Source organism: Apium graveolens, chromosome 6 (assembly GCF_009905375.1).
Source record: "Apium graveolens cultivar Ventura chromosome 6, ASM990537v1, whole genome shotgun sequence".
Lineage (NCBI taxonomy): Eukaryota > Viridiplantae > Streptophyta > Magnoliopsida > Apiales > Apiaceae > Apium > Apium graveolens.
In genome coordinates, this window is record NC_133652.1 from 213,715,840 (window position 1) to 213,787,928 (window position 72,089).

The 72,089-nt window shown below is 36.4% G+C and overlaps 2 pseudogenes; both read left to right on the forward strand.

Annotated features, from left to right (window-relative positions):
- The first annotated feature begins 1,222 nt into the window (after nt 1–1,222).
- Nucleotides 1,223–47,272, forward strand: LOC141665723 (abscisic-aldehyde oxidase-like; annotated as a pseudogene).
- Nucleotides 47,272–54,221, forward strand: LOC141665724 (abscisic-aldehyde oxidase-like; annotated as a pseudogene).
- The last annotated feature ends 17,868 nt before the right edge of the window (nt 54,222–72,089 follow it).

The following is a 72,089-nucleotide window of genomic DNA, read 5'->3' on the forward strand; positions in this document are numbered from 1 at the left end:
AGAGATAGGAGGGATCATGTGGTAACTCTTTTGATCGGGTAACTAAGTAACTAAAGTCGTCAAGATTGATTGTATATTGATGGTCCAGATTATAAGAAATAATTGTCAACGAATAACGTTTAAAAACACAAAACAAAATATGCACATTACATATTTACTTTTCATATGTACGTCTTATATTTTTATTTTTATTTTCTTTTTCTTCTTATATATTCAAATCTAACTTATCTTTTTTAAACATATTATGATCAATATTTTTTTTATTAAACTCCTAATTTCTGAAATTACAAGTATAACATTAAACAAAAATTTTAAAAAACAATGACATGCTTGACCCTTTTTTAGATTAATTTTCTTTTTAAATATAAATTTTAGTGAAAAAAAATTCTTTAAATTCAATATATATTTTTTAAGTTTAAATTTTAATAAATTAATTCAGAAAATAAAGATATATATTATATATATGTCATACAAATTTTAATATATTAAATTATAATATGTTAAACAAATTTTTACATGTTCTAATTATTGAAGACCTATACATTTTTATTTTTTGATCAAAATATGTTTATTTGATTCAAAAAAAAAATTAATTACAACACAATAAATTACCTTTTGTAATAAAAAAAAAATGTGTTCATGCGTTCAGTAATTTTTATTTTTCCATCAAATTTATTTTTCAAATATTTTTAATCCCTACCATAAAGGATTGAAAAATAAGAAAAACTAAAAAGAACATTAAATAAAGAATTCAAAAAAATACAAGACATACAAATAAATTTAATCAAAGAACACAAGAATAATACAGAACACAACATTAATAAAAATACAGAACACTAAAGACAAAATAAAATCACAGTGCACAAATAAATATAGAACATACAAAATAGACACAAAATATCATTAGAGTACATATAGATACATAACATCTTTAGAGTACATAGTTACATCTTTAAAGTACATAGTTACCTAAATTTACAGTACACAAATAAAAAATTAACTAACACTTAATAATAAAAAATAAAATATACACATGCAAAATAGTTAGAGAAAATGTATAAATTTTAGTGGACATATAATAATACATGCTACATATATAAAATTTTGGAGTAGAAAAAGTAAATAAGATAAAAAATTGTAGACCACAATACAGAAAATATGTGTTCAATTATGATCTAATATGTTAAAATAATTGGAGAACATAACATTAATAAGAACATAAATGAACTTAATTACAGAACGTATATACAAAAATATTGAAAAACAATTAATAAAACACGTATAAAAAATATAGAAGCACATATAAAAAATTTATAAAAAGTAAAAAATAAAAGATAAAGAGAACAACAAAATTAGTAAATGATGTAAAAAGTTAGTATAAACGACTCGTTCATGTAAACGTAGTTAGTGGTTCAAGAACATGTATACTGTTGTTATATGCGTGTACCTACTTAGTTACTTTAATAAATAAGTGGGTTGAATGTGACCCTATATATATTAGGGGAATGATCAAATACAAACTAAAATTAAAATAAAAACTTAATCTAAGTTATTAGATCTACCCAATCTAATGGTCCCCTAAATCACACCACTCAACTACCTGCACCCTCTTACACCCAATTTCAGCTTTTTCCCCCATTTTTAATTTGATATTTCCCGTCAAACCGCAATTTTTTTTAAAATCCGATTTCACTGTATTTTTCTACATCTCTCAACGATAGATTTGCATACCATATGTGTTATATTTCGAATTAATTTTAAAAAGAAAATTATTTAGTTTCTAGTTTGCATTCTAAATTGGTTTCTATTGGAGTAGCCCTGTATATATATACATAAATTTGTAATTTTATTTGTAACTTGTAAGTCATAAATAGCATAAATTGAGTGTTTAGGTTTAGCAGATAGTAAAAATACAATCTTTATGTTTGTATATTAACAGATAAATGTTGATTTCTTACAATTGCAGGTGGTTGTGGTGGCTGTGTTGTTTTACTGTGGAATTATGACCCTGTGCTTAAGACAGTAAAAGGTTACGTTGTGAGTTCGTACCCTTGTTCACAACATGGATTATTGTTCGATTAAAACAACTGAAGGACTTGGAAAAAGCAAGGATGGTTTTCACCCAATTCATGAGAGATTTTCTGGAATGTGTTTCACTGTTGTCAGCACTTAAGCAGAGGCCGGATCCCCCTACAGGATTTTCAAAACTCACTGTTTTGGAAGCTAAAAAGGCTATCGACCTATTGCAGATGCTGATGTTGATGTGGAGGATTTGGGAATTAATTCCTTCTGGCCAAAGGGAGAGAGTAATGGAGATAAACTTAGTAAATTACCTTTTTATAATCCGAAACATGATGTTTGTTGGGTAACACAGGAATAAATTATTACAAGGAACTTAATCAACTTGAGGAATGTCCCTGAGCTTTCATCAATTAGTAGAGATGAGACGGGGATAGTAATTGGAGTGACTGTCACAATATCTAAAGTTATCTCAGCTTTGAAGGAGAAACTACAAGATGGCTTGTGTTCAGATAAGGAATTGATATTCACAAAAATTGTTGACCATGTGGTGAAGATTGCTTCAGAGCCTGTTCATAACTTAGCTAGTGTAGAGGGAAATGTGGTTATGGCACAAAGATATTATTTCCCATCAGACATTGTCACACTACTTCTTGCTATAAGTTCCACACTGGATTTACTAATACATAGAAAACGTGAAATTCTTGCGTTGGAAAATTTTTCGTCATTGGATCATAGAGGGGTGCTTTTCAGTATCAAAATCCCCTTTTCGAGCTCATATAGAAGTACCTTCACAACTGAAAGTAGTAAGTTGGTGTTTGAAACTTATCGCGCTCCAAGGCCGCTTGGAAATGCACTACCTTACATAAATACTGCAATTTTAGCAATTATTTCAAGAAGTAGAATTGGAGTTGTCATTAATAAGATTCAGTTGGTTTTTGGTACTTTTGGAGCTAAACATGCCAAGAGAGCTAGGGAGGCTGAAAAATACCTAGCTGGTAAAATTATAAGCTCGAATGTTCTTTACGATGCTATTAACATAATTAGAGCCACTGTGATATCTGAAGACGGAACTTCTGATGCTATGTACCGAACAAGCTTGGTAGTCAGTTATCTTTTTTAGTATCTTTATCCCTTGTTTAATGGCGTTGTTTTGGTTTCCAATGGTTTGTCTACTCAGAACTATGCTAACAACTTAGCAGATGGAGACAACCTGTCAAAAGATGCTACAAAACCAGCACTATTGTCATCTGGGAAGCAGCTGCTGAAAACAAGCAGAGAGTACTATCCGGTTGGTCAACCAATTGTTAAATCTGGCGCTTCTCTTCAAGCTTCTGGTTAGTTACGCCTCTTCAGTGTCGTTATTATGTTTTTTTTATACCTGATGCACATTAGTGTGGTGAATTCATTCAAGAAACGTAATAACTTTCTGCCGTTTTGTTTGAGAGTAGTTATAATATTGTAAGGATTGTATCAGGTCATTCATATTTGGATAGAACACATCTTTCTGACAGTTGTTTTCCTTCTCAATAAATAGGCGAAACTATTTATGTAGATGACATACCTTCACCATCAAACTGAAATAGATGTGTCTTATGTCCAATCATGTATGAGAATTTAGGAATAACTTTTATGTAATCTGTTTTGATTTCATTGATATTAATAAAAAACTTGTTTTGTTTTTATTACGGGCTCCATCTATTTTAAGTGTTTAAATAAGATATACCACAGTTTAGAGTAAAGCTTTTTATGGATTGTGATGAGATCATAATAATGAGACCTAAAAGATGATAATTCTAAACTTAAATAGTTCCTGGTCGTAAGATTACTAAGTGGTAATTAATAATCCGCAAAGATCGGTACATATTATGCTTGTTTCATTATGAAGGATGGCTGTGACGCCCTCAATCTCGAGGTTAGGAAATGAGGACTCACACACCTCTCATCTAATAATTAAATATGCATAAACCCCGATTAAACTACTAACAGGATCAACAGGATAAAGTTTGAGACAAGATTACAACTACCAATCACAAAATATAACTTACAAACCCAAAATATTATTAAATAAACAATATCGATTCCGGCTGGGAACCGACAGATAACCCATTGTATCTTTAAACGCTTTTTTCTAGGCGCGAGCTCACTCATAATTACCACTACCTACTCTTGCAACCGGAAGCCCTCAACACGGTAGGGACCACCAGGTACGCTCTTACGAGCAGTGCGCCTAAGCCTGGCCATCTTCTTGCTTAACTGCCATTGTTAGATTAAACAAAACAAATAAGTATAAAACTCAGCAAGTAACTATATAGCAGTTCTACAATATCAAATCACAATATGCTTTACCAAACTCAGGGCATTCTACTTTATTTGATCTAGGTGGCAGATTTCCAGCTTTTGGGTTAAAGAAAGGTTTTGAAGGATAATGTGGGGCTTTCAAGGAACAAAGCTCAAAGCAGGACGAAAGCCGACATTCATCACAAATCATTAAAGGATCGGAATAGATCTTTCAAAAGAGGAAAGCAACAATATTTCAATATATGGAATCAATCATATGATCAACAAATTCAAGTATCAGGGTTCTCGAGCTTTAAGCTTCACAATAACATAATCAACTCTTTTCAAAGCAATTTAAACCATTTCCATTTTCAAGAATCAATTTACTGAACAGAAAGTTTCAGTTTCTTTTTTTTTAAAACAATCATTTAGAACCCTTGATTGGATCACTTTATCTTTCCATTTCATTATATATGGGTGATCAGCCCGTATCGACCTCCATTCCGGTCTTTAAGGTACCAATCGGCATAATTTCAGCCTTAAGTTGGACTAGCCCCGCTAGCCTCTTACCATGACTGGACTAGTCCCACTAGCCTCTTACGTCCCAATCCAATCCATCAGGAATTCATTTGGAAAACCTTGAGTTGGAAAAATAAATAGGTTTTCTAAAATTCATTTTATCATTACCAAGAATGTGAAATCATTCAGACTCTTTCAAGTCGAAACTCATTCTTAAATCAGATTTTAAGGAAACAAAGTTCAGGGAGTGATTCAAAGATACACAAGGAACAATTCATAAGAATTCTGTATCAGGGATAACAAAGCACTTAAGTTAAGAGGATCAACATTTGTTTAGGGATCAATAGGGTGATCAGGAACAAGGGTACTTCAAATACTCTACATGGTATGAACAACATTCTTTTTATAACCATTCACACAAGTAATCAGAGTTACTTGACTGGATTTACTTTCCTGAAGGTTGAACTACTGCCACCTAGTAAACCCTTTCCTTTCCTAGCCTGAATGCCCTCACGCTCCGAATCTACAATAAAACCAAACCTTAATCAGATTCTCAACTCTCGTTCTCGGAATGATCACTCTATACGATAATTCGATTATATTCTTGACTCGAGTACACGAATATAGCTTATACACATAAGCACATAACACATAACACATTCCTTCTCGTAACCTTTATATCTTTATATACTTAATAATCGAAGCGCACTTGCTTAATCTTAGCTATTTCTCAAATCACAATAATATAACTCTTACGAGTACATTATTTATTCACAACCAAACATTTACGACCATAGCTATCACTTATAGCTCTTTTTAATATCAACGATTTAATTCCCTTTTTCTTTTACCCCTTAATTCGAACCAAACATACAAAACACATCCACATATATTCAAGTTCAATCTCACACATTTATGCACAACTAATGCAATTTACAAGATTCATTTAATCACTTTAACCTTATCCTTTTTAATCAAAACTCCGAATCATAAACACATTAAGGGTCAAAATCAACAACTTCTTTTAATCATCAAAATTCGAACACAAACACTACTTAATCTTTATCATGCAATCAAGCTCTCACTAGCCATTAAACCAACTTAATTCCACCTTTTTACTCCTAAGAACCCATTCGGGTTTTCCATAAATCAAACATACAAGAATGGATTTTGACATGCAAGGTTATATATCACATTTCCCACTTGTTTTAGTCCTTAACTAGATCATTCCATTCACTTAAACACCAAATCCAAGCATTACCTAGTGACTTTAGCTTTAATCAATTCATTTAGTCAACATGCATCCACTTAATCACCAAATTATCCCCTTTTTAGTTTATTTTCCATTCGGCAAGAACATGATTTACAAATCAAGGACTAATCAATGACATGCACATCTTGATCTTCTTTAAAACTAACATGCAATCACTTTTTAGGCCATATAAACTTAGTGTTCACCAAGATTAACTCACAAAATCAAATTCCTCTTCTTAATTAGCATAAAGCCGAATGATAAACTCACATGCAGACCTTAATTTTTTATTTTCTAAGCAACAATCATTTACACACATCCATTTACTTCCTAACACAATCAATACAGCCATTTTATCAATCACATACTCAATTTTCAACAAAAGAAACAAAACCCTTTTTCAAGCTTTCAAGAAACCATAACATGCAAAGCTAAAATCAAATGATCATATCATGGAAACTCCACCGGCTCTCCTTTAGATCATGGCCGGTGGTGGTCAAATTTGAGAGAGCCCATAACGGGTCTCTTCTCAAGTTTATGACCCCAAAAATGCTTGAATTCACTCTCATGGTTATGCATCAAGAAATGGTTTTCCTTGAACACCACCATAGTGATTAACCAACAAAACTTCTATAAATACTTACATGCAAATAGGAATCGAAGAGTATACCTAAAATAAAGACTAAAGGTGGCAATATCTTTGAGTTTGAGTAGGTTTTGAAGGTTGCATGCAAGTGAGAGAGATGAGAGATGAAGAGAGCCGAGAGAGAGAGTGAGAGAGAGAAAGAAAAGAAAAGAAAAGAGAGGGGAGAGTGGGTGCACGGGAAAAATAAGGAAAAAGGGGGGAAAGAATGAATTTATACTCCACCAAAACAAGGGCAAATTTGTAATCTACTAATTCCCTTTTAGCTCATTTGTTCCTTTTCTTTTTACTCAAATGTAACAAAAATCAAATATAAAGTATATCTCTCTAGGGAAGTCGAGAATTATTGAAAATGACAAATTTTAATACATAGGCCTCGAAATTAGCTTTTTAACCATTACTCATAATAGATTTTTGAGCAAACGGTTGATTTTATATGAATTTCGCAAGCTTGCTTTAATAATAACATTTTCCGCATAAAATCAATTTAAAAATGTAAAGACCAACAATTAAATTCACTCATCATTTTTAAAAAGTCTCTGGGACTACTAAGAAGATATTAGAACAAATCCCATATTTTTATCTTATTCGGATGATTTTATAAAAATGCGCGAAGGTTAATTAAACCTTTATTTAAATCACATAATTCCTTTAAAATTCACAAAAACTGTCACAGAACACATAGCCATGCACACAGTCAAGCAATCACACATATACAGTCACATAACGACTCAGGTCTGATCATAGAATTTATCCTTCTTTAATCTTTATCCTCTTTTACGCGTACCGGTCACGTTCAGCCTGACGGCCCGACGCTCAGCGTTTCGATTACGCTTCTCATTATCTTTACCAATCAACACGTCACTTAGGATGAAATACTGTATTTATACATTCATTTCATTCAGTCACACATAATTCACATTTTATATTCTTTAACTCCTTATTAGGACGGGTTCCGTTCTACGTGACGGCCCGACACCACAGCTTAACTTCTAAGCTGACTCTTTAAATTGGAACGTTTTTATCCACGCTCCTATACTCTAATATACAGAAAAGACAATTAATCAACACTTAGTCACATAATTATAATCACATCACATAACACATACTTTATTGACTTAATTACGCCATAAAATTCTCAGTCGTCACAATCTACCCTCCTTAAAAGGATTATGTCCCCAGAATCTAATCTAAGCAAATAGATGGGGATACTTTTCTTTCATTTCGCTTTATAATTCCCAAGTCGATTCTTCGACTAATGGATTTCTCCATAACACTCGAACTAGAGGTACAACTTCATTTCTAAGTGTCCTTTCTTTTCGATCCAAAATTCGCACTGGCTGTTCCACATAGGACAAATCTGGTTGGATTTCCACTGGTTCCAACTCAATCACATGGCTCGCATCAGCATTATACTTCTTTAGAAGAGAGACATGAATTACATTGTGCAGATGTTGCATTTGCGGAGGTAGCGCCAATTCATACGCCACTTTCCTAACTCGTCGCAATACTTCAAATGGTCCAATGTACCTAGGACTCAGCTTCCCTTTCTTTCCGAATCGGGTTAAACCTTTCCAAGGAGATATCTTTAACAAGACTTTGTCTCCAGATTCGAATTGCACATCTTTCCGTTCTTAATTTGCGTACTTTGCTTGGTGATCTTGAGCTGCAATTAACTTTTTTTGAATCATTTCAACCTTTTCCTTCATTTGCTGAACTAGCTCTGGGCCAATTAACTTGCGCTCACCAACTTCGTCCCAATAAGTAGGGGATCTACACTTTCTTCCATATAACGCTTCATAAGGCGGCATGCCAATACTCGCGTGATAACTGTTGTTGTAGGAAAACTCAATTAAGGGCAAATGATCGTCCCAATTTCCTTTGAAATCTATTGCACAGTTTTGTACATATCTTCAATCGTCTGAATTATCCTTTCACTTTGTCCATCTGTCTGCGGATGATATGCCGTACTCATTTTCAATTTCGTTCCCAAATGATCATGGAATTGTCGCCAAAATCTCGAATTAAACCTTGGGTCTCTATCAGATACGATAGATACAGGAACTCCATGGCGCATCACAATCTCATCTAAATACAATTTGACCAACTTTTCCAATGAAAACCTTTCGTTTATCGGCAAGAAATGTGTTGACTTTGTCAACCGATCGATTACCACCCAAATCGCATCGTGATTTGACTTGGTTTTAGGTAATCCTACCATGAAATCCATCGCTATATGTTCCCATTTCCATTCAGGTCTGTCCAGTGGCTGAAGCAATCCGCTTGGCCTTTGATGTTCCGCTTTGACTCTTTGGCACGTGTAACATTTACTTATCCATTCCGCAATTTCCTTTTTCATGTTGGGCCACCAATAACTTTCTTTTAAATCCTGGTACATCTTCATACTCCCAGGGTGAATTGAAAATCTCGAGTTATGCGCTTCTTGTAAAATCTCGTGCTTTAGTTCCACAACATTAGGTATCCAAATACGTGAGTTAAAATGGTATATCCCTTTTCCATCCTTTTGAGCTTTAATTTCTTCTCCCGTCAACTTATCCTTTTCACGATTCATCACTTGCTCTTGACAGCATCGAATCTTTTCCCGAATCTCGGGTTGAAACAACATTGCATATATAGCTTCACCTCCACATTCTGGAGTCTGCACCTCTATTTCCATCTTTTCAAAGTCCTTGATCAATATTTCTGATGACGTTAACATATTCAACCTTTCTTTTCGACTTAAAGCATCAGCTACCACATTTGCCTTTCCAGGATGGTAGTTTATCGCATAATCATAATCTTTGATCAATTCCAACCACCTTCTTTGTCGCATATTCAATTTTTTCTGAGTAAAGATATACTTTAAACTTTTGTTATCCGTGTAAATCTCGCACTTTTCCCCGTACAAATAATGCCTCCAAATCTTAAGGGCAAACACAATTGCTGCCAATTCCAAATCATGCGTTGGATACTTTTGCTCGTGCAGCTTGAGTTGCCTTGACACGCATGCTATTACCTTCCCGCGTTGCATTAACACGCATCCAAGTCCTTTATATGAAGCATCACTGAATATTACAAATTCTCCTTTATCATCTGGTAGTACCAATACTGGGGCGGTTACTAATCTCGTCTTTAACTCTTGAAAACTTCCCTCGCACTTTTCTGTCCAAACAAACTTTTCGTTCTTTCTCATCAATTTTGTCAACGAAACGGCAATCTTAGAGAAATCTTGCACAAATCTTCTATAATATCCGGCTAATCCCAGAAAACTTCTGACTTCCATCGGAGTCTTGGGTCTTTCCCAATTCATTACAGCTTCTATCTTGGCTGGGTCCACTTTAATTCCTTCTTTATTAACTACATGACCAAGAAATTGCACTTCCTTTAGCCAGAATTCGCACTTTGAAAACTTAGCATACAGTTTCTCTTTTCACAGAATTTCCAAGGAAATCCTCAAATGCTCCTTATGATCTTCTTCCATCTTGGAGTAAATCAGTATATCGTCGATAAACACAATAACGAACTTATCCAAATACTGCTTGAATACTCTATTCATAAGATCCATAACTGCGGCTGGCGCATTCGTCAAGCCAAATGCCATTACCAAAAACTCATAGTGTCCGTATCTCGGTCGGAACACTGTCTTGGGTATATCTTCCGCTTTGATTTTTAACTGATGATACCCGGATCTTAAATCAATCTTAGAGAAACACGAAGCTCCTTTTAACTGGTCAAACAAGTCATCGATCCATGGTAGAGCATACTTATTTTTTATCGTCATCTTATTCAGTTCGCGGTAATCAATGCACAACCTCATACTTCCATCCTTTTTCTTTACAAATAACACCGGTGTGCCCCACGGGGATACACTCGGTCGGATCACTCCTTTGTCCAACAATTCTTGCAACTGAGCTGCCAATTCCTTCATCTCGACAGGCGCCATGCGATAGGGAGCTTTTGACACTGGTTCCGTTCCAGGAGCCAAATCAATCGTAAACTCGATTTCTCTGTCTGCAGGTAGTCCAGGCAATTCATCAGGAAATACATCCGGAAAATCTCTTACTACCGGAATATCCTCGATCTTCACAGATTCTTTCTCCACGTCCACGACATGAGCCAAATAAACTTCACATTCTTGACGTATTAATCTTCTTGCCTCAATAGCCGTTAGAAATTTCTTCTCTTGCCTCTTTCCTTTAAATATCACTTCTTCACCGTCCTTGGTTCTTAACTTCACCTTTTTACTTTTACATTCTATTTGCGCTTCATAGTTTGACAACCAATCCATTCCTCGTATGACCTCAAATTCTCCTAACTTAAAAGGAATTAAGTCGGCAGAAAAGTGCCGACCTTCTATAGTCACATCACAATCACGACAAATCTTACTAACATTAACTTTCTCTTGATTTGCTACCTCTATAATCAAATTAGGTTCTAGAGGGTACGCAACACAATTTAACTTATCAAGAATACTTTCAGAGATAAAAGATCTAGTTGCTCCAGAATCCATCAAAACTTTTACTTCTACTGAGTTTATAACAAGCATCCTTGCTACCACGTCCACATCTTGCACCGCATCTTTCATCGTCATGTTAAAGGTTCTAGCTCTGGGTTGAGCTGATGGTGCTGGTAGAGACGGCGGTCCAGCAATTTTGAGAACATTAGCCTTTTGAACAGGCTCCTTGCAATTCCTGGCCATATGGCCCACTTTACCACACTTGAAACATGGCGAATCAGGCTTCCTTGCTCACTTGGGCATTCTGAAGAGTAATGCCCCTTCTCGTTGCACTTAAAACACGTTATATCCAGCTTATTACACCTCCCCGGGTGTCTCTTTCCACAATTCCTGCATTCTTGAATCTGGGGTCTGCTATCCTTCCCCTGTGTCCAGCCTTCTGGAAACGGTTCTTCTGAGCTCCATTACCGGGTCTAAACTTCTGGAACTTTTGGTTCTGACTTCCACCATTCTTTCCAAACTTCCCTCTGAACTTTGAGCTTCCTTGCTCTTGCTCAGAGCTTTCAAACTTTCTCTTTCTTCCTTCGTTTTCTCTTCTGGCAGATTCCCGCTCACCTTCCACTATCATTGCTTTTTGAACCAAAGCAGCATAATTCTTGATCTCCAACATTGCTATTTGACTCCTAATTCACGGCTTAAGTCCCTGCTGGAACCTCTTAGCCTTCTTCGCCTCTGTATTCACGGACTCAGGTACGAATCTAGACAATTCCGAAAACTTCACTTCATATTCCGCTACTGACATATCCTCTTGTCTAAGATCCAGAAATTTCATCTCCAACTGATCTTGCATATAGCTTGGCAAATACTTCTCCAGAAACATCTCGGTAAACTTCTCCCAAGATAAGTCTTTGCCTTCCAACAACGCCTTAGAAGACTCCCACCAGAAACTTGCTTTATCTTTCAGGTAATAACTTGCTTACTGAGCTTTCTTGTCGTCCTTAACTTCTGCTAACTCAAAGGATTTTTCCATTTCTCTCAACCACGACTGAGCTTTAATCGGGTCTGGAAAACCTAAGAACTCTGGGGGATGGACAGATTGAAAGTGCTTAAAGTTTCCAACTTTAGGGGCCACAGGTTGTTGCAAAAGCTGAGCAAGTCTGCTCATCATAGTGGTTTCTGGGTTTATTTCTGGGTCTTGGGTGGGAATTTCTTCTTCTTGGTGATCTGGTGAGTTGGCTATTTCTTACAAACCTGATTGAGCAATTATTTAGCAATACGATGGCATGGCATATATATAATAACAGTTTCTATAAAATCTCTTTTGTGGGTTTTAAGTTTTACCCAATTTGCACATGCAATCCTATTACTACATAATTCTCATATCAGTGTTGTTTTATCATGGCACAGAATAGAGTTTTATGAGCTTTAAACATGGTTATACGAAAACATGGTTGTATTAAAACATGGTATTGAGAACAGTTTATGAGATAATCAAGGTGCACAATGGAAAGAAAGACAATGGATTTATTTAAACAAGGGTACATAGAGATAATTCTGGATATCATAAGTTCTGAAATAAGGTACAATAAATTGCAGGGTTAAACAGAGGAAAAACTGGAAAATATCCCCCTATCTACCCCTAACTTCCAACAACTACTACTACAACACTGATCTGAAATACAACAAGATAAATGAAAAGGGATCCCAGCATCTGACCAAATATCCCAAAGCCTACCGGCACTGAAAAACAACAATCTACGGGCTCAACCAACAGTCCCGTCTAATCATCTAAAATCTCTCTCAACACAACCAACATCCAGCGAATGATCTTATGCAGCCTCCGGGCCTCAGCATCAGCATCACTAGTGGATGGTCCCTCATCTAATCTCCTCCTGGCAACCTGCTCCACCATCTTCACCCGAACTCGCCACTCATCATCCATAACAAAAGCACTCTGCCTAGACTCTCTGGCTAATCTATCCACCAAAGCTCCCAACTCAGGAATGCGGGAGTACACAAAGTCTCGATCCTGGGCTAACTTGCCACCAACACTGACAGGAACAGTCTTAGGCATCTCGGACTCTGGCTCGGGGGCAGGGGTCTCTGAATCTGGCCTTAAGGGTGAAATCTGCATAGGGATCTCACTACTCTCAGAAGGGTCCTCCTATGGGTCTGAACTAACATACACAGGCTCCTCTGGAGAGGGTGGAACGAGGTCCACAGGGGTACCAGACAAACTAATCTCTGAGTCTGAGTCACTACCACTACTAGGATCCTGAGAGAAAACACAAAACAGCAACCAAGAAACAATGTTAGGGTTAAATAAAGCTTCCAGCTAACTCACACCCTAACTCTAGTTTCTACTTCACCAATAAACACTTTCCTTAGACTATACCTAATAGTCTAACCCAACTCTATATGAGTCGAACTCTCTCGCGATATAGATATATTCCCAAAATACCCCTTTTAAAAATCCTAACTTGTCTCAGGGACTAGATCATGTATCTCTGATACCAACTTGTGATGCCCTCAATCTCGGGGTTAGGAAATGAGGACTCACACACCTCTAATCTAATAATTAAATATGCATAAACCCCGATTAAACTACTAACAGGATCAACAGGATAAAATTTGAGACAAGATTACAACTACCAATCACAAAATATAACATACAAACCCAAAATATTATTAAATAAACAATATCGATTACGGCTGGGAACCGACAGATAACCCATTGTATCTTTAAACGCTTTTTTCTAGGCGCGAGCTCACTCATAATTACCACTACCTACTCTGGCAACCGGAAGCCCTCAACACGGTAGGGACAACCAGGTACGCTCTTACGAGCAGTGTGCCTAAGCCTGGCCATCTTCTTGCTTAACTGCCATTGTTAGATTAAACAAAACAAATAAGTATAAAACTCAGCAAGTAACTATATAGCAGTTCTACAATATCAAATCACAATATGCTTTACCAAACCCAGGGCATTCTACTTTATTTGATCTAGGTGGCAGATTTCCAGTTTTTGGGTTAAAGAAAGGTTTTGAAGGATAATGTGGGGCTTTCAAGGAACAAAGCTCAAAGCAGGACGAAAGCCGACATTCATCACAAATCATTAAAGGATCAGAATAGATCTTTCAAAAGAGGAAAGCAACAATATTTCAATATATGGAATCAATCATATGATCAACAAATTCAAGTATCAGGGTTCTCGAGCTTTAAGCTTCACAATAACATAATCAACTCTTTTCAAAGCAATTTAAACCATTTCCATTTTCAAGAATCAATTTACTGAACAGAAAGTTTCAGTTTCTTTTTTTTTAAAACAATCATTTAGAACCCTTGATTGGATCACTTTATCTTTCCGTTTCATTATATATGGGTGATCAGCCCGTATCGACCTCCATTCCGGTCTTTAAGGTACCAATCGGCATAATTTCAGCCTTAAGTTGGACTAGCCCCGCTAGCCTCTTACCATGACTGGACTAGTCCCACTAGCCTCTTACGTCCCAATCCAATCCATCAGGAATTCATTTGGAAAACCTTGAGTTGGAAAAACAAATAGGTTTTCTAAAATTCATTTTATCATTACCAAGAATGTGAAATCATTCAGACTCTTTCAAGTCGAAACTCATTCTTAAATCAGAGTTTAAGGAAACAAAGTTCAGGGAGTGATTCAAAGATACACAAGGAACAATTCATAAGAATTCTGTATCAGGGATAACAAAGCACTTAAGTTAGAAGGATCAACATTTGTTTAGGGATCAATAGGGTGATCAGGAAGAACAGGGTATCATTAGACAGGGTTAACAAGGATAATAAGTGGGTTCAATATATTTCATGGCTCAATACATAATTTGACCAGGAAGGACAGATTATCAAAGGGTGGAATCAATAAGCTTATCAATAACAGATTATCAAGAACAAGGGTACTTCAAATCAATATCAGGGTTTCATAATTAAACGGTTCAATACTCTACATGGTATGAACAACATTCTCTTTATAACCATTCACACAAGTAATCAGAGTTACTTGCCTGGATTTGCTTTCCTGAAGGTTGAACTACTGCCACCTAGTAAACCCTTTCCTTTCCTAGCCTGAATGCCCTCATGCTCCGAATCTACAATAAAACCAAACCTTAATCAGATTCTCAACTCTCGTTCTCGGAATGATCACTCTATACGATAACTCGATTATATTCTTGACTCGAGTGCACGAATATAGCTTATACACATAAGCACATAACACATAACACATTCCTTCTCGTAACCTATATATCTTTATATACTTAATAATCGAAGCGCACTTGCTTAATCTTAGCTATTTCTCAAATCACACTAATATAACTCTTACGAGCACATGATTTATTCACAACCAAACATTTATGACCATAGCTATCACTTATAGCTCTTTTTAATATCAATGATTTAATTCCCTTTTTCTTTTACCCCTTAATTCGAACCAAACATACAAAACACATCCACATATATTCAATTTCAATCTCACACATTCATGCACAACTAATGCAATTTACAAGATTCATTTACTCACTTTAACCTTATCCTTTTTAATCAAAAATCCGAATCATAAACACATTAAGGGTCAAAATCAACAACTTCTTTTAATCATCAAAATTCGAACACAAACACTACTTAATCTTTATCATGCAATCAAGCTCTCACTAGCCATTAAACCAACTTAATTCCACCTTTTTACTCCTAAGAACCCATTCTGGTTTTCCATAAATCAAACATGCAAGAATGGATTTTGACATGCAAGGTTATATATCACATTTCCCACTTGTTTCAGTCCTTAACTAGATCATTCCATTCACTTAAACACCAAATCCAAGCATTACCTAGTGACTTTAGCTTTAATCAATTCATTTAGTCAACATGCATCTACTTAATCACCAAATTATCCCCTCTTTAGTTTATTTTCCATTCGGCAAGAACATGATTTATAACTCAAGGACTAATCAATGACATGCACATCTTGATCTTCTTTAAAACTAACATGCAATCACTTTTTAGGCCATATAAACTTAGTGTTCACCAAGATTAACTCACAAAATCAAATTCCTCTTTTTAATTAGCATAAAGCCGAATGATAAACTCACATGCAAACCTTTATTTTTGATTTTCTAAGCAACAATCATTTACACACATCCATTTACTTCCTAACACAATCAATACAACCATTTTATCAATCACATACTCAATTTTCAACAAAAGAAACAAAACCCTTTTTCAAGCTTTCAAGAAACCATAACATGCAAAGCTAAAATCAAATGATCATATCATGGAAACTCCATCGGCTCTCCTTTGGATCATGGCCGGTGGTGGTCAAACTTGAGAGAGCCCATAACGGGTCTCTTCTTGAGTTTATGACCCCCAAAATGCTTGAATTCACTCTCATGGTTATGCATCAAGAAATGGTTTTCCTTGAACACCACCATAGTGATTAACCAACAAAACTTCTATAAATACTTACATGCAAATAGGAATCGAAGAGTATACCGAAAATAAAGACTAAAGGTGGCAATATCTTTGAGTTTGAGTAGGTTTTGAAGGTTGCATGCAAGTGAGAGAGATGAGAGATGGAGAGAGTCGGGAGAGAGAGTGAGAGAGAGTGTTCGAGAGAAAGAAAAGAAAAGAGAAGAGATGAGAGAGTGGGTGCACGAGAAAAGAAAGGAAAAAGGGGGGAAAAGAATGAATTTACACTCACCAAAACAAGGGCAAATTTGTAATCTACTAATTCCCTTTTAGCTCATTTGTTCCTTTTCTTTTTACTCAAATGTAACAAAAATCAAATATAAAGTATATCTCTCTCGGGAAGTCAAGAATTATTGAAAATGACAAATTTTAATACGTAGGCCTCGAAATTAGCTTTTTAACCATTACTCATAATAGATTTTTGAGCAAACGGTTGATTTTATATGAATTTCGCAAGCTTGCTTTAATAATAACATTTTCCACATAAAATCAATTTAAAAATGCAAAGATCAACAATTAAATTTACTCATCATTTTTAAAAATTCTCTGGGACTACTAAGAAGATATCAGAACAAATCCCATGTTTTTATCTTACTCGGATTATTTTATAAAAATACGCGAAGGTTAATTAAACCTTTATTTAAATCACATAATTCCTTTAAAATTCACAAAAACTGTCACAGAACACATAGCCTTGCACACAGTCAAGCAATCACACATATACAGTCACATAACGACTCAGATCTGATCATAGAATTTATCCTTCTTTAATCTTTATCCTCTTTTACGCGTACCGGGTCACGTTCAGCCTGACGGCCCGACGCTCAACGTTTCGATTATGCTTCTCATTATCTTTACCAATCAACACGTCACTTAGGACAAAATACTTTATTTATACATTTATTTCATTCAGTCACACATAATTCACATTTTATATTCCTTAACTCCTTATTAGGACGGGTTCCGTTCTACCTGACGGCCCGACACCACAGCTTAACTTCTAAGCTGACTCTTTAAATTGGAATGTTTTTATCCACGCTCATATACTCTAATATACAGAAAAGACAATTAATCAACACTTAGTCACATAATTATAATCACATCACATAACACATACTTTATTGACTTAATTACATCACAAAATTCTCAGTCGTCACAATGTCTGTTCTCATAGACATTTGTGTGGTGACACTATAGCTAATATGTAGGTGCTTATTATAGAATAAGTTCACTGAACATGACTCACACAGCTGAACAACTGATGGAGTTCACTCACGTGTCAGCAGTTGTTCACATAGTGATAGTTGTGCAAGTATCCTTAGACTTGAGGTCATCATAGTCATCTTGTGTACACTGAACTATGCTTTGGTTTAGTTCTTAGTCTCCAGGGACAATTATAAGGGCTCTACTGGGTATAGAAATTTGTACACAAAGATAGTGTATGATCAATAAAGGATCTACCCCTTCCAGTGAAGGAAGAGAATGTTCAATGTTGATCCACTTATGCTAGTTCAGGAATCTCTGGCCAGAGTGAATGAAATTAGAAAGGAGTTTTTAATTTACATTAAATAGAACTAAGCATAGTGAATGGGAAAGCAAATGATTAAATAAGATAGGCTTGACACAAGTTCCATGCCTTGTATTTAATCGTGACATTACAGGGTAGAAGGAATTGATTGTACGGTAACTACTCACTGAATAGGTTCTTGATATTCTAAGCAGTGAATTCGTATTATCCGGATAGTCGCGATATGCTGAGAAGTATCCCTCACGATGTAGAATAAATATGATTAATTTATTAATTAATCGTATTTAATGAATTAGAGAATTTATATAAATAATGATAAAATAGTTTTATTATTATTTATTTCTACCACCGGCTTAATATTGAACCTACAGGGTCACACCATAAAAGAGAATGATTTAATGGTGGAGGAATTAATTAATAATGGCTGGTAATTATTTATTTGTGAAATAAATAATTAATCAGCAAATTTAATAATTGATTAAATAGGATTTAATTAATTATAAATTAATTAAGAAAAGTTCTTAATATTATTAATTAAGAATTTAATTTTGGAAATTAAATAAAGTGAGAGAATTATTTCTAAAGTGTTTAGAAAAAGGATTAATAATTAAAAGGTGTTTTAATTATTAATTAATAGGTTAATAAAAATAAAGGGTTAATAATAATAATATTTTATGGGAAAATTTTTAGCAAAAAATTTGCCTATAAATATACTATTATAAACCCTTATTTTGCCTCAACCTAAAAATTACAAAAACCCTAATTTTCTCCACCTCCTCCTCCTCCATTACATCGATTTCTTGGTGGATACCGGTGGAGTGCTTCACACTTGAGCAGCTGCTAAGAATCTTTGCTCGTGGTTCTTGGATCGCTTTTATAGGTTAGAAACGATCCCTCGATTTAAATTATGATCTGTATGCGTATTATATGGATTTTATATCAAAAAAAATGTTTTACCATGCTTTCGTGATAGATAAAATCCTGCAATTGTATCAGAGCATAGGTTGTATGCATATAGATCTGTGATAAAAATTTCATAATTTTATGTGCTTGTATGAATTAATTATGATTTTTACAAGTTATATCATGGATTAATTATGACAGATTAGAAATTGTTTCTCAGAATTATTTTGATTGTAGATCTGGGTTCTACAAGTGTTGTAGATCGTCTGGGTATTTTTTTTCATAATTTTATGATGAATGGATTAATTATTATGATTTTTTGAAGTTGTTTTAATTAAATTCGTAATTAAATATACATATATATTTAATCTGTTAGTATATATTTATATTACTCACCTGCTGCAAATTAAAGAATAGTTCTGCTAGATTGATGGTTGCACGGAGTTCGGTGCGGCGGCGGCGGCTGCTCAAACAACAAAAAAAAAATTACGATCTGCTGTGCTTAGCGCGTGAAGCGCGGTTGCTGGGGAAGGGGGTTGCGCATTCCGTGAATGCGTTACACTGTATCGCGCATTTACGGAATGCGTTACATGCATTAAAGGCTCAGATGTGTTGTAACGCATTACCGGAATGCGTTACATCCCTTGTAACGCGTTCCTATAATGTGTTACATCCCGACTGTCCACATTAAATTTGATTTTCTGGGTGTTTCGTAACTTTGGGCGTGTAATATATCGTTGGATTCATTTTTCCGAGACGGATCTAATGGAGTTTATCTGCTTTTTTTACTTATAGAAAGCATCTCTCTTTTGTCCCTCGTCAAATATTTTTATATAAAAGGTTTGAACTGTTTATATTCCCGAAGGTGTTTTAAAGCATGTTTTAATAGTTTTAATTGCTTTTAAATGCTATAATAAATTCATACATCATTATATCAATGTGTGACATGATAATTGCTTGCATGCTTACTTGTTTATTTATTTTTGTATATGAGATATATGCCTATGTTTACCATGCGATGATAGATTTAGGTGAACTTAAATCAATATAAGGCGTGCTCTAGAAAATCTAGAATAGGAATTGTTTCTTGCCTTAACAATAATATTATAAATACAATCATGAGATTCTTGTGTTTATGAAACACGTAATTAAATATGAATTTTCAATATTGAAAGAAAGGATGATTCTGTCAACAACAAATTTATATATGTAAGAAAGGGTTATTAAGTGACGCCTCTTGACAATGCTCCACCCGATCTGGGAATCATCTGATTATCGATTATTGATTTGAAATATTTAATTTAAAAGGAAAAATCTCTTTATAATATGATTATGATTGTAACGTAATATAATCCCTCTAAAATTAAATAATATCAAGTAGTAATTGGCCAATGACACAACGGGCTTGTGTCGGTCATAGCCTTCCAACATGATAGAAAGTGGTTCTTATTTTTAAATCATTGTCGTTTCGTGCTACAGCCGAGGGCTTTGATTTCGAAATAAGAAATACTTGTCTATTATATAGAGATGTGTACATTGAATTAGAATCTAAAGGTCGCTACGTGCTACAGCCGTGGGCTGTTGGAGACTGATTCAATTGTACGAAATGTTGGGTTAGACTTGACTTAGAATATTGAGTTTGTCGTGCTACAGCCGTGACTCAATTATTCAAGAGGCTAAAGTTATATTAGGGAATAACATAAGATGTAATTGACAAGAGTTGTCTGCCTATTGAACATCACATGACGTTTCGTGCTACAACCGAGGTTGTGTGATGGAATGTAGGATCCCTATTCCCACTAGCATTATGAATGCTTAATTTTCACTTAGGAGTTGTATAAATTAGATAAACTAGTGGGAGCCACTTATGAATAAAGACCCGATTCATATAGTGTTTGAAATGAAATTGAATATTTGCTAAGTGTTGTTATGTGTTTATCATTTACAGATTTACTATATTCGTCATATCTTCTGCACTATCACTCCGAAGCATACTAGATGCTCACAAGTTGACTGGTCCTAATTTAGCTGTTTGCTTTCACTATAACAAGGTGGGGCACTGGAAGAGGAACTGCAAGGTTTACCTTACAGAATTGAAGAAGAAGAAGGGTAGTGAGACTACCGCTTCTGATTCAAGCATGTTCATGATCGAAGTTAATATGTCACTAGGTCAAATTTCTACTTGGGTATTAGATACCGCTTGTGGTTCTCATATTTGCAATTCGTTGCAAGGACTAAAGGGAAGTAGGACTCTTGAAAAAGATGAGGTGATTCTACGTATGGGCAATGGAGCAAGGGTTGCGGCCATATCTGTAGGATCATTTAGTTTACATATGCCTACGGGCAAGACTATTATTTTGAATAATTGTTATTACGTTCCCTCTATTGTGAGGAATATTATTTCTATTCCTATGTTGGATTTGGATGGTTTTTCATTTATTATTAAGAATAATGAATGTTCTATTCTTAGAGATAATGTTCTTTATAGACGTGGTATTTTAAATAATGGTCTGTATGTATGTGACGTAGAGCATGATTTACTTCAGATTGAATAAACTAATAAAAGAAAACGAGATGATGAAAATCTGACCTATTTATGGCACTGTAGGCTAGGTCATATTAGTGAAAATAGACTGCGGACATTGCATAGGGAAGGGTTACTTGACCACTTTGATTTTGAATCATATCCTACATGCGAGTCTTGTCTATTGGGTAAAATGACCAAATCTCCATTTAGTGGACATGGAGAGAAGGTTGCAGATTTGCTAGGATTGGTACACACAGATGTATGTGGACCAATGTCTACGCATGCCATGGGTGGATTTTCATACTTCATTACTTTTATAGATGATAAATCTAGATTCGGATATGTGTATTTGATGAAACACAAGTCTGAAGCCTTTGAAAAGTTCAAAGAATATAAACATGAAGTGGAGAAATAAACCAAACATAGTATTATAACTCTTCGATCAGATCGAGGTGGTGTATACTTGAATGGAGAGTTTCTAGATTATCTCAAAGAAAATGGTATATGTTGTGCATATGTTGTGTACTTGATGATTTTATAAACAAAACATCTAAGTGAATTTTACTTAGTGAAATAATGTAGCACTCGACGGATAAGAATTATAGTCCCGACGGATAACTCATTATAGTCCCGACGGATGTTAACTTATTATCCATCGAGTGAGTAGCTTATGTAATAATAGGTCTGTAGCACAGTTCTGTATACATTTTTTGTATAGATTCTGTAGTAGCCTATAAGTCATGTTGACTTTAACTAGATATGCAGAGTAGGTTGATTAATTGTATATAAATGATGTCTTGTAATTCTGCATAAGTGAAATGAAGTCAAGTGCCAAAATAGCTACCGACGGATGATTAATAAAGCCATCGACGGATGATCAAATGACTATCAACGGATGTTTAGCATAGCAGTCGACGGATGATCAATGAAGCCATCAACGGATGTTCAGAAAGTCGACGGATGATCATATATCCAAAAGATGTTCATAAAATCCAACGGATGATCATATAAAGAATTCAAACAGCAGTTGAGCAGTGAAAGCTGAGCACAGCCGTCGAGATGTATACAAATCTACTGTGGAAGCCCATTAACTGGATAATAGAGGACGAAAAGCAGCAAAGCTTAAGACTGATAGTTTTTATATTTATTCAGTCCTTTTGACTTTGTAATTTTGGTAATATATAAACCAAGAACGTAGCAAATAGAAAGATGTTGAGAAACACAAAAATAGAGAAATCTTTGTAAGCAAAATCCTTAGCATTTCCCTGTATTCTCAGCAGTTCAATTTGTAAGCAGCTGTGAGCATTCTTGCACACAGAGTCCTCTCAATATATAATATATATCTCTGGTGGAATTGTTTAAATCCACCAGAAAGTTTGTAAAGACTCTTGTTTTTAATTACTTAGGTTTTGATTCAATTAAGCTTCTATTCCGCATTGTGCTAATCAAAACATTATATTTATATTCCAGTTGAACATTTTTATTTCGAGAAAAAGGTTCAAGAATTCCATTCAACCCCCCTTCTGTAATTCTTGCTATATTGTTAAGGGACTAACATTTGGTATCAGAGCAAGCTCTTAATCTACAAAGAGTTTAAAGATCAAAACAATTCAGCAAGATGAACAAGAAAGACGTTGGAGTCAAGATTCCTTTTCTAGATAAAGATAATTACCATCATTGGAAGGTAAAGATGCATCTTCATATGCTTTCTCAAGATGAGGCCTATGTGGACTGCATAGAAAGAGGTCCTCATGTTCCAATGAGAGCTGCAACAGGAAACGAGCCATCTGTTCCCAAACCAAGGCATGAATGGTCAGATCCTGACATTGAACAAGTCAGGAAGGATAAAAAGGCCATGAACATTCTGTTCAATGGAGTTGATGCAGACATGTTTGACAACATTATAAACTGCAAAACTGCCAAGGAAGTCTAGGATACTGTACAGATAATTTGTGATGGCACTGAGCAAGTTAGAGAAAATAAAATGCAGCTCTTGATTCAGCAATATGAGCATTTTCACAATGAGGAAAGTGAGTCACTCACTGACATTTTTAGTAGATTTCAAAAACTACTAAATGCTCTTAAGTTGCATGGAAGAGTCTATCAGACTAAAGACTCTAATCTGAAATTTCTCAGATCTCTTCCAAAGGAATGGAAACCAATGAAAGTCTCATTGAGAAACTCACAAGATTATAAGGAGTTTACTTTGGAGAGACTGTATGGCATCCTGAAGACCTATGAGCTTGAGATAGAGCATGATGAAAGGATGGAGAGAGGAAAGAAGAAAGGAGGATTCATTGCACTAGTTGCTGATTTGGAAAAGGAGAAGGAAGTGAAGATGAAAGTTGTAGAATCAACTTCAAAGGTCTGTGAGAATAAGGGCAAGGGGCTTGCAGCAGAAAGTGAAGATTCATTGAGCCAAGATGACATGGAGGACATTGATGAGCACCTAGCATTTCTTTCCAGAAGATTTTCCAAGCTCAAGTTCAAAAAGGACTTTAGAGCAGCCAAGCCAAATAGAAACATGGTGGATAAGTCAAAATTCAAATGTTTCAAATGTGGCTTGGCAGGGCATTTTGCAAATGAGTGTAGAAAGTCAGATTCCAGTAAGAAAAGGTTTGAGTCTGTGGATTATAAGCAAAAATACTTTGATCTACTCAAACAAAAGGAAAGGGCTTTTATTACACAAGAGAATGACTGGGCAGCAGATGGTTTGGATGAAGATGAGGATGTCAGCTATGTCAATCTAGCCCTAATGGCCAAGTCTGATGAAACAGAGACAAGTTCCTCAAGCAATCAGGTAATTACTACAAACCTTGCACATTTATCTAAAGCTGAGTGTAATGATGCCATAAATGACATGTCTACAGAATTATATCATTTGCGTGTTACACTTAAGTCTCTTACTAAAGAAAATGCTAAAATCAAAGAAAAAAACTTGTTTTTAAGTGAGAGGAATAATGTGCTTGAGTCTCAGTTTATTGATTTTGAGAAATTAAGAATTGAGTGTAAGATTGCTAAGGAGGAATTAACTGAGTCCTTGAAAAAGGAAGAGATTTTAAAGAAGCAGCTTGAGTGTGAACAAGAGGTGATTAAAGCATGGAAAATATCCAGGGATGTCCATGCTCAAATCACCAAAGTTCAAGGAATTGAGTCTTTTTGTGATGAAGCCTGGAAAAAGAATAAAGAGAAACTAGAACCTAATTTGGTAGATGGTTTGCTGACAGATGTAGACTCGACGGATGATGAGGATTATCCATCGGATAATAAAAAGTGTTATCCGTCGAAAGATGAAAATCCTCATCCGTCGGCTGTGAGCAAGCCCATTAGCAAAGCCAAACTAATCAAGCTAAATGAGAAGTATGGGTCTGTTTCCAAGAACTTTGTTTCAGGAGAGTCAAGCCAAGTTAAGAAAGGAAGAAAGGCTAATGTTGGTCACATGACTGTCAAACAGTTGAGTGACAGACTTGAGAAAATTGAGGTAAAAACATAGACTAAAAGGAAAAACAATAGGAAGGGTAAAGTAGGAATTAACAAACACAATAACTACACACCTGATAAATATGCTCCTAGAAAAATCTGTGTCAAGTGTGGTAGTGTAAATTATCTGTCTGTTAATTGCAAATCTGCCATGCCTACTCCCATGTCTGTTCAGTCTCAATTTCCTAACATAAATGACATGCCTCCCATGCCTGTTAATGATATGCCTACACAGAATATGAATGCACAGTTTGCTAATATGCCATTTACACCTAATCCATATTATGCTGCATACAGTATGCCTTAAATGCCATTTAGCATGCCTTACTGGAATAACATGTTTACACCAAGCATGCCATCTCCTGTTAGCCATAATATGCATGATAATTCTGTTGCATTAAATGGTTTCGAAGGCCCAACCCAAATGACTAAGGAAGAATCTGAAATTTCTAAGTCAAGTGAGTTAAGACCTAAGAAACAGAAGAAGAAAGCTAACAAGGCAGGACCCAAGGAAACTTGGGTACCAAAATCAACTTGATTTGATTTTGATGTGTGCAGGGAAGCAGAAGGAATCTTTGGTACTTGGATAGTGGTTGTTCAAGACACATGACTGGTGATTCTACCCTGCTCAGAGAGTTTAAGGAGAGAGCTGGCTCAAGTATTACTTTTGGAGATGACAGCAAGGGTTATACTGTGGGATATGGCTTGATTTCAAAGGACAATGTCATCATAGAGGAGGTTACCTTAGTGGATGGTCTTAAACACAATCTGTTGAGTATCAGCCAGCTTTGTGACAAAGGCAATTCAGTAACCTTCAACAAAAAAGCCTGTGTTGTGACTAATAATCAAAGCAACAAAGTGGTTCTCACTCGTGTGAGAAGAGGAAATGTGTACCTAGCTGATTTCAACTCAACTAAAGCTGAATCTGTAACTTGTCTTCTCAGTAAAGCAAGTCAAGATGAAAGTTGGCTATGGCACAAGAAGCTATCTCATTTAAACTTCAAGATCATGAATGAGCTGGTAAAGAAGGAACTAGTAAGAGGCATTCCTCTAGTGGAGTTTACAAAGGATGGACTGTGTGATGCCTGCCAAAAGGGGAAGCAGATTAAAGCATCATTCAGAAGAAACTTGATTCAGCAATTGAAGAGCCTTTGCAACTGCTTCACATGGATTTGTTTGGACCAGTCAATGTATTGTCAATATCAAGGAAAAGATTTTTCCTAGTAATTGTAGATGATTTCTCAAAGTTCTCTTGGACATATTTCCTAAAGTCTAAAGATGAGGCTAGTGAAATCATCATCAATCACATACGGCAAGTTAACAATTATCCTGATTTCAAAGTTAGAAGACTCAGGAGTGACAATGGAACTGAGTTTAAGAACTATGTCATGAGAGCATTTTTTGAAGAAAATGGGATCTTGCATGAGTTTTCAGCAGCAAGGACTCCATAACAGAATGGAGTAGTGGAAAGGAAGAACAGATCACTTATTGAAGCTACAAGGACAATGCTTGAAGAATCTAAACTTCCAACATATTTCTGGGCTGAAGCTGTAAATACTGCATGCTACACTCTGAATATTTCTCTGATTAATCAAGCAAGATGCATGACTCCCTATCAATTGTTCAAGAACAAGAAGCCAACTCTAAACTTTCTTCATGTCTTTGGCTGTAAATGCTATATTCTGAGAAATCAAACTGATCAAAATGGGAAGTTTGATGCTAAAGCAGATGAAGGAATTTTTGTTGGATATGCTGTTGGTAAAGCATATAGAGTCTACAATCTAAGAACCAACATTGTTGTGGAATATATACATGTTGTGTTTGATGATAAAAAGATTGAAGGACTGGAAGATGGAGATCACCATGAGAACCTCAAATTCGACAATGTTGAGATGGTTAGTGATGAAAGTGATGATGAGAATGATCAAGAAACAGTGTCTAAGGATAATACAGACAAATATACCACCAATAAAGCACAAAACTCAACATCCATCGAGTTGCATAATGCTTCATCCGTCGGAAGGCAATCTGTATTATCCGTCGGAAGACAACCTGCCTCATCCATCGATAATCAAAATTCACCATCCGTCGGGTTATCAAAAGGAGCAGGAGGTCAAGACAGATCACCTACAGAAAATTATCCCTTCTCAAATCAAAGATCCATAAACTCATGGGGAGTTTCTAGCAATCAAAACTCAATCACACATCAAGACAATTATGAGGCCTCTTCATCAAGAGCTAATCTACCTCAGCAAAGGAAATGGACAAAAGATCACCCCTTTGAGCTTATCATTGGTGATGTGTCTTCTAGAGTTCAAACAAGAAGAGCAACTCAGGAAGAATGTCTATACAGCAGCTTTCTATCAAAGGAAGAACCAAAGAAGGTAGACGAAGCTTTGTTAGATCCTGATTGGATTTTAGCTATGCAGGAGGAGCTAAACCAATTTGAAAGGAATAAAGTATGGAAGGTGGTACCCAAGCCTAAAGTAAAGAATCCAATAGACACCAAGTGGGTATTCAGAAACAAGATGGATGAAAATGGCATAGTAATCAGGAACAAAGTTAGATTGGTTGCTAAGGGTTATTGTCAGCAAGAGGGAATATATTTTGATGAAACATTTGCTCCTGTTGTAAGACTTGAAGCCATCAGAATCTTCCTAGCCTATGCAGCCCATGCCAATTTCAAGGACTATCAAATGGATGTCAAAAGTGCCTTTCTGAATGGAAATTTGGAAGAAGAAGTATATGTCAGTCAACCTCCTGGTTTTGAAGATCCAAAGTTTCCAGAATATGTCTATTATCTTCTGAAAGCACTTTATGGACTGAAGCAAGCACCTAGAGCCTGGTATGACACTTTATCAAAGTTCCTTTTGGAAAATCACTTTACAAGAGGTACTGTAGATAAAACTTTATTTTTCAGAAATGTTATTGGCTCTAGCATACTTGTTCAAATTTATGTAGATGATATTATTTTTGGCTCTACAGATGAGAAACTTTGCAAAAAGTTTGCCAAATTGATGCAAAGCAAGTATGAAATGAGTATGATGGGAGAACTGACTTACTTTATTGGTTTACAAGTTAAGCAAGTTAGTGATGGAATATTCATTAGTCAAACTAAATATATTTTTGATCTTTTAAAGAAGTTTGATCTAATGGATTGCACATTTGCAAAAACTCCCATGGCCACTGCAACTAAGCTTGAATTAAACACTACTGAAAAGTATGTGGATATTTCAAGTTATAGAGGCATGGTTGGCTCACTTCTGTACTTAACAGCTAGTAGGCCAGATATAATGTTTGCTACATGTTTGTGTGCTAGATTTCAGGCTGATCCTAGAGAATCTCACTTGACAGCTATTAAGAGAATTTTCAGATATCTCAAGGGAACACCAAAACTTGGCATTTGGTACCCTAGAGATTCTGGTTTTGATCTAACTGGTTATTCAGATGCAGATTATGCAGGTTGTAGAATTGACAGAAAGAGCACAACAGGAACCTGTCAATTTCTAGGAAACAAGCTTGTGTCCTGGTTCAGTAAAAAGCAAAATTCAGTTTCTACTTCTACAGCTGAAGCTGAATATATTGCTGCTGGTGGTTGCTGTGTACAGATTTTATGGATGAAAAATCAATTGTTAGACTATGGTTTGCAAGTTGAAAGGATTCCTATTTTCTGTGATAACACAAGTGCAATTGCCATCACTGAAAATCCAGTGCAACATTCTAGGACAAAGCACTTAGACATCAAGTACCATTTCATAAGGGAACATGTGATGAATGGTACTGTGGAATTACATTTTGTTCCAAGTGAGAAGCAACTTGCAGATATCTTTACCAAGCCACTGGATGAATCCACCTTTTCAAGGTTGGTAAGTGAGTTAGGTATGCTTAATTACGCTTAAATTTATCTGAGTTATTCTGCAAGTTGTAATGTAGCCAGAAATTTAGTTGATTTTTAAGTCTTGGATGAGATTTTGGCTAAGTCAAAATTTGCATCTCGACGGATGATCCTTATCCATCGAGTTTAGTCATCCGTCGATATACTACTTGCTAATAAAAGTCAATTATTTTTCTGGAATACTTTATGACTCGACGAATATCAGTTTATCCTCATCCGTCGAATTGTCTAAATCTCAGCCGTTAATTCCTTGAATATTATCCATCGAGTATACTTACAGTTTGTAAGCATTACACGACGGATAATGGGTGGAATTTTTACAGTTTATTTTTAAACGGCTATTTTAGGCAATTTCTATTGGTTAATTTCCTTTTCTTTATTATTTTTATCAGATATTTTTGAGATAGTATAAAAGCTTATTTCATTCCAATTACTTTCTTTTATCATACTCGAATTCAACTGCTTTTATTTCATTCTCTCTCAAGCAAATCTTCTCTTTCTCTCTTCAAGCTTTCATTCTCTAACAATGGCACCTGTAGTAAAGATTATGTCTCAAACTGGGTTCATTTATGAGAAGAACAACTTCACTGCTTTGGTCAATAAGGGTATTCAGCAATCAGAGGACTATCACAAAATGATGGACTTTGTGAAGAACTGCAAGCTAAATTACGCCATATTGGAATCACCCACAATCTTCTGTGAAGTTGTTAAAGAGATGTGGACCACTGAAATCTATAACTCTACTGACAAGACCATCACTCTAACCATCAAAGGTAATGAATTATGTATCAATAGTGATGTGATAAAAGCATGTTTCAAAATTCCTGATAATAATGTGACTTCACCACACACTGACACTAATATTATCAATATGCTTAATTCCATGCATTATGTACTTCCTACTTCTAAACTGAGTGATATTAGAAGAATGGGTCTTAGGAAGGAGTGGAGTTTCATGTGTGATGTAGTTACTAAGGTTTTCTCTGGAAAAGTCAGTAATTTTGATTCTATAAACATTTCCATGCTTAACATGCTATACATGCTGGTCACAGATTAATTTTACAATTTCAGTGACCTTGTCTTGATTGAATTAGGTTTTAAACTAGGTGAGTTAGCTAAAATAGGAAAGAATGTGTATTATGCTAGATTTTTCATGTTATTGGCTAACCATCTATGTCAAGAAGTTGTGCTTGAGAACCCAAACAACAAACTGGCTTGTTGGGTTCAAGAGAAAAGACTCATTACAGATTTGAACAGAGCCAACCATCACAGGGATGTGCCAATGTTCTATTTTCCTGTAATACAGACACCTCAGGTAAGTGAGGTAAGTTTATCCATCCCTACAACTATTCCAACCTCCTCTATTTCTTTGAGTTCAGGAATAGCTATGGCAACTGTAACAATGACCAAACAGTTGCCTACCAAAGCTGCCAAAACTACTGCAATTTCTAAATCCAAATTAAAGAAAACCCCCTCTGGTATCTCTCAAAAGGTACCAGTTGAAAATTCCACCAAAGCCAAAGAGGGGAGTATGAAGGAGGGTAAGTTAGGTGAGGGAAGGGGTGAACATCAAAGAAACCCCAAGAATAAGGTTGGAGAGTTGAGTGAATCCCAGCCTAGCCACACTGCAGTTTCCCAACAAACTGCAGTGCTTAATAAGGACAAAAGCTCACTTCTAGCTACATCCTCCCAAAAGGATGCAGTTATTGAACATAGCTCTCAGCCAAGAGCACAGGCCAAAAGGGTTAGGGACACAAGCTCACCCCAAACTTACACAAGAAAGAAGAAATCTAAAACCTCTGGGGATGCACAGGGCACACACACAGTGCAAACTGGTGCTAAAGACACAGTCCCTGCACTCTCTCAAATTCAGTTTGATGTGACTCCAATAAATGTGGAATCGCAGCCAAAATCTCTAATAATAGAAGCATCTGAAACACCCTACTCACCAACAAACTCTCTGGAAGTGAATATGATAAACACTTCAATTCCTGATTCCCCTTCTTTAACTCTGTTGGGGAAGCCAAAATCCAGTGCAAGTGGGCATCATCTTTTAGATAATTTGTTGGCTCACTTGCCAATTCTTTCAGATTCTATTGTGACATCTGTGCCCCAAATATCTTCAATCAACACAGAGTCAACAATAGTTTCTCTTCCCACCTCATTCATTTCTACTCTCTCGATGGATATTGTTCATCCGTCGAGTAGTGATTGTCTCCAGACGGATAAGCTTAACAGCAGTTATCCGTCGGATAGCATTACCACTCACTCGATGGATATCACTTATCCGTCGAGTATCTCTGCACAACTTCAAACTTCAATTATTTCAAGTGCAGAAGATTTAGTGGTTATACAGTCACTCTTAGGACTGAGAGAGGAGAGTGTATTGAGTGAGAGGCTTGGTTGCTCCCAGGCAAAAGGTGAGGAAAAGAGTGAAAATCAGCAATCCATTTATTCAGGATTGGCAAAAGTGAGTGAGAGGAGTCCCACCTTAGTAGGTGAAGGTGAGGGTGTGAGGGTGGGGAGCCAGGGTGAGACCCTGATGCAACAAAGGAGAGATTTTGAGAGAAAAGCAGGTACAGGAGAAATAAGGGTGGTTCCAGCTATTGCTAGTGACTCAATGATTGTGGATGATGCTGAAAAGGAAAGATAATTCCAGCAATATTACAAAGCTGTAATTGATAACATTTCCTTGGATGCTGACACTTTTACTCATCCTGTGTCAGCCTATCAATTGTTGGCTGCTCAGGGCAATGTGGAGGCAGAACAGACTTTGAACTTAGTACACACCTCAGAATCTCTTCAAAGAGATAAAGCTGCTGTCAATAGGATTCCTTCCCAAGTTGGTGAGACATCTGAAGAATTTGAAGTAAATTCTAATGATGATGAATCTGTTTCTTTGGATGAAAGCATGAACTTAGGGGGAGATGAAGGCCCAAGTTCTGTTTCAGATTTACCTGAATGGGCATGGACAAAGAAATCTACACAGGACAATTTGGTGTATCCTTGGTTAAGCAAGTTATGGCTATTCAAAAGGCCCTTCAGGAAACTTCAGATGTTGGTACCAAAGCTATTCTTCAAGCTCACCTAGACTCTCTACATCTCATGAAGATCCAGCAGTTAAGACAGAATCTGAGTGTGGATGAACTCAAAAAGAATATAGCTGACTTAAAGACCTATAATTCTGAGAAGCTGGATTCAGTCATGCCATATGGTACCATGCAAGATCTATTGCTAAGATTGAGGAGAGAATCAAATTCTGAAAAGAAGCTGGCCAAGCTGGAAGACAGAGTTCAAGTTATTGAGAATTCAGTGGCTATCCTTCTTCAAAATCAACAGACTCAGATAAATCTTCTCATGCAACTGGCTAAAGCACAAGGCCTAACTCCTCAACTTGATGATAACAAAAAGGGGGAGAGAGAATCAAGTAAGGGGGAGAAAGGACCAAGTGAGGGGGAGAAACTTCAAGTACAAATCAACAAAGTAATTATACCTTCAATTACTATCTCCAAGCCACCAGTTGCAGATGGTATAGATCTGATTCAAGCAGCAGCAGCAAATTTGAAAGTTGTTGAGAAAGAAAAGTTGAGTTTGATCAACTGGGAGAAGATTGATGAGGAGATACAGAAAAAGTTTGAACTTGTCAAGGATCCAGTTAAGTCAGCCATCCATCACTCTCAAGTCAAGCAAATCAGTGTGAATGAGATGAGCATGAATTATCTAGAAAGAGGACAATCTTCCTGCATCAAGTCTCCAAAGGCTGAAATAATTCTTAAACCAAGGGCAAATTATCCAAAATCATCTTTGAAGAACCCCTTGGACACTGTGTATGAGACACCCAAGCCTGATGAGAAGAAGCTTCTGTCAAGATCAATTGTCTTCTATAAAGATCCAGCTGATTCAGCTTCAAAAAGGAGAATTGCTAAGATATTCAGAAATGGAAAGGAAATTTGTGTGGTAGCTGGACATCCACAATTTGCTCAAGCAAAGAGAGAAGAAAAAGCCAGATTGAAGCAGGAAAAGAAGCAATCTGCTCTAGATGCAAATAAGATTAAACAAAAGAAAGAGCAGATTGCTATCTTGGCCAAGCTACAGGCTGCGAATTCATCTCAACAAATTCCCTCTCAACCATCTGAAGCTGCTGAATCAAAGAAGAAAATTGAAGAATAGAAGAAATCTCCAAGGAAGAAAGAATTGGCTAGAAGAACAAAAAGGAAACTGGATATTGTTGACAAGGAATTGGAAGATCAATTTCCTAAGGAACCCACACCAGCTACAACTCAAGCATCAAAGCCCTATGTGGTATTTGAAGACATAAGGGTGGTGGATCCCTACAGGAATATTCATGGTGAACCTATTATGCCAAAGGATGAGCCAATAGAGTGGGATAACATACCAATTCCTGACTTCAGCTTACCAATCCTGAGCAAGCCAAAAAGGACAAAGTCAAGGGCAGTCAAGAAAGTGAAGCTGTCACCTCTCAAATCCAAGTGAGTAGTTAAATCTCAACCCAAAGTCAACAAGGGAGACTACTTGTACTTGTGTGACATCAAAGAATTTTCAGATCTAAACCTCTATGTGGATGAAATGAATGAAGTGAGGGGAATTGATGCATACAGGAACCTACCTGAAAGGTTAGTGTTCAAGTACAAAGGAGGAAAGGAAATTGTGTGGCCTCTTCACAGGATTCTTCAAGAGAGCCAAGCTGTTCTGATTAAAGTCTATTCATCCTTCAAGAAGAACTTTGGGTTCAATGTAACTGCAAGAAGACTAGTATTGAAGAAGATTGAAGAACTAAGGAGTATTAGAGCTAAAGATGCACTCCCAAAGACACTAATCATCCCATACACAGGGTGAAGAGTGCATCTAAGGCCCTACTGGCTGATAGAGTTCATAGATGACAAAGGTGTGAGAAGATTCTTCAAATTAGAAGACCAATTGAGTATCTCTAGCAATGAGACTCTCTTGGAAATGCAAGAAAAGCTAGATCTCTCAGAATCTGATGAACTGGAATTCCACAGGCAGCTCCAAAATCAGATTAATGAAAACAACAGAAAGCTTGGAAGAAGAACCAGACCTTCAAGAAACTAGAAAAATCTGCTCAGGCTAGAGGAGCATCTTGAAAATGACTGTGAGCCAAACCTTGTACATTTTGATTATTTGAAGCACTTTCAGTACTATCTACTTATCTTTAAAGCTGTATGTTTAGGATGTTTTGTTATCATCAAGTATCTCTTAATTTATGGCTACAATTCTAGTAGACATAAATTGGGGGAGATTGTTGTGCATATGTTGTGTACTTGATGATTTCATAAACAAAACATCTCAGTGAATTTTACTTAGTAAAATAATGTAGCACTCGACGGATAAGAATTATAGTCCCGACGGATAACTCATTATAGTCCTGACGGATGTTAACTTATTATCCATCGAGTGAGTAGCTTATGTAATAATAAGTCTGTAGCACAATTTTGTATACATCTTTGTATAGATTCTGTAGTAGCCTATAAGTCATGTTAACTTTAACTAGATATGTAGAGTAGGTTGATTAATTGTATATAAATGATGTCTTGTAATTCTGCATAAGTGAAATGAAGTCAAGTGCCAAAATAGCTACCGACGGATGATTAACAAAGCCATCGACGGATGATCAAGTGACTATCAATGGATGTTAGGCATAACAATCGACGGATGATCAATGAAGCCATCAACGGATGTTCAGAAAGTCGACGGATGATCATATATCCAACAGATATTCATAAAATCCAATGGATGATCATATAAAGAATTCAAACAGCAGTTGAACAGTGAAAGCTGAGCACAGCCGTCGAGATTTATACAAATCTACTGTGGAAGCCCATTAACTGGGTAATAGAGGACGAAAAGCAGCAAAGCTTAAGACTGATAGTTTTTATATTTATTCAGTCTTTTTGACTTTGTAATTTTGGTAATATATAAACCAAGAACGTAGCAAATAGAAAGATGTTGAGAAACACAAAAATAGAGAAATCTTTGTAAGCAAAATCCTTAGCATTTCCCTGTATTCTCAGCAGTACAATTTGTAAGCAGCTGTGAGCATTCTTGCACACAGATGCCTCTCGATATATAATATATATCTCTGGTGGAATTGTTTAAATCCACCAGAAAGTTTTTAAAGACTCTTGTTTTTAATTACTTATGTTTTGCTTCAATTAAGCTTCTATTCCGCATTGTGCTAATCAAAACATTATATCTACATTCGAGTTGAACATTTTTATTTCGAGAAAAAGGTTCAAGAATTCCATTCAACCCCCCTTCTGTAATTCTTGCTATATTGTTAAGGGACTAACAATTGGTATCAGAGCAAGCTCTTAATCGACAAAGAGTTTAAAGATCAAAACAATTCAGCAAGATGAAAAAGAAAGACGTTGGAGTCAAGATTCCTTTTCTAGATAAAGATAATTACCATCATTGGAAGGTAAAGATGCATCTTCATATGCTTTCTCAAGTTGAGGCCTTTGTGGACTGCATAGAAAGAGGTCCTCTTGTTCCAATGAGAGCTGCAACAGAAAATGAGCCATCTGTTCCCAAACCAAGGCATGAATGGTCTGATCCTGACATTGAACAAGTCAGGAAGGATAAAAAGGCCATGAACATTCTATTCAATGGAGTTGATGCAGACATGTTTGACAACATTATAAACTGCAAAACTGCCAAGGAAGTCTGGGATACTGTACAGATAATTTGTGATGGCATTGAGCAAGTTAGAGAAAATAAAATGCAGCTCTTGATTCAGCAATATGAGCATTTTCACAATGAGGAAAGTGAGTCACTCACTGACATTTTTAGTAGATTTCAAAAACTACTAAATGCTCTTAAGTTGCATGGAAGAGTCTATCAGACTAAAGACTCTAATCTGGAATTTCTCAGATCTCTTCCAAAGGAATGGAAACCAATGACAGTCTCATTGAGAAACTTACAAGATTATAAGGAGTTTACTTTGGAGAGGCTGTATGGCATCCTGAAGACCTATGAGCTTGAGATAGAGCAGGATGAAAGGATGGAGAGAGGAAAGAAGAAAGGAGGATCCATTGCACTAGTTGCTGATTTGGAAAAGGAGAAGGAAGTGAAGATGGAAGCTATAGAATCAATTTCAAAGGTCTGTGAGAATAAGGGCAAGGGGCTTGCAGCAGAAAGTGAAGATTCATTGAGCCAAGATAACATGGAGGACATTGATGAGCACCTAGCATTTCTTTCCAGGAGATTTTCCAAGCTCAAGTTCAAAAAGAACTTTGGAGCAGCCAAGCCAAATAGAAACATGGTGGATAAGTCAAAATTCAAATGTTTCAAATGTGGCTTGGCAGGGCATTTTGTAAATGAGTGTAGAAAGTCAGATTCCAGTAAGAAAAGGTTTGAGTCTGTGGATTATAAGCAAAAATACTTTGATCTACTCAAAAAAAAGGAAAGGGCTTTTATTACACAAAAGAATGACTGGGCAGCAGATGGTTTGGATGAAGATGAGGATGTCAGTTATGTCAATCTAGCCCTAATGGCCAAGTCTGATGAAACAGAGACAAGTTCCTCAAGCAATCAGGTAATTACTACAAACCTTGCACATTTATCTAAAGCTGAGTGTAATGATGCCATAAATGACATGTCTACAGAATTATATCATTTGTGTGTTACACTTAAGTCTCTTACTAAAGAAAATGCTAAAATCAAAGAAAATTACTTATTTTTAAGTGAGAGGAATAATGTGCTTGAGTCTCAGTTTATTGATTTTGAGAAATTAAGAATTGAGTGTAAGATTGCTAAGGAGGAATTAACTGAGTCCTTGAAAAAGGAAGAAATTTTAAAGAAGCAGCTCGAGCGTGAACAAGAGGTGATTAAAGCATGGAAAACATCCAGGGATGTCCATGCTCAAATCACCAAAGTTCAAGGAATTGAGTAATTTTGTGATGAAGCCTGAAAAAAGAATAAAGAGAAACTAGAACCTAATTTGGTAGATGGTTTGCTGATAGATGTAGACTCGACGGATGATGAGGATTATCCATCGGATAACAAAAAGTGTTATCCGTCGAAAGATGAAAATCCTCATCCGTCGGCTGTGAGCAAGCCCATTAGCAAAGCCAAACTAATCAAGCTAAATGAGAAGTATGGGTCTGTTTCCAAGAACTTTGTTTCAGGAGAGTCAAGCCAAGTTAAGAAAGGAAGAAAGGTTAATGTTGGTCACATGACTGTCAAACAGTTGAGTGACAGACTTGAGAAAATTGAGGTAAAAACAGATACTAAAAGGAAAAATAATAGGAATGGTGAAGTAGGGATTAACAAACATAATAACTATACACCTGGTAAATATGCTCCTAGAAAAATCTGTGTCAAGTGTGGTAGTGTAAATCATCTGTCTGTTAATTGCAAATCTGCCATGCCTACTCCCATGTATGTTCAGTCTCAATTTCCTAACATAAATGCCATGCCTCCCATGCCTGTTAATGCTATGCCTACACAGAATATGAATGCATAGTTTGCTAATATGAATCCATATTATGCTGCATACAGTATGCCTCAAATGCCATTTAGCATGCCTTACTGGAATAACATGTTTACACCAAGCATGCCATCTCCTGTTAGCCATAATATGCATAATAATTATGTTGCATTAAATGGTTTCAAAGGCCCAACCCAAATGACTAAGGAAGAATCTGAAATTTCTAAGTCAAATGAGTTAAGACCTAAGAAACAGAAGAAGAAAGCTAACAAAGCAGGACCCAAGGAAACTTGGGTACCAAAATCAACATGATTTGATTTTGATGTGTGCAGGGAAACAGAAGGAATCTTTGGTACTTAGATAGCGGTTGTTCAAGACACATGACTGGTGATTCTACCCTGCTCACAGAGTTTAAGGAGAGAGCTGGTCCAATTATTACTTTTGGAGATGACAGCAAGGGTTATACTGTGGGATATGGCTTGATTTCAAAGGACAATGCCATCATAGAGGAGGTTGCCTTAGTGGATGGTCTTAAACATAATTTGTTGAGTATCAGCCAGCTTTGTGACAAAGGCAATTCAGTAACCTTCAACAAAGAAGCCTGTGTTGTGACTAATAATCAAAGCAACAAAGTGGTTCTCACTGGTGTGAGAAGAGGAAATATGTACCTGGCTAATTTTAACTCAACTAAAGCTGAATCTGTAAATTGTCTTCTCAGTAAAGCAAGTCAAGATGAAAGTTGGCTATGGAACAAGAAGCTATCCCATTTAAACTTCAAGACCATGAATGAGCTGGTAAAGAAGGAACTAGTAAACATGAAGTGGAGAAACAAACCAAACACAGTATTATAACTCTTCGATCAGATCGAGGTGGTGAATACTTGAATGGAGAGTTTCTAGATTATCTCAAAGAAAATGGTATAGTCTCCCAGTGGACTCCTCCATATACTCCACAGTTGAATGGGGTATTTGAAAGGAGAAATCGAACTTTGTTAGACATGGTTCGGTCCATGATGAACTATGCGAATCTTCCAGTATGCCTATGGGGTTATGCATTAGAAACCTCAGCATATTTACTGAATAAGGTGCCTTCCAAATCTGTTCCTCAAACTCCATATGAGATATGGAAATAAAGGAAACTGAGTCTTAAACACGTTAAGATTTGGGGATTTCCAGCTTATGTCAAGAAAGTTGACCCAGATAAGCTGGAATCTCAAACCGTAAAATGTAATTTTGTGGGATATCCTAAAGAGACTTTGGGGTATTACTTTTACATCGATCATCGGGTGTTTGTCTCCAGACATGCTACCTTCTCGGAAAAGCAATTTATCCTTGAAGGAAATAGTGGGAGCAAAGTTGAACTTGATGAAGTTCAAGAAGCACAAACTACTACGGATCAAGTGGAAACACATGTTCAGACTGAACAACCTTCTGTGGAACAACCCATTCTTAGGACAGGGAGAGTGTCTCGCCAACCTGAGAGGTATTATGGCCTTGTCATTGAGAATGACAATGAGTTGTCAATCATTGATGATGACGACCCTGTGACCTATAATTAGGCTATGAGTAGTGTTGACTCAGAGAAATGGCATAGTGCCATAAAATCCGAAATAGAATCTATGTATACCAACCAAGTATGGACTCTGGTTGAGGCGCCTGAAGGTGTTAAGCCTATTGGGTGCAAGTGCGTATACAAAAGAAAGATTGGAGCAGATGGCCAGGTGGAGACCTATAAGGCCAGGCTCGTGGCAAAAGGATTCAAACAAAGGCAAGGGATTGACTTTGATGAAACTTTTTCGCTTGTAGCCCTATTAAAATCAATTCGGATTTTGCTTGCGATTGCTGCTAACTACGACTATGAGGTCTGGAAAATGGACGTGAAAACGGCCTTCCTCAATGGGGAACTTGAGGAGGAAATATATATGACACAGCCAGAGGGTTTTCTTTCCAAGGGAAAAGAACACCTAGTGTGTAAGCTGCTGCGAACCATATATGGTTTAAGGCAAGCTTCTCATAGATGGAACATCCGTTTTGATGAGACAATCAAAGAGTTTGGTTTTATCAAAAACATAGATGAACCATGTGTCTACAAGAAGGTTAGTGGGAGCGCGGTAACAATTCTTGTATTGTATGTGGATGACATACTTCTTATAGGAAATGATATACCGATGCTGCATCAGTCAAAGTATGGCTATCAAAGAACTTTACCATGAAGGACTTGGGAGAAGCATCCTACATTCTCGGTATGAAGATCTATAGAGATAGATCTAGAAGAATGATAGGTCTTACCCAGGGTATATACATCCGGAAAGTGCTTAAAAGGTTTAGCATGGAAAACTCCAAAAGAGGTCTCATACCGATGAGCCATGGAGTGTCCCTTTCCGAAAAAATGTCTCCTAAGACACCTGAGGAAAGAGAGCGTATGAGTAAGATTCCTTATGTTTCAGCAATAGGATCTATCATGTACGCGATGTTGTGTACAAGGCCTGATGTTGCTTATTCAATTAGTGTGACGAGCAGATATCAGTCCAATACAGGTGAAGACCACGGGAAAGCAGTGAAAAACATCCTTAAGTACTTGTGAAGGACTCAGGACATTTTTCTTATTTTTGGTGGTGAATCTGAGTTGAAAATAGAGGGTTATACTGACTCTAGTTTTCAATCAGAAAGTGATAGCAAATCCATGTCAGGGTACGTGTTTACTCTGAATGGTGGTACGATTAGTTGGAAGAGTTCCAAACAGTCTACAACGGCTGACTCCACAGCGGAAGCAGAATATATTGCTGCAAGTGAGGTTGCAAAAGAAGCCGTTTGGATGAGGAAATTTGTTTCTGAGTTGGGAGTTGTTCCTAGCGTTGAAGAGCCTATTGTGTTGTATTATGATAAAAACGCAGCAATAGCACAAGCTAAGGAACCTAGGTCTCATAAAAATTCCAAACATGTCCTGCGGCGCTTTCATCTGATTAGGGAGATTGTTGAAAGAGGAGACGTCAATGTCGAGAGAGTTGACACACATAACAACATAGCAGACCCTTTAACAAAGCCACTTTCTCAAAGTCACTTTGATCATCATAAAGACAAGATGGGTATTAGATACCAGAGTGATTGGCTTTAGTACAAGTGGGAGATTGAAAGAAATGTGTCCTAAGTCCAATCATGTATGAGGATTTAGGAATAACTTTGATGTAATTTGTTTTGATTTCATTGATATTAATAAAAGACTTGTTTTATTTTTATTACGGGCTCTATCTATTTTAAGTGTTTAAATAAGATATACCACAGTTTAGAGTAAAGCTTTTTATGGATTGTGATGAGATCATAATAATGAGACCTAAAAGATGATAACTCTAAACTTAAATAGTTCCTGGTTGTAGGATTACTAACTGTAATTAATAATCCGCAAAGATCGGTACATATTATGCTTGCTTCATTATGAAGGATGTCTGTTCCCATAGACATTTGTGTGGTGACACTATAGCTAGTATGTAGGTGCTTATTATAGAATAAGTTCACTGAACATGACTCACACAGCTGAACAACTGATGGAGTTCACTCACGTGTCAGCAGTTGTTCACATAGTGATAGTTGTATAAGTATCCTTAGACTTGAGGTCATCATAGTCATCTTGTGTACACTGAACTATGCTTTGGTTTAGTTCTTAGTCTCCGGGGACAATTATAAGGGCTCTACTGGGTATAGAAATTTGTACACGAAGATAGTGTATGATCAATAAAGGATCTACCCCTTCCAGTGAAGGAAGAGAATGTTCAATGCTGATCCACTTATGCTAGTTCAGGAATCTCTGGCCAGAGTGAATGAAATTAGAAAGGAGTTTCTAATTTACATTAAATAGAACTAAGCATAGTGAATGGGAAAGCAAATGATTAAATAAGATAGGCTTGACACAAGTTCCATGCCTTGTATTTAATCGTGACATTGCAGGGTAGAAGGAATTGATTGTACGGTAACTACTCACTGAATAGGTTCTTGATATTCTAAGCAGTGAATTCGTATTATCCGGATAGTCGCGATATGCTGAGAAGTATCCCTCACGATGCAGAATAAATATGATTAATTTATTAATTAATCGTATTTAACGAATTAGAGAATTTATATAAATAATAATAAAATAGTTTTATTATTATTTATTTCTACCACCGGCTTAATATTGAACCTACAGGGTCACACCATAAAAGATAATGATTTAATGGTGGAGGAATTAATTAATAATGGCTGGTAATTATTTATTTGTGAAATGAATAATTAATTTGCAAATTTAATAATTGATTAAATGAGATTTAATTAATTATAAATTAATTAAGAAAAGTTCTTAATATTATTAATTAAGAATTTAATTTTGGAAATTAAATAAAGTGAGAGAATTATTTCCAAAGTGTTTAGAAAAAGGATTAATAATTAAAAGGTGTTTTAATTATTAATTAATAGGTTAATAAAAATAAAGGGTTAATAATAATAATATTTAATGGGAAAATTTTCAGCTGAAAATTTTGCCTATAAATATACTATTATAAACCCTTATTTTGCCTCAACCTAAAAATTACAAAAACCTTAATTCTCTCCACCTCCTCCTCCTCCATTAAATCGATTTCTTGGTGGATACCGGTGAAGTGCTTCACACTTGAGGAGCAGCTGCTAAGGATCTCTGCTCGTGGTTCTTGGATCACTTTTAAAGGTTAGAAACGATCCCTCGATTTAAATCCTGATCTGTATGCGTATTATATAAATTTTATATCAAAAAAAATATTTTACCATGCTTCCGTGATAGATAAAATCCTGTACAAACTGCCTTCACGGTGCATTTATCTATAGCACAAAGCCCTTTGGCAAGGGTTCAGAATGTCCGATTCAAGGATAGATCACTACCAGATGGAGTAACTACTGTTATAACTTATAATGATATTCCAAGTGGAGGGGAGAATATAGGTTCCAAAACCATATTTGGTACAGAACCACTGTTTGCTGATGATATTACAAGTTGTGATGGCTAGTGTCTTGCTCTTGTGGTAATCTAGCTTTATCATGAATCTTGTATGTATTTAGTCTATGGTAACACTTCTTAACCACATACAACAAAAAATATGGTTTCTATGTAATTAATATCTTATTTAGGCTGCAGATACACAGAAGCTTGCCGATAGGGCTGCATCTCTGTCCATTGTTGATTATGATACTGATAATTTAGGCCTGCCAATATTAACTGTTGAAGAGGCTGTTGAGAAATCGAGTTTCTTCGAGGTTCCTCCCTTTTTGTATCCTGCACAAATTGGGGACTTCTCAATGGCATGGCTGAAGCTGACCACAAGATTAACTCTAAGGTAAATTGGTACTTTTCTCTTTATCCATGAAGTACAGAATTTCTTACAGACTTTGTCTTTGTCTCCTTACCATTCAAATCGGGAAACTATTAGAGGGGTTGATTTTCAGATCAAACTTGGTTCTCAATATTATTTTTATATGGAAACACAAACTGCCCTTGCTATCCCAGATGAAGACAATTGCATGGTGGTGTATAGTTCAATTCAGTGTCCTGAGTACGTACACTCAATGATTGCAAGATGTCTTGGTATTCCAGAACACAATGTTCGTGTGACTACAAGAAGGGTTGGAGGAGGCTTCGGTGGAAAGGCGATAAAGGCCATGCCTGTGAGTATACTTTTTGTTTCTAGAAAATGCAATTTACTAAGCCAGTTTGAATTGATGTTTGTCAACTTCTCCAAATAATTTTAATAATAAACCAACATCCTACTGATTATAAAATATTCTTATCTATTTTAAACATATAGATTATTAATGACAGCACTCTATCTCTCACGTGTTAATGAAGTAATAGGTTGCATTATGATGTTGTTAGGACACTTTCATCGACTACACATCATTTGTTTTGGGTTTAGAGTAATATTTTTTGTAGGAAAACAAAGTAATCTGCTGATACCTTCATTATAATTTGTAACACAAGAAAATTTAGGATTCAGATCAAAAAAGATAGTAGGGCGGGGTTGCTAAAAAGGAAAATTTAAGGTTGACATTGACTATAATTCATGTTTTATTCTTTCATTCTGTTCATGTTCGTACTTGGTAAATCGGATTTTAGGTAGCTACAGCATGTGCATTTGCAGCTCACAAATTGCGTCGTCCTGTGCGAATGTATCTTAATCGTAAGACTGACATGATAATGGCGGGAGGAAGACATCCCATAAAGATAACATATGATGTTGGGTTCAAATCTGATGGAAAGATTACAGCCCTACACCTGTATATTTTGATCAATGCAGGGATGTGTGCAGATATAAGCCCTGTACTTCCAAGTAACATGTTGGGTGTGCTTAAGAAATATGACTGGGGAGCTTTATCTTTTGACATTAAGGTATGCAAAACAAACCATTCCAATAAATCTGTAATGCGAGCCCCTGGGGAGGTGCAACCATCTTTTATTGTGGAAGCTGTAATGGAACATGTTGCATCTATGCTTTCCATGAAAGTAGATTCTGTTAGATACAGGAACCTTCACACATTTGATAGTATTAATTTATTCTATAAGCATAGGGCAGGAGAACTTGTGGAGTATACTATGCCGTCTATCTGGGACAAATTACAGATATCATCAAGTATTAGCCAAAGAACTGAAAAGATACAACAGTTTAATTAAAAGAATTTATGGAAGAAAAGGGGGATTTCTTGGGTTCCCATTGTGCATGAAGTCATCGTGAGACCTACCCCAGGGAAAGTAAGAATTCATTCAGATGGATCATTGTTGTAGAAGTTGGTGGGATTGAGCTTGAGCAAGGGCTCCGGACGAAGGTAAAACAAATGACTGCATATGCACTTAGTTCAATTCAATGCGTTGAAATTGAAAACTTCCTGGATAAGGTACGGATTGTTCAAGCAGATTCATTGAGTTTAATTCAAGGTGGGTTCACTGCTGGAAGTACGACATCTGAAGCAAGATGCAAAGCAGTAAGAATTTGCTGCAACATTTTGATTGAACGACTTGCCCCTCTTAAAGAAAAGTTGCAGGATCAAATGATTTCTTTGACCTGGGATACTTTAGTTCTCCAGGTATCTCTCATCTCTTGATAAGAATTTATCAAAACTTCTCAAATTCTCTCATATCAGGTTTCTCCTTGCAAGCACTTTGTTTTGTTAGTTGTATCGACCAAAGAATAAAATTTTCAACAATGTAGGCCCTTGCCTGTATATATAATAGTGGTTACGCATATCTTCTTAAAGAGTATACACTATACATGGATTTAAGAGACCTGCACTATTTCCTGGTCTGATGAAAACCTAACACCGGCATAACTGGATTAAAATAAAAGTGCAATAAATGCAGGTACTTTACTGGGTTGATTTTACTGGCTATTATAAGTGGATATATTATAGTGGTTGGTCATATTTTCTTAAAGGTATACACTATACATGTATTTAAGAGACCTGCACTATTTACTGATTTAATGAAAATCTCACGCCACTCCCGCTACTCGTAACTGGATTAACATTAAACTGCTATACAGTAAATGCAGGTACTTTACTGGGTTGATTTAACCGAACCATTATAAGTGGATAATTTTAATTGAATTTAATAAGTTTGGTAAAGGTTAACTACGTGGATTCTAAATACTCACCCACATTGCACATATGGCTTCCCTGATGATTGAACTTTCGATGTAGGCATCTGCACACATGCCTTCCCTGATGATTGAGCCCTCAGCCTGTTATTAAGTAGAGGAGAGATGTATCGGTTAGGCTAAGCCTTGCAGATTAACTGCTTTGAAGGGTGGATTGTAGTTTATGTGAGATGTTATTCAAGTCTAGTACAATGACAACATACTCTGTACTTTATTCTGTATATTTGTTAAGTATAAGATTATAGTTAATTTGTTTACCTGTGATGAAAAACATGTGAGAAACATTTAGGAATTAGTAGTATGAGACAGAATAATTAATAACAGAATAACATTGAGAAACTTGAAGAAGCATCATTTGTTGATTTTATTAGCTTAAATCAGTTCAACTATTTCTATCAGACTACGACTTTTGCAGTGAAAACTATTTTGTTTAAAAGATAAATATATATTAGCTTAGTCAAGGTGTTTATGAGCATCAATTGGTTAGACTTTTTTGAATAGAAAATATAACATTGTTGTGAAGCCTTGGGCAACAGCTTGATGGAGTATCTACTGATTCTCATATTTAAATTATCCTCAACATGCAGGCACATATGCAAGCTGTGAACTTTTCAGCAAGTTCATACTTTGTGCCTAACTTCAATTCCATGCAATACTTGAATTATGGTGCTGTAGTAAGAGGGGTAAGTTGGCTCCTAATACATTTCTTTTGGGATCTCGATATCTACTTAAAATAGTTAAGTTTTTGAATATATCTTGAAGCAACCTTGCGTGCATACTCGCTTTCACCGATAATGGAACACTATTTTTAGAAAGCTGATTTCGAATGCATTTTTAGTTTCATAACTTATATGCTAAGGACAAATATATTTGTACTTCAGGTGGAGATAAATACTATGGCTGGAGAAACGATATCATCTACGATTGCGGACAGAGCTTGAACCCTGTTGTAGATTTGGGACAGGTTTGTCAAACTTCTTGAATCAGAATCTGATTGTATTTAATTTTTCATTAGTCATCATTTTTGGTAAGCTGAAACAACATCCATCCTGTAAATTAGAAAATATTTGATAGGACCATACTGACAAAATAAAAGATAACTAACTAGAGTTGCTACTAGAATCGAAAAACTTGGACGGATCCTACCTGATATGTGTTGATTTTTGTTAAATATTATGCGATTGCATATAAATATTCTGGTATGTAGTTGACTGCAGTTGAATAAAGTATATTTTGAGTTTTATTCTTATACAGATTGAAGGGGCTTTTGTTCAAGGAAATTGGATTCTTCATGTCTGAAGAGTACCTTACTAATTTAGATGGATTGGTGGTGGCGGATAGCACATGGACGTACAAGATACCAACAATTGATACAATCCCAAAGCAGTTTAATGTCGAGGTACTTAACAGCGAACATCACAAAAACCGTGTTCTTTCATCTAAAGGTATGGCTGCTCTCTTTATTTGGCTGATCGGTTATAATAGAACTAATCTATAATCATGTAAATGGGTTCAAAATTTAAATTTGATAACCTGCTACTATACTAGAATTGCAAAGACATGGGAAGATAATAAGATATGTAGAAATAAATTAAAATTTAGTCACTATTAATTTTACTAAAAGCTTAAATGGTTATTCACTATTGTATTTTTGTAAATCTTACAACATATCAAGCAGCAGTGCTTTCAAGCACTGCTTTACAATATTTTAAAGTTTGAAATTTTTTAAACAACTGCTTTAAAATATTTTTGAAAATGTCAACTTGTCTTTAAACGAATGTTATACTTTCAAGCAGTTGTTGCAAAGCTTCTCATTTCCTCTTGTTTGCTAGATTACCTGCTAATGCATAGACTTGCACCTTCATCACCCTTATCAGTTGAGGTTCTAGTCATTTATATATATAGATACTGAAGTCTAACTGAATTGCAGCTTCTGGAGAACCACCTTTAGTTTTGGCAGTTTCAGTACACTGTGCAACAAGGGCTGCCATTAAGGAAGCTCGAAAACAGCTCCGTTCTTGGAATAATTCATCCGACGAGTGTAATGTATCATTCCAGGTAGATTTCCCTGCTACCATGCCTTGTAAAGCAACTGTGGACTGAATTATGTAGAGTCGTACTTGAAACACTTGTTATCTCATGAAGGAAGCAAACCGTCTTAATGGTTATCTTTTGGTAAGTAGGATAGATGTGAATTGATATTATGTCCATCCAACTGAAAATAATAGGTTTGATGTACTCTAATTAGCACAATACATGCATATTAGATTGTGACTTGAAACTATAGAAGTTAGGCTGTAAAACTACAAGTGATGAGTTGTGGATGAAGTGAAGCAGTTGTGAGGAAAGAAAGCAGTGGCGGAGCCAGGAATAAAATTTAGGGAGGGCCGAGCTTTAAAAAAAATCAAAAAAATTGAACAAACAATATTTTGAAAGAGATGTGTCCTAAGTCCAATCATGTATGAGGATTTAGGAATAACTTTGATATAATCTGTTTTGATTTCATTGATATTAATAAAAGACTTGTTTTGTTTTTATTACGGGCTCTATCTATTTTAAGTGTTTAAATAAGATACACCACAGTTTAGAGTAAAGCTTTTTATGGATTGTGATGAGATCATAATAATGAGACCTAAAAGATGATAACTCTAAACTTAAATAGTTCCTGGTTGTAGGATTACTAACTGTAATTAATAATCCGCAAAGATCGGTACATATTATGCTTGCTTCATTATGAAGGATGTCTGTTCCCATAGACATTTGTGTGGTGACACTATAGCTAGTATGTAGGTGCTTATTATAGAATAAGTTCACTGAACATGACTCACACAGCTGAACAACTGATGGAGTTCACTCACGTGTCAGCAGTTGTTCACATAGTGATAGTTGTATAAGTATCCTTAGACTTGAGGTCATCATAGTCATCTTGTGTACACTGAACTATGCTTTGGTTTAGTTCTTAGTCTCCGGGGACAATTATAAGGGCTCTACTGGGTATAGAAATTTGTACACGAAGATAGTGTATGATCAATAAAGGATCTACCCCTTCCAGTAAAGGAAGAGAATGTTCAATGCTGATCCACTTATGCTAGTTCAGGAATCTCTGGCCAGAGTGAATGAAATTAGAAAGGAGTTTCTAATTTACATTAAATAGAACTAAGCATAGTGAATGGGAAAGCAAATGATTAAATAAGATAGGCTTGACACAAGTTCCATGCCTTGTATTTAATCGTGACATTGCAAGGTAGAAGGAATTGATTGTACGGTAACTACTCACTGAATAGGTTCTTGATATTCTAAGCAGTGAATTCGTATTATCCGGATAGTCGCGATATGCTGAGAAGTATCCCTCACGATGCAGAATAAATATGATTAATTTATTAATTAATCGTATTTAATGAATTAGAGAATTTATATAAATAATAATAAAATAGTTTTATTATTATTTATTTCTACCACCGGCTTAATATTGAACCTACAGGGTCACACCATAAAAGATAATGATTTAATGGTGGAGGAATTAATTAATAATGGCTGGTAATTATTTATTTGTGAAATGAATAATTAATTTGCAAATTTAATAATTGATTAAATGAGATTTAATTAATTATAAATTAATTAAGAAAAGTTCTTAATATTATTAATTAAGAATTTAATTTTGGAAATTAAATAAAGTGAGAGAATTATTTCCAAAGTGTTTAGAAAAAGGATTAATAATTAAAAGGTGTTTTAATTATTAATTAATAGGTTAATAAAAATAAAGGGTTAATAATAATAATATTTAATGGGAAAATTTTCAGCTGAAAATTTTGCCTATAAATATACTATTATAAACCCTTATTTTGCCTCAACCTAAAAATTACAAAAACCCTAATTCTCTCCACCTCCTCCTCCTCCATTAAATCGATTTCTTGGTGGATACCGGTGAAGTGCTTCACACTTGAGGAGCAGCTGCTAAGGATCTCTGCTCGTGGTTCTTGGATCACTTTTAAAGGTTAGAAACGATCCCTCGATTTAAATCATGATCTGTATGCGTATTATATAAATTTTATATCAAAAAAAAATATTTTACCATGCTTCCGTGATAGATAAAATCCTGCACAAACTGCCTTCACGGTGCATTTATCTATAGCACAAAGCCCTTTGGCAAGGGTTCAGAATGTCCGATTCAAGGATAGATCACTACCAGATGGAGTAACTATTGTTATAACTTATAATGATATTCCAAGTGGAGGGGAGAATATAGGTTCCAAAACCATATTTGGTACAGAACCACTGTTTGCTGATGATATTACAAGTTGTGATGGCTAGTGTCTTGCTCTTGTGGTAATCTAGCTTTATCATGAATCTTGTATGTATTTAGTCTATGGTAACACTTCTTAACCACATACAACAAAAAATATGGTTTCTATGTAATTAATATCTTATTTAGGCTGCAGATACACAGAAGCTTGCCGATAGGGCTGCATCTCTGTCCATCGTTGATTATGATACTGATAATTTAGGCCTGCCAATATTAACTGTTGAAGAGGCTGTTGAGAAATCAAGTTTCTTCGAGGTTCCTCCCTTTTTGTATCCTGCACAAATTGGGGACTTCTCAATGGCATGGCTGAAGCTGACCACAAGATTAACTCTGAGGTAAATTGGTACTTTTCTCTTTATCAATGAAGTATAGAATTTCTTACAGACTTTGTCTTTGTCTCCTTACCATTCAAATCGGGAAACTATTAGAGGGGTTGATTTTCAGATCAAACTTGGTTCTCAATATTATTTTTATATGGAAACACAAACTGCCCTTGCTATCCCAGACGAAGACAATTGCATGGTGGTGTATAGTTCAATTCAGTGTCCTGAGTACGTACACTCAGTGATTGCAAGATGTCTTGGTATTCCAGAACATAATGTTCGTGTGACTACGAGAAGGGTTGGAGGAGGCTTCGGTGGAAAGGCAATAAAGGCCATGCCTGTGAGTATACTTTTTGTTTCTAGAAAATGCAATTTACTAAGCCAGTTTGAATTGATGTTTGTCAACTTCTCCAAATAATTTTAATAATAAACCAACATCCTACTGATTATAAAATATTCTTATCTATTTTAAACATATAGATTATTAATGACAGCACTCTATCTCTCACGTGTTAATGAAGTAATAGGTTGCATTATGATGTTGTTAGGACACTTTCATCGACTACACATCATTTGTTTTGGGTTTAGAGTAATATTTTTTGTAGGAAAACAAAGTAATCTGCTGATACCTTCATTATAATTTGTAACACAAGAAAATTTGGGATTCAGATAAAAAAAGATAGTAGGGTGGGGTTGCTAAAAAGGAAAATTTAAGATTGACATTGACTATAATTCATGTTTTATTCTTTCATTCTGTTCATGTTCGTACTTGGTAAATCGGATTTTAGGTAGCTGTAGCATGTGCACTTGCAGCTCACAAATTGCGTCGTCCTGTGCGAATGTATCTTAATCGTAAGACTGACATGATAATGGCGGGAGGAAGACATCCCATACAGATGACATATGATGTTGGGTTCAAATCTGATGGAAAGATTACAGCCCTACACCTGTATATTTTGATCAATGCAGGGATGTGTGCAGATATAAGCCCTGTACTTCCAAGTAACATGTTGGGTGTGCTTAAGAAATATGACTGGGGAGCTTTATCTTTTGACATTAAGGTATGCAAAACAAACCATTCCAATAAATCTGTAATGCGAGCCCCTGGGGAGGTGCAGCCATCTTTTATTGTGGAAGCTGTAATGGAACATGTTGCATCTATGCTTTCCATGAAAGTAGATTCTGTTAGATATAGGAACCTTCACACATTTGATAGTATTAATTTATTCTATAAGCATAGGGCAGGAGAACTTGTGGAGTATACTATGCCGTCTATCTGGGACAAATTACAGATATCATCAAGTATTAGCCAAAGAACTGAAAAGATACAACAGTTTAATTAAAAGAATTTATGGAAGAAAAGGGGGATTTCTCGGGTTCCCATTGTGCATGAAGTCATCGTGAGACCTACCCCAGGGAAAGTAAGCATTTATTCAGATGGATCCATTGTTGTAGAAGTTGGTGGGATTGAGCTTGAGCAAGGGCTCCGGACGAAGGTAAAACAAATGACTACATATGCACTTAGTTCAATTCAATGCGTTGAAATTGAAAACTTCCTGGATAAGGTACGGATTGTTCAAGCAGATTCATTGAGTTTAATTCAAGGTGGGTTCACTGCTGTAAGCACGACATCTGAAGCAAGATGCAAAGCAGTAAGAATTTGCTGCAACATTTTGATTGAACGACTTGCCCCTCTTAAAGAAAAGTTGTAGGATCAAATGATTTCTTTGACCTGGGATACTTTAGTTCTCCAGGTATCTCTCATCTCTTGATAAGAATTTATCAAAACTTCTCAAATTCTCTCATATCAGGTTTCTCCTTGCAAGCACTTTGTTTTATTAGTTGTATCGACCAAAGAATAAAATTTTCAACAATGTAGGCCCTTGCCTGTATATATAATAGTGGTTACGCATATCTTCTTAAAGAGTATACACTATACATGGATTTAAGAGACCTGCACTATTTCCTGGTCTGATGAAAACCTAACACCGGCATAACTGGATTAAAATAAAAGTGCAATAAATGCAGGTACTTTACTGGGTTGATTTTACTGGCTATTATAAGTGGATATATTATAGTGGTTGGTCATATTTTCTTAAAGGTATACACTATACATGTATTTAAGAGACCTGCACTATTTACTGATTTAATGAAAATCTCACGCCACTCCCGCTACTCGTAACTGGATTAACATTAAACTGCTATACAGTAAATGCAGGTACTTTACTGGGTTGATTTAACCGAACCATTATAAGTGGATAATTTTAATTGAATTTAATAAGTTTGGTAAAGGTTAACTACGTGGATTCTAAATACTCACCCACATTGCACATATGGCTTCCCTGATGATTGAACTTTCGATGTAGGCATCTGCACACATGCCTTCCCTGATGATTGAGCCCTCAGCCTGTTATTAAGTAGAGGAGAGATGTATCGGTTAGGCTAAGCCTTGCAGATTAACTGCTTTGAAGGGTGGATTGTAGTTTATGTGAGATGTTATTCAAGTCTAGTACAATGACAACATACTCTGTACTTTATTCTGTATATTTGTTAAGTATAAGATTATAGTTAATTTGTTTACCTGTGATGAAAAACATGTGAGAAACATTTAGGAATTAGTAGTATGAGACAGAATAATTAATAACAGAATAACATTGAGAAACTTGAAGAAGCATCATTTGTTGATTTTATTAGCTTAAATCAGTTCAACTATTTCTATCAGACTACGACTTTTGCAGTGAAAACTATTTTGTTTAAAAGATAAATATATATTAGCTTAGTCAAGGTGTTTATGAGCATCAATTGGTTAGACTTTTTTGAATAGAAAATATAACATTGTTGTGAAGCCTTGGGCAACAGCTTGATGGAGTATCTACTGATTCTCATATTTAAATTATCCTCAACATGCAGGCACATATGCAAGCTGTGAACTTTTCAGCAAGTTCATACTTTGTGCCTAACTTCAATTCCATGCAATACTTGAATTATGGTGCTGTAGTAAGAGGGGTAAGTTGGCTCCTAATACATTTCTTTTGGGATCTCGATATCTACTTAAAATAGTTAAGTTTTTGAATATATCTTGAAGCAACCTTGCGTGCATACTCGCTTTCACCGATAATGGAACACTATTTTTAGAAAGCTGATTTCGAATGCATTTTTAGTTTCATAACTTATATGCTAAGGACAAATATATTTGTACTTCAGGTGGAGATAAATACTATGGCTGGAGAAACGATATCATCTACGATTGCGGACAGAGCTTGAACCCTGTTGTAGATTTGGGACAGGTTTGTCAAACTTCTTGAATCAGAATCTGATTGTATTTAATTTTTCATTAGTCATCATTTTTGGTAAGCCGAAACAACATCCATCCTGTAAATTAGAAAATATTTGATAGGACCATACTGACAAAATAAAAGATAACTAACTAGAGTTGCTACTAGAATCGAAAAACTTGGATGGATCATACCTGATATGTGTTGATTTTTGTTAAATATTATGCGATTGCATGTAAATATTCTGGTATGTAGTTGACTGCAGTTGAATAAAGTATATTTTGAGTTTTATTCTTATACAGATTGAAGGGGCTTTTGTTCAAGGAAATTGGATTCTTCATGTCTGAAGAGTACCTTACTAATTTAGATGGATTGGTGGTGGCGGATAGCACATGGACGTACAAGATACCAACAATTGATACAATCCCAAAGCAGTTTAATGTCGAGGTACTTAACAGCGAACATCACAAAAACCGTGTTCTTTCATCTAAAGGTATGGCTGCTCTCTTTATTTGGCTGATCGATTATAATAGAACTAATCTATAATCATGTAAATGGGTTCAAAATTTAAATTTGATAACCTGCTACTATACTAGAATTGCAAAGACATGGGAAGATAATAAGATATGTAGAAATAAATTAAAATTTAGTCACTATTAATTTTACTAAAAGCTTAAATGGTTATTCACTATTGTATTTTTATAAATCTTACAACATATCAAGCAGCAGTGCTTTCAAGCACTGCTTTACAATATTTTAAAGTTTGAAATTTTTTAAACAACTGCTTTAAAATATTTTTGAAAATGTCAACTTGTCTTTAAACGAATGTTATACTTTCAAGCAGTTGTTGCAAAGCTTCTCATTTCCTCTTGTTTGCTAGATTACCTGCTAATGCATAGACTTGCACCTTCATCACCCTTATCAGTTGAGGTTCTAGTCATTTATATATATAAATACTGAAGTCTAACTGAATTGCAGCTTCTGGAGAACCACATTTACTTTTGGCAGTTTCAGTACACTGTGCAACAAGGGCTGCCATTAAGGAAGCTCGAAAACAGCTCCGTTCTTGGAATAATTCATCCGACGAGTGTAATGTATCATTCCAGGTAGATTTCCATGCTACCATGCCTTGTAAAGCAACTGTGGACTGAATTATGTAGAGTCGTACTTGAAACACTTGTTATCTCATGAAGGAAGCAAACCGTCTTAATGGTTATCTTTTGGTAAGTAGGATAGATGTGAATTGATATTATGTCCATCCAACTCAAAATAATAGGTTCGATGTACTCTAATTAGCACAATACATGCATATTAGATTGTGACTTGAAACTATAGAAGTTAGGCTGTAAAACTACAAGTGATGAGTTGTGGATGAAGTGAAGCAGTTGTGAGGAAAGAAAGCAGTGGCGGAGCCAGGAATAAAATTTAGGGAGGGCCGAGCTTTAAAAAAAATCAAAAAAATTGAACAAACAATATTTTGGAAGATAAAAATTCCATTATAAGAAATGTGATTGAAGAAGTTAAAGAAGATGGTCATGGGAATCGACCCGCGGCCTCCCTTGCCAATGTCCTACATCATCTTCACCACTACACCAAAGCCACTTTTTTGGAACTTAACAGCACAAATATTACTTAGTCTAAAACTTCAGGGAGGACCAAAGCTGCCCTGAAGGAAAGTGAAGAATAAGAGTTCCATGAAAAAGTGCAACTCTTGGAGCCTGTTTGTACAATGCTTAAAGCCTAATGGCCCTAATCTCCAAGTGATTTTTGACTTTAAACCTAAAAATATTCTGTTTTTAAAGTTTTAAAAATAGTGAATGAAAAAAATAGTGAAGTTGATATTAGGTAATTTTTTAGACAACTTATTTTATTTTAATAATCTTATTTAATAAAAGTTAATATCATTAATTCGATAAATGGCACCAAAATTATTTTTAAATTTATATTTTAAATAGTTTATAACTTACATAATACAAAATTACCTAAATAGATATTAATTTAAAATTTCATATGTTACTTATCACTCTACACATCTTTAAGTCCTAAATACTAATTTCAAACTAACCCAAGGGTGTTGTATAAATTCAGACTTTGTAATTGACCATTTTAAGAATAAAGAAGTTTTATATATAATAAAACCTACATTAAGAAATATTCCTGACACCAAAAAAAAATATATTACATAAAGTTTATTCTTTAATAGAGTTTAGTACATAAATTTAAAATTTTAATCTCGATATTTTATAATACGAAGGCCTAAGAACGGAACTAGTCGTCTGGTTCACCCTTACACTACTAGACGTCACTGATACGTGAAATGAAACGGAGATATTTTTAGAAATAATATTAAGTAATTTTTGTACTCGAGAGGATTAAAAATATTTTAAAATATGAAACCCTTGAGATTAAAAGATTAGAAGGCTTGAAGATGCAAAGAATTACAGCCCGAGAATTTACACGATTTATTTATTCAATGGCTGATTTTTTATTAAATGAATAAATGGAAATCAATTCATTTATTTATTTAATTTTACATCAACAATTACTTTTAAATAAATAATTTAATATTTGATTTTTATAAAATGAATAAATGAAATCCAATTATTTATTTATTTAATTTAACATCAATTATTTATTTCTGAGCTTGCCAAATAAATGCAGTCTTGAGTGGCGATTAATTTAGTAAAAAAAATCACAGAACTGAGTTTACAAAGAAATGAATAAATGGTCGGTTCTCTGATTATTTGGTTGAAATGCTTTAGCGTGTGTCATGCAAGTCCTGAACTGCTTTTCCGTGTGTATGTGACACGCGAGTGGAAAATACTCACCTATTGCTTTGGTTAAATCAGCCGCGTGGTCTTCAAACCCTAGAGGGTAGCAAACCACAAGTCGCAAGTCATATGGGGTTGTGTGGAAACTAAGTAAATTCCTTACCCTGTAGTCGCCAGTTAGGGAATTTCCGTCCATGGTTTAATGGGTCGCAAGTAAATATTCTGCACTACAGATGAAGTGAAGTCGCAAGTTAGTGGGAGACTTGAAAAAAAAATGTAAGTGCAGTACCCCAAGAATTCCAAGTAGCAAGTCAGGGAATTTTTCTAAGGCATGTAAAAGGAAGCTGGAGTCACAAGTAAAATTTAAGTGAAGGCTAATACAGGTCGCAAGTAAAATTAAAGTACAGCCGGTAATTGCAAGTAACATGAAAATGCTAGCTGTATCAATTTAAATGTTTGGTCCTTGTTAAGTCACGTAGCCTTTTTCTCTCTCCAGCCTATCACCCTATATAATCAATAGATGTAGATTGTAAATGTATCTCTCCAATTTTCTAAACAGTGCAAAACTCTTGCAAAATAATTTCAGCATTTTCTAAAAAGATTGATTTGACAAGAAATTGTCATGTCCAATTTAATTCACACCATTTAAAGCCTTACAAACTTGTAACACTCATTATTTAATTTTCCTTTGATTATGTATTTAATACCTTTTGATAAGTGTTTTAGATTTTTAGAGTGACAAGACCAACCCTAGATTTATAATTCATTGCTTTGGTTCTTTTTGTATTTTTAGTTTCGAATCTTTGTATTTGGAGTTGTAAGCAAACCCTCCGGGTATTTATACTTTTAAATAAAAAGAATATTTACCCAGAATCTCTTTGGTTATTTATTTCATTTTTAGTTTTGATATTCCGCTATATTAAATCGATAAAAATGAAAAATATACATTCACCCCCTCTGTATGTACCTTTTGGACTTAACAAGGTATACCCTGGAGGCCTTCAAGGTTTTCACGGACATCCCTCTCCTTGACCGACTCAAGGAGGGAATTCTTCAAAGAGTACCTACAACAAGTATGTTAGTAAAAATATCCTCCATTGCTTCCTCCATATGTTGTCATTGCTTGTCTTGTCCTGGAAGAGGACAATCCCGTTGCGTCGTCCTGAGTGAGGACAAGCCCAACTTTCCAGATGAGTCCAAGTACATGCATTACCCTAGGCTAGGATGCGTCCTCACCTTATGGGACACACACAATTCTCCATGCATTATAATCCAAATACTCAAATAACCGATAAGACGCGTCTTCCCCTCATTCATTACGTCCTAAAACCTAATCCTTTATCCTTTTACACCAATTTGATTCTAATTGACCCTTTCTTGACCCGCAATGATCCATTACCAATTTTTGACTATGATAACTTGCTATTCCCTAACAATACAACAAGAATTACAGAAGGGGGGTTGAATGTAATTATGGCTTCTTTTTTAGATTTTTAAAACTGTTCTAACTCAATAATATATAAGTGTTTGATTTGAAAAGTGCGTAATGAAAGAATTATATAAATTAAGACACAAGTAATAAAAACACAAGTCTTTAAAACTTTCTGGTGGATTTGAATGTATCCACCAGATATATATATATATATATATATATATATATATATATATATATATATATATATATATATATATATATCGAGAGAACCCTGTGAAGCTTGAATAGCTCACATTTGCTTTTATAAGTTAACAAACAAACTACAGAGAAATTCTTAACAGTTACAACCTTTTCTATTTCTCTTCTAAAATATGTTTGCTTAGTTATTTTTTCTACTAGCTACACTTGGTTTATATATCACCAAGTTTACATGGTAATAAGATAGGATAATAAAACAAAACATATCAAGTCTAACTCCATGGTGTTTCACTACTCTATTCCAGCATCTTTGAATATCTTCATAATAGCATGGAAATGGTAATGCTTCTTTGTTCTCAAAACCCTGCTAAACAGGCTGGCACATTCCTTTTGCAAATACCCAACGCATGTGACTGTGTTGTCACTGTCAACAGATATTTGAATTGATCATCCATCGGGTACATGTTTGTTATCCGTCGGGTAGCCTTGTTGATCATCCGTCGGGTAGCTTTGTTGATCATCCGTCGGGTAGCTATTTGACACTTGACTCCATTTTATTTATGCTGAATTACAAGACATCTAATATTTACAAATAATCAACCTATTCTACATATCTACTAGTAGTCAACATGACTCATATGCTACTACAGAATCTACACAAAGTTATTTGCAGAAATGTGCTACATTATTTATTGTTACATAAGTTACTCACCCGGTGGATATCAGTTAATCATCCGTCGGGACTATATTGAATCATCCATCGAGACTATAATTGATCATCTGTCGGGTGCTACAAAATTCACTAAGTTAAATCTACTAAGTATTTTGTTTAGCTTATCATCAAGTACACAAGATATTCCTAACAATCTCCCCTAATTTATGTCTACTGGAATTGTAGCCATAAATTAAGAAAAACTTGATGATAATAAAACATCCTAAAAATACAGATTGAAAAATAGTAGATAAAACTGATAAGTGCTACATTTTACTCAAAATTAAACAATGCAAAGTACACAAAGAAATTTCTCAGAATAATTATCAAGGTGCTCCTCTAGTATGAGCAGATAGATCTATTTCATTAATTATCTGGATCTCTTTCAAGCCTTCTGTTGTTTTCTTCTATCTGGTTTTGGAGTTGTTTGTGGAATTCAAGTTCATCAGCTTCTGAGATATTTAGCATTCCCTGCATTTTCAAAAGAGTCTCATTGCTAGAGATACTCAATTGGTCCTCCAATCTGAAGAATCTTCTAACTCCTTTTTCATCCCTGAATTCCATCAGGCAATAGGGCCTCAGATGCATACTCTTTCATGTAAAGGGAATAGATAGAGTTTTTGGAAGTGCATCTTTGGCTCTAGTACTCCTCAGCTCCTCAATCTTCTTTAGAACTAGTCTTCTTGCAGTCACATTGTAACCAAAGTTCTTTTTGAATGAAGAGTGGACCTTTATCAAAATAGACTAGCTTTCTAGAAGGATCCTGTGAAGTGGCCATATGATCTGTTTTCCTCCCTTGTATTTAAACACCAATCTTTCAGGAAGATGTCTGTGAGCATCAATTCCTCTAACTTCATCCAATTCATCTAAGTAAAGGTTTATGTCAGAAAACTCCTTGATGTCACAGATGTACAACATGTCTCCCTTGTTGACTGTAGATTTGGCTTTGATTGGTGTCTTGGATCTGAGAGTCACATGTTTCACTTTCTTGATTGCTTTAGTCTTTGTCTTCTTTGGCTTGTTGAAGATTAGAAAGTTTAGTTCATGAATTGGTAGACTATCCCAGTCTACTGGCTCATCCTTAGGAATTATGGGCTCACCATGAATATTCCTTGTTGGATCCACCACTTTGAATTCTTCAAATACCACATAGGGTTTTGATGTTTGAGTTGTAGTTGTAGGCTTCTTGGGAATAGAGTCTTCCTTTTCCTCATCACTGAAGTCCAATTTTCTCTTGATTCTTTGCTTGTATCTTGGTTTCTTTGTCTGTTGAGGTTCATCTTATACTTTCTGATTTTGAGGTTCAACAATCATAGATGGTTGTGCAGAGATCTCAGTTGTAGTATTTACAGCTTGAAGTTTGGCTAAGATAGCAGTTTGCTCCTTCTTTTGTTTGAGCTTCTTAGCATATAAGGCAACTTGCTTCTTTTCTTGCCTTATTCTCACTTTCTCTTCCTTTTTGGCATCTACAAACTGAGTATGTCCATCAACCACACATATCTCTTTACCAATTCTGTAGATCTTTGCAATTCTCTTTTTAAGTGCTGAATCTGCCAGATCCTTGTAAAATGCAATTGACCTAGCCAACAGCTTCTTCTCATCTGGCCTAGGTGTCTCATACACATATCCATAGGATTTTTATCTGAGAACTTGGAGTAGTTTCTTTTAGGCTTCATGATGAAATTTGCTTTAGGAGATTTGATGCAGGAAGTTTGACCCTTTTCCAGATAGTTCATACTTATGTCATTCACAGAGATTTTCATGACTTGAGAGTGATGACTGAAGACTTTATCTGGTTTCTGAATTGGCTCAAACTTTTGTTGTATATTTGCATCTATCTTTCTCCATTTTTCTTCTAGTTCCTTCTCTATAGCTGTAACATCAAGCATCTTAGGATTTGACTTTGACTCAAGCTTTTCAGCTACTATTTGGATTAAATCAATGCTATCCAACATTGGTGTCTTTGTGAAAGTAATTGTTGGCACAATCACTTTGCTGACTTGTATGTTTAGCTGAAGCTCCCCCTTACTTGAGCCTTTCTCCCCCTTCCCCTTACTTGAGCTTTTCTCCCCCTTTTTGTTATCATCAAGTAGAGTGGAGGATGAAGATTGTGCAGCCATTAGTTATTGTAGCAGTTGAGTTTGCTGAGCTTGATGTAGATGTATAGCTGTTAAAGAAGCTTCCATTGCAGTCATTCTGGTATACAGGGAATCTATCTTTGTGGCAAGATCAGAATTCTTCCTGAGTTGTCTCTTAATATCAAGCATTGTAGCTTCTGAAAGTTTAGAATCCAACCTTTCAGAAATGTCCTTTTTTATTTGATCAATTTCACCTTTGATAGAAGTGACATCCTGAGTGTGTTGAAAACCTTGGATTTGTTATAATTGAAGAGAAGCAAGGTGTGCTTGTAGGAGCTTCTTGGTGCTGGCATTGGTTGTTGATTGTAGAGCAGATTGTGTCTGGCTGATGAGTTGAATAAGGGTTGTCTTGAAATAATGTTCATCACATTGCTTTGAAAATGCCCAAGATGGCAGTCCTGATCTGAGCTAGGGCCTACTCCACCCTTTATGTCCAGTGACTCTTCTTCACTGACATCACCCTCATCACCAAAGAATTCAGCTGACCCACCAGTCTCATAATCTATGTCATCACCAGCTGTAGAGGGTATAGCTGTGATAACATCTTTTGCTCTTTGCATGGATTCAGTAGTGTGCACCAGATTCAATATCCTTTCTGCATTTTCATTGCCCTGTCCAGCCAAAAGTTGATATGCTGTAACAGGATGAGTAAATGCCTCAGCATCTGTAACACCCCCAGATCCGGGGTCAGGGATCCGGGTCGTCACGGTCTTTCTTTCCACAATATCACTTCACTTGATTAATAATAATTAACCTTATGTTGTGACCCCACACTAACACACACCACAACCCGTTATAGTCTCATAGATGAAATTGAAATAAGTACAAGTCTTTGAATCCACAATTTAAAAGTTATTATAACCCAAAATGATTACTTGATAAGTTTACAATTAATTACCATTATCTGCCACAAGTTATAATTATACATAATTGATTCCCAAAAGTAGAAGGTCTGATCTACAGATAGATCTACCTCTGCAGCTATAGCAGCTATGATCTCAACGGGAAGGCGTGAGGCGCTTCCCACGCTCTTGCGCTGGGTCTGCTTGAGTCTGGCCATATTTCCTAACAGTTGTTGTGTGATGAAGAAATAAAGCAAGAGTGAGCATTACAGCTCGCAAGATAATATATAGTGTAAATAATAATGCAAGTATCTAAATGGATGATTTACTAGAATCCTTTATCAAGTGCAAGATAATTACTTACTGGATATAAGCAAAAACAAGGGATGAAGTTACCAAATACTTCACTATACTTATTTCATTTATAAAGCTACTTGAACTACCACTGTTCAAAGTATAAGGAGCTTTCAACAGTTCATCACATAGATGAGACTACAGGACAAGATTTGAATAGATTAAATCTTTGATGTATTATTGAAGGAAATGAAGTTATGATATACTTCATTAAGTTCCGATATATATATCCACATATATACCTTCTTTATACAGTTCCTGAAAACCTCTATCATGTAAAGTATGAATAGAGTTTGTAACATCCAATAAATTTTTGGAAGGGAAAAGAATTGTGGCATAAACCCAATATCTTGTTGATCAGGCAAAGATACCAATAAGTAACCCTTTCTACTAGTAGATGGACGAATTCCCTACTGGTCATCACCCTGGCCGCAATAGGACCTTATGATGGACTGCCACTCAGCCACTTACGCATTTGATGGACTCCCACTGAGCCACTTACACTTTCATGGACGCCCACTGAGCCCATGTTGCTTATGCCAACTCGATAGATGGACTTACTTCCCGAATGTTGGGTAAGTAATCAATTCATTTACCAAAACCGCAACCTTGTTGCGAATATAAAATACACCACAGAGCCGGATCCCTCTGGTTTTGAGTGAGTATTTAAATCCCCTATAAAAGGAAGATCTTAAATATATAAGAAATGAGTTTTGGGATCCGCTCTAACTTTTTAAAAATCATTTTAAAGACTCGAAAACACTTTAAAGAGTGTTTGGAGTAATGCTGATTTAATAAAGTAAATCAGTCCCAATAAATTAGAAAATATCTGAATATTATCATTTAAATAATATTCCCTTAAAAAATAATCTTTATACAAATAATTGAAGTAGAAGTTGTAAAACTTATACTTGAAATGAGTATTAAATAATCAAAGATATACTTATACGAAAGTACTATCTATATTTGAATAATCAAAAAAAATAAGTTTGATTATCGACACCTTATTCTTTAGTAAAATAAAGAATACATTTCAGAAAATAATCGGAGTCATAGGTCCTCATATGAATATTCAAATAATATTCAATTAAATAATATAAGCGGAGTCATCTGTCCTCGAATGAATATTCAAGTAATATTCATTAAATAATATAAAGTGAGTCATAAGTCCTCGAATGAATATTCAAGTAATATTCATTAAATAATATAAAGTGAGTCATAAGTCCTTGAATGAATATTCAAGTAATATTCATTAAATAATATAAAGTTATCGAATAAACCTTATTCGATTAATAGTTTTAAAAACTATTCATATATATATATATAATACTCGGGAGTCTCACCTCCCGGTTTTAGAAAAAGTTCACATTTTGATCCCCTATACTAAGGGTATACTCAAATATCGATTATCTCTAGCATAGGTATTATGGAACTAATAAGCATTTGAACCAACAGATATATAAATCAAGAATACGAAACAGGCATGCATATATACCATATCACATGCTACAATATATCGCAAGAATTTGCTAATAACAAATATGCATTTATCACAAGATCATGCATATACACATATACATCACAACAACAGTTATACGGGTAGAAAACTTGCCAGAGCGACTGGGGGTTACAAATGGCTTGGGACGAGTCTGGTAACCTATAAACAACATATAAGTTGGAATTAAACCAAAGTCACTTATAAATCTACACTTTAACCAATTTAGACTCTAACGCTCGCTTTGCGCTTAACGATTCACTTAAGTCGCTCGAGTACCCTCGGCTCCACCATTTTTAATAAATTAACCATTACGAGTTTTAAGGAGATTCTTTCGCGAGTGTCTTACCAACTGCCTATTACACTTTACATAAATGTTTCATACTCCAATTAGTCCTTTAAGGTCTTTAACCTATGTTTCAAAGTAAGGCGAGGGGTAATGGTTCGTTCGCGAAACGTCGTTACTTAAAACGGCCGTTTCTCCTAAACCGTACATCGGAATCAAACGACCACATATCAAAACGAAGTTCGTAACATGAACTATCTAATAATGGCAATGGTCAAAACCTAGCAGGGAGTTCTCGGGTCCTAATGTTAAGAACAAAACAGCCTAAAGTAAATCGGACATTACGACGGCTATGTTTACGCAATTTCCCAAATTTAAAACACTCCAATTCAACCCACAATCATTCCACAATCACAACCAATCAAAACTCCATCCATACTACATCATAACAGCCCCAACAACTCAACATTAACAATTTATACTTATTCTTAAACTTGAATTTAACTACACTTAAGTTCATTAATCAACAATCCAAGAACTACCACTCCAAAAACTTCACAAAATCAACTAATCTCTACATTTACAACTAGCAAACCTCTCATGAATTATAACAACAAAACTAAACCTAATTACTCAAATAAAATTAGGATTTGGAGGGGTTATACCTTCCTTGGAGAGTGGAGAATCAAGAGAATGGCTTGGAATCACCCTTAAAGTCCTTATCCAAGCTTAATCTAAACAAAACTTCAAGAACAAAAAATTTAGTTCTTGAAAAACACTATTCACCATCTTCTTCCATGATTTTTAGGAAGAGATTGTGGATGATTTAGGAGCTCAAACTTATAGGATATTCATAACTATGCATAAGGAGTCTTAGATAATTACCTTGTAATTTAACAAAGCTTGGAACTATGATTTTGACTTTCTTGCTTTGGAAAAGAAGAAGAAGCCGAGAGCAAGGTGAAGAAAATGAAATGATCTTTGTGTTTTGGATGAAATGATTGTTGGTTGGTTGTTTTTAGCTTGATTTTGGTTAATTACCTTTTTAACCATGAACTTTGTGTGGTTTTAAATCAACCACACCTCCTTCCCCCTTATGTCATGCTTATGTCACCTTGTTATGTCATCATCCCTTACTTGCCCTCTTCTCATTGGTTTGATGACATCATCCCCTCTAATCTCTTTGATTAGCTTTTAATTATTTGGCTAATGACCGCTGATCTGTTATACGGTTCGCTTAACTTTCGTTTTCGTTTATCGTTTGAGGGATCATACCCGGGATCTTATTACTTAGGTTTTCTTAACCTTTCTCAATACATTATTTTCCTTTTTATGATCCTCTATTAAAGTCCTCGAATTTAAATCCTTTTTATCCTGTTACCTTATACTCAATTCTTTCGATATCTGGTGGATTTCCGGGAAAATCAAAGTGTTCGGATTTGGATTTTGGCGATCTTTACATACACTTATATATCATATAGAGTACCAATAAAATCCCAGAATATCCATATAAGAACCCCTACATAGTGTGGCATGAAAAGTTTTCTTGTTCAGAAATATCAGCAAAAACACTATTCATAAGGGTTACAAAAAGTTCAAAATTTTGGGGTTATTACAGTCTCCCCTCCTTAAAAGGATTCCGTCCCGGAATCAAATAGAAAACAAATGGGGGTACTTTTCTAGCATTGCGCTCTTTAGCTCCCAAGTTGATTATTCCACTTTATGATTCTGCCATAGCACTCTGACTAGCTTGATCACTTTGTTCCGAAGCACCTGCTCCTTCTTATCCATAATCTTTACTGGTTTCTCCATGTAAGTCAGATCTGGTTGCATATCCACATGCTCGTACTCCACTATGTGTCTGGTATCCCGATGATACTTCCTTAGCATTGACACATGGAACATATTATGAACTTGTTGCAAGTTAGGGGTAAGGCTAGCTCGTAAGCCAACTTCCCAATCCGTCTTATTATCTCAAAAGGTCCAATGTATCTTGGGCTTAGTTTCCCTTTCTTTCTGAATCTCATTAATCCCTTCCAAGGGGATACTTTTAGTAGTACTAAGTCCCCTACTCCATACTCCTTGTCCTTTCGGGCTAGGTCTGCATATTTCTTCTGTCTCTCTTGGGCTGCTATCAGCCGTCCTCTGATGAGATCCACTATGTCTTTGGTCCTTTGGACCACTTCGGGTCCGAGTATCTTCCGCTCTCCTACTTCATCCCAGTATAAGGGAGATCGACACCTTCTTCCGTACAGGGCCTCATAAGGCGGCATTCCGATGCTAGCATGAAAGCTATTGTTATAAGAAAACTCGATCAACGGCAAGTGATCATCCCAACTTCCTTTAAAGTCTATTGCACAGATTCTCAACATATCCTCTAGTGTCTGGATGGTCCTTTCACTCTGCCCATCCGTCTGGGGATGGTACGCGGTACTCATATTTAACTTGGTCCCCGCACATTCTTGAAAGCTCTTCCAAAATCTGGAGTTGAACCTGGGGTCTCGATCTGAGACAATGGACGCTGGGACTCCATGTCGCGTCACTATTTCCTTAAGGTAAATGTCCACCAGTCTATCGACTGTGTATCTCTCATTGATAGGAATAAAATGAGCTGACTTTGTCAGTCGGTCTATAATCACCCATATGGCATCATGGTTGGCTTTCGTCTTTGGTAAACCGACAACAAAATCCCTGGCTATCTGTTCCCATTTCCATTCGGGAATCTCCAGGGGTCGTAAAAGTCCACTGGGTCTCTGGTGCTCTGCCTTTACTCTTTGGCAAGTCAAGCACTTGCTTACCCATTCTGCTACGTCCCTCTTCATGTTGGGCCACCAGTAATATTCCTTCAAATCCCTATACATCTTGGTGCTTCCCGGGTGAATGGAATACCTTGAACTATGGCTTTCATCCAAAATCTCATCTTTAAGCTCTTGAACGTTCGGAACCCAAATCCTGTAGGAGTACCTCATTATCCTTTTATCATCTTTCTCAGTATGGATCTCTTTTCCAGTCATTGACTCTCTGCCTTCATTCATTATTTTCTCTTGGCATAATCTGATCTTTTCCAATAACTCTGGCTGCATTGAGATCTCAAAAAGCTTTTCAGTTCCGGTTCCGGTTACCCTTACTTCTATTTCTATTCTCTCAAAATCCTTTATCAATTCTTCTGAAGTCGTTATCATTCTGAGTCTTTCTTTTCTACTAAGGGCATCAACCACCACATTGGCTTTCCCCGGGTGATAGAGAATCTCACAATCATAGTCCTTGATTAGCTCTAACCATCTCCTCTGGCGCATGTTGAGCTCTTTCTGCGTAAATATGTACTTGAGGCTCTTATGGTCTGTGAAAATCTCGCACTTCTCTCCATACAAGTAGTGCCTCCAAATTTTTAGGGCAAAAACTATTGCCGCAAGCTCAAGGTCATAAGTAGGATATCTAATCTCGTATTCCTTCAGTTGTCTCGACGTATACGTAATCACTTTACCGTGCTGCATAAGCACACACCCTAATCCTTTGTGCGACGCGTCACTATATATCACAAAATCTCCTTTTCCGTCTGGCAATGCCAACACCGGGGCCGTTACCAACCTTTTCTTTAATTCCTGAAAACTATTCTCGCATTTCTCCGTCCATTCAAACTTCCCTGTCTTACGAGTAAGTCATGTCAAAGGGGCTGCGATCTTCGCAAAGTCCTGTACAAATCTACGATAGTAGCCGGCCAATCCTATGAAACTCCTTACCTCTGTGGGTGTGGTTGGCCTTTCCCAATTTGAGACCGCCTCTATCTTGGAGGGGTCGACCAATACTCCTTCTTTATTGATCACATGTCTTAAAAACTGTACTTCATTCCGCCAGAATTTACACTTCGAGAATTTGGCATATAACTGCTCCTCTCTGAGTATTCCTAGAGCTATACTCAAATGCTCTGCATGTTCTGCCTCAGTCCTTGAGTAGATTAAAATATCATCGATAAAAACTATCACACACTTGTCCAAGTACTTCTTAAATACTCTGTTCATTAAGTCCATGAAAGCCGCTGGGGCGTTGGTTAATCCAAAGGACATTACCAAGAACTCATAGTGCCCATACGTGGTACAGAACGCTGTCTTGGAAATATCTTCGGGTTTAATCTTTAGTTGGTGATATCCAGTTCTCAGGTCAATCTTGGAAAAATAAACAGCATCCTTTAGTTGGTCGAACAGATCGTCTATTCTAGGTAACGGGTACCTGTTCTTTATAGTTAGCTTGTTCAACTCTCGATAGTCGATGCACAGCCTCATGCTCCCATCCTTCTTCTTAACAAATAAAACTGGTGCTCCCCACGGAGACACACTGGGTCTTATCATACCCTTATCCAAAAGTTCCTGCAATTGGGTAGCTAATTCCTTCAATTCTAATGGGGCTAACCGGTAAGGTGCTTTTGAAACTGGCGCCGTCCTTGGGGCCAACTCAATAGCAAATTCAATCACTCTATCGGGTGGTAATCCCGGAAGGTCTTGTGGGAATACGTCTTCAAATTCGTTGACTACCCGAATATCTTGTAAGTTGGGCACCTCCTTCTGCGTGTCCACCACATAGGCTAGGTAAGCCTCATTTCCTTTGCGTAGCATCCTTCTGGCCTGGGCCATAGTCAAAAAATTTTACGTCTGCCTATTTCCTCTAAATATAACTTCTTTCTTTCCTGGGATATTTAACTTAACTTTCTTCCCCTTACAGTCTATCTGAGCATCATTGCTAGATAGCCAGTCCATTCCCAAAATTACATCAAACTCCCCTAATTTAAAAGGAATCAGATCAACACTAAAAGATTGCTCCCCTATGCCTAACTCACAGGCGGGGTGAATCTGGTTAACAGGAATAATTTCATGATTGGCTATTTCTACTTGTAAGGGTTCTATCAAGGGTTCAGCCTTAAGTCTTAATTTACGCGCAAGGTCCTTTGATATAAAAGATTTAGTTGCTCCCGAATCAAATAAAATGTTTGTACTGACTGAATTTAGAGAAAGGGTACCTGCTATCACATCTGAGTCTTTCATAGCATCCTGGACTATCATGTTGAAAGTCCTCGCAGTAGGTGGCTTATTGGAGGCAGCCCTGCTGGCTCCTGAAGCTGCTGGTTTGTTCATTGGGCATTCCCTCTTCCAATGACCCGGGCGTCCACACTGATGACAAGTGGTGGTTGGAATGACGACAGGGGTTGATGAAGGGCACTTAGTTGAATAGTGACCTTCTCGACCGCACTTAAAGCAGGTTACTGGCTTTCCTTTACACTCCCCAGTGTGCATCCTTCCACAAGTGTTACAGACTGGCAATGGGGGTCGAAACTGGTTGGAATAGGACATTCTTGACTTCTGGCCGCTCTGGCTCACATTCACGCTCATTGGCCGCTTAAACCCAGTGTTCTTTCCCGGTAGGGACACTGCTTCTCGATTAAATCTAGTTAGGAAGCTCCTTCCTGCGGAACCTCCACCCATGCTCATGCTTTTCCTCTTTATTCCCTTCTTCTCTCTTTCCCTCTGCATCTGTTCACTTTCGGCTTCTACAATTGTTGCTTTTTGCACCAGAGTGGCATAATCAGTAAGCTCAAGGATTGCCACCCTATTCTGAATCCACGGTTTCAGTCCCTGCTGAAACCTCCTAGATTTCTTTTCCTCGGTGCTCACGAATTCCGGCACAAACCTTGATAACTCAGTAAATTTCGCTTCGTACTCTGCTACAGATAAATTATCCTGCTTTAGCTCCAAGAACTTGAGCTACATCTGGTTTTCCATAAACCTCGGGAAATACTTTCCCAGAAACAACTGACTGAATCTCTCCCAGGTTATAATAGCATCTGTCTCCATGTTTTTCTTGGCCTCCCACCAGTAGTTAGCCTCTCCTTTCAGAAGGTAGGTAGCAAATACAGTCTTCTGTGCCTCATCGGTACTCAGGATCTCAAAGGATTTCTCCATTTCCTTTAACCATGCCCTTGCCTCAACTGGGTCGGCTGATCCGTGGAACTCAGGTGGCTTAAGGGACTTAAAAGCCCTGAAAGAGTTTGCCACAACATTGTTATTTCCTTGAGGGGGTGGGTTGGGTTGACGTTCCAAGTTCTGCCTTAGTAGTTGCATGAACTGGTCCATGGGATCCATGTCTGGGTTTGGTATTGGTTGCTCAACCTCAGTTTCTCCTTCTTCAGCCTCTATCTCAAATCCCTCAACATCATATGTTTCCTCTTCCTCTTCATACAGGGAGTCATCCTGTTCCACATAATCCTCATCTTCCTCTTCACTGTGTTCTTGGTTCCTACCGTCCCGGTTATGGCTTCCCTGGTCCTCAGATCCAGGGTTCGCCCTAGCTCCAATCTTTCTTGGCGGCATGATACTGATAATTATTTGGGGAAATTCAATGTTAGGTCACAATCATACACAACATTGTGCCTTGCACAGTTCTATAATGGGGAGAATGTATCTCGCAATTTTATTATATTATGACAATTCTAATAAGAAGTGCAGTAATAATAATGATAAAAACAGTGATCTCATCACTAAAGAACTGAACCGAAAGGAAACAAATATATACATAATGCGAGAAATACATAGTTTGATCTGGTCAAAAGTACAACAGTGCTACAGCCATCTGTCCCAAAAGTGATACACAATAGTCTATCTGTCTAGTCAGAAAAAGGGATGCTATATACAAGTCAATTATCCCGGAAAATTGGCTCCTACTAAGGCCTCGACTAACTAGACAACTAGACTATCCCATCGTCAGTCCTGAATCACACACCGGAGCGGGTCAGCTCCCATACCCTTTCCATCGCACGACGGAAGATATAGTCGGCCTGCCGCCTGGAGATCCTACCATGCCTGTCCCCCTGGAGCGATCTGAGTCTCGCTCGGGACGTGAGTTCTATCCCCGTCAGCTCCCTCCTCAAGGATCGGGGTATAGCAGCCCTAGTCTGATAAGCTCGGATACGCCTACCCGCCCTCTCCGCATCCAACTCCCTCCTGGCCTCATCCAGCCGGGTCTCAGCAACAGCCACTCGGGTCCTCAGTACATCCTGAACATAGCCGTGGGCTAACAAAGACTGCCTATGGGCAGGGTCGAGAGGTGGTGAATCCGGAGCCGCTGGGGGTGCCTCCTCGGTCTGCCTAGGCTCGGAAGTATGGGTCTCTGAGCTGTCATCATAGGGGATCCAAGATAGTGGTGGAGGGGTAGGAGCTCTGACCACCGGGAGTGAGGGTAAAGGGGTACCAGTGTACACTACCATAGCTCTGATACGCTCCTCAGCTACTGGGACCTCATCCGGGTCCTCCTCATCTGAAATAGCAATGACCTCTGTCTTTGACTCCTCTGAGGGGTCCTCCTCATCCTCCTCCATCTCAGGCTCCTCCTGATCCTCGACATCTAGCAGTGCCTCATCATGCTCACGCTCGAACATCTCAGGGTCCTCTATCTCATGCGCCTACACATTAAACGAGCTAAGTTACTATCATGATACTTATAAGGGTTCTCGTAAGGGTTTTAACTGTCAGCGCTACTTTAAGTAGTCCGACCATGAACTTGGAAAGAGTTCTTATTATCTTTGTGAGTTTATTATTATATCGTCGCATCATCTCTGAGGTTTATAACGTTTAGCTCTGATACCATTTCTGTAACACCCCCAGATCCGGGGTCAGGGATCTGGGCCGTCACGGTCTTTCTTTCCACAATATCACTTCACTTAATTAATAATAATTAACCTTATGTTGTGACCCCACACTAACACACACCACAACCCGTTATAGTCTCAGAGATTAAATTGAAATAAGTACAAGTCTTTGAATCCACAATTTAAAAGTTATTACAACCCAAAATGATTACTTGATAAGTTTACAATTAATTGCCATTATCTACCACAAGTTATAATTATACATAATTGATTCCCAAAAGTAGAAGGTCTGATCTACAGATAGATCTACCTCTGCAGCTATAGCAGTTATGATCTCAACGGGAAGGCGCGGGGCGCTTCCCACGCTCTTGCGCTGGGTCTGCTTGAGTCTGGCCATATTTCCTAACTGTTGTTGTGTGATGAAGAAATAAAGCAAGAGTGAGCATTACAGCTCGCAAGATAATATATAGTGTAAACAATAATGCAAGTATCTAAATGGATGACTTACTAGAATCCTTTATCAAGTGCAAGATAATTACTTACTGGATATAAGCAAAAACAAGGGATGAAGTTACCAAATACTTCACTATACTTATATCATTTATAATGCTACTTGAACTACCACTGTTCAACGTATAAGGAGCTTTCAACAGTTCATCACATAGATGAGACTACAGGATAAGATTTGAATAGATTAAATCTTTGAAGTATTATTGAAGGAAATGAAGTTATGATATACTTCATTAAGTTCCGATATATATATCCACATATACCTTCTTTATACAGTTCCTGAAAACCTCTGTCATGTAAAGTATGAACAGAGTTTGTAACATCCAATAAATTTTTGGAAGGGAAAAGAATTGTGGCATAAACCCGATATCTTGCTGATCAGGCAAAGATACCAATAAGTAACCTTTTCTACTAGTAGATGGACGAATTCCCCACTGGTCATCACCCTGGCCGCAATAGGACCTTATGTTGGACTGTCACTCAGCCACTTACGCATTTGATGGACTCCCACTGAGCCACTTACACTTTCATGGACGCCCACTGAGCCCATGTTGCTTATGCCGACTCGATAGATGGACTTACTTCCTGAACGTTGGGTAAGTAATCAATTCATTTACCAAAACCGCAACCTTGTTGCGAATATAAAATACACCACAGAGTCGGATCCCTCTGGTTTTTGAGCGAGTATTTAAATCCCCTTTAAA